Genomic DNA, 72,089 nt, shown 5'->3' on the forward strand with positions numbered 1-72,089 from the left:
GGATGGTGACAAACTTTTGAGGGCAGCCGAATTTGAGGAGGACACTCCATAATCCCTCATGGTTGACAGTGTCGAAGGCCTTTGTGAGATCAAAGAAGGCCATGTACAGCGGTTGGTGCTGTTCCCTGCATTTCTCTTGTAATTGACGTGCGGTGAAGGTCATGTCCGTTGTGTCCCTTAGAGGGCGGAATCCGCATTGCGACGCTGGGAGGAGCTCTTTCGCCACTGGAGAAGGCGATTGGGGAGGATTCTTGCGATGATGTTCCCTGTGGCAGACAGCAGGGAAACTCCTCTGTAATTATCGCAATCGGACTTGTCACCTTTCTTGAAGATGGTCACAATTACGGCATCTCTGAGATCCTCTGGCATGCTCTCCTCCTTCCAGAAAGAGTTGGCTACAGAGATAGTGAATGCATTTCCAAACTTCCATAGATTCTAGAATGGTTCCCGCAGATTGGAAGGTAGCAAATGGAACCCCACTGTTTAAGAAAGGAGAGAGAGAGAAAATGGGGAACTACAGACCAGTTAGCCTGACATCAGTAGTAGGGAAAATGCTAGAATCTATTATTAAGGACGTGGTAGCAGGGCACTTAGAAAATAATAATAGAATTGGGCAGAATCAACACGGATTTATGAAAGGGAAATCGTGTGTGACAAATCAGTTTGCGTTTTTTGAGGTTGTAATTAGCAGAATAGATAAGGGGGAACCAGTGGATGTGGTGTATTTGGATTTTCAGAAGGCATTTGATAAGGTGCCACACAGGAGGTTTTTAAACAAAATTAGGGCTCATGGGATTGGGAGTAATATACTAGCATGGATTGAGGATTGGTTAACGGACAGAAAACATAGAGTAGGAATAAACGGGTCATTTTCGGGTTGGCAGGTTGTAACTAGTGGGGTACTACAAGGATCAGTGCTTGGGCCTCAGCTATTCACAATCTACATCAATGATTTGGATGAGGGGACCAAATGTAATATATCCAAATTTGCTGATAATACAAAGCTGGGTGGGAATGTAAGTTGTGAGGAGGCTTCAAGGGGAGTGAGTGGGCAAGAACATGGCAAATGGAATATAATGTGGTGAAATGTGAATTTATCCATTTTAGTAGGAAACATAGAAACATAGAAGATAGGAGCAGGAGTAGGCCATTCGGCCCCTCGAGCCTGCTCTGCCATTTAAAGAGATCCTGGCTGATCATCCAAATTCAATACCCTGTCCCTGCTTTCTCCCTATATCCCTTGATCCCTTTAGCCTTAAGAAATATATCTAAATCCTTCTTGAATATATTTAATGAATTGGCCTCAACTGCCTTCTGTGGTAGAGAATTCCACAGGTTCACCACTCACTGGCTGAAGAAATTCCTCCTCATCTCTGTCCTAAATGGCCTACCCCTTATCTTCAGACTGTGACCCCTGGTTCTGGACTCCCCCGCCATCGGGAACATCCTTCCTGCATCTAGTCTGTCCAGTCCTGTAAGAATTTTTAAAGTTTCAATGAGATCCCCTCATTTTTCTAAACTCCAGCGAATATAAGCCTAATCGACCCAATCTCTCCTCATACGTCATTCCTGCCATCGCAGGTATCAGTCTGGTGAATCTTCGCTGCACTCCCTCCATGGCAAGAACATCCTTCCTCAGATAAGGTGACCAAAACTGCACACAATACTCAAGGTGTGGTCTCACCAAGGCCCTGTACAACTGCAGCAAGACATCCTTGCTCCTGTACTCGAATCCTCTCACTATGAAGGCCAACATACCATTTGCCTTCTTAACCGCCTGCTGCACCTGCATGATTACCTTCAATGACTGGTGCACAAGGACACCCAGGTCTCGTTGCACTTCCCCATTTCCTAATCTATTGCCGTTCAGATAATAATCTGCCTTCCTGTTTTTGCCACCAAAGTGGATAACCTTGCATTTATCCCTATTATTATACTGCATCTGCCATGCATCTGCCCAATCACCCAACCTGTTTCTCGGCATCCTCCTCACAGCACACATGTAAGATTCAGGACCACAGGCTCACACAGATTACCCAACAGGGTTTTAGAAGTTGCAAGGCTTTTATTAATGAGCTACAGTTGTAAAGCATAATCAGATATTACATATGGTTGAAGCCGAGTATAATAGACATACAACCCGTGACAGTAGAAAGCGATCTACAACTTCCCGAAGCAGAATGACACGACCGGACGGACAGGGAGGCAGTAGGGTGGTTTCGGATTGGGTGGATTCCTGCAGTCTGCTGCAGTGGTCACTTCCGTTGGGTCATCTCTCAAGCTGCTGGGGGTGTTAGGCCATCAGCCACCTCAGAGGCTAAACTTGACCAAGGTGTTAGGCCGTAGCCACCTCGGGGAAGCCTTCGCCCCTGACTGCCCGATTTCCTCTCTCGGTCGTCTATATTGATAGTTATTTCGGTGGGCTGGTAATCACCTGGTGTCAATCATTTGATCCCCATCCTATTGTCCAATTGTGAAGCGGGAAGGCAACCCTCGCCGTCCCTTTCTGCATGACTGATGAAGCCTCCCTCTTATCTTTCTGAGGAATATTTTGTCAAGTTTCTTCAAGGGCATTTTATGACTTTTCGGCTTCATTTTGTCTAGCATTTTACGATCCCCTTATCACTTTCAGGCCCTTCAGTGTTTGTTATTCGACCTTGCTGACATTTATGCTATCTTTTTCCGCTTGCCTGTTGTCAGTCTCTGTTCTAAGAATTAAAACCCATCTTTGAATCTAACAGCTATTTCTTACACACACGCCCACCCAGCTTTGTGTCATCTGCAAACTTGGAGATATTGCATCTAGTCCCCTCGTCTAGATCATTAATATATATTGTGAATAGCTGGGGTCCTAGCACTGATCCCTGCGGTACCCCACTAGTCACTGCCTGCCACTCGGAAAAAGACCCCTTTATTCCAACTCTTTGCTTCCTGTCTGCCAACCAGTTCACTATCAAGTCAGTAACTTACCCCCAATCCCATGTGCTTTAACTTTACACGCTAATCTCTTATGCGGGACCTTATCGAAAGCCTTCTGAAAGTCCAAATACACCACATCCACTGCTTCTCCCTTATCTAATTTACCAGTTACATCCTCAAAAAATTCCAGTAGATTAGTCAAGCATGATTTACTTTTTGTAAATCCATGTTGACTTTGTCTGATCCTGTCACTGTTTTCCAAGTGCTCTGCTATTACATCTTTTATAATGGACTCCAGCATTTTCCCCACTACCAATGTCAGGCTTACCAGTCTATCATTCCCTGTTTTCTCTCTACCACCTTTTTTGAATAGTGGGGTTACATTAGCTACCCTCTAATCCATGGGAACTGTTCCAGAGTCTATAGAATTTTGGAAGATGACCAGCAATGCATTTACTATTTCTAGGGCCACTTCCTTACGTACCCTAGGATGTAGATTATCAGGCCCTGGGGATTTATCGGCCTTCAATCCCGTCAATTTCCCTAACACCATTTCCTTACAAATACTGATTTCATTCAGTTCCTCCCTCTCATTAGACCCTATGTTCCCTGGAAAAATAGAAAAGCAGAGTATTTTTTAAATGGTGAGAGATTGGGAAATGTTTGTGTTCAGAGGGACCTGGGTGCCTGGGTGTCCTTGTACATGAATCACTGAAAGTTAACATGTAGGTACAGCAAGCAATTAGGAAAGCAAATGGTATGTTGGCCTTTATTACAAGAGGATTTGAGTATAGGAGTAAAGACGTCTTACTGCCATTATATAGGGCCTTGATGAGACCACACCTGGAGTATTGTGTACAGTTTTGGTCTCCTTACCTAAGGAAGGATATACTTGCCATAGAGGGAGTGCAACAGAGGTTCACCAGACTGGTTCCTGGGATGGGGGGATGGTCCTGTGAGGACAGATTGAGTAGACTAGGTCTACATTCTCTGGAGTTTAGAAGAATGAGAGGTGATCTCATTGAAACATACAAAATTCTTACAGGACTTGACAGGGTAGAGGCAAGGAGCATGTTTCCCCTAGCTGGGGAGTCTAGAACCAGGGGTCACAGTCTCAGAATAAGGGGTCGACCATTTAGGACTGAGATGAGAAGAAATTTATTCACTCACAGGGTGTTGAATCTTTGGAATTCTCTACCCCAGAGGGCTGTGGTAGCTCAATCGTTGAGTATATTCAAGACAGAGATTGATAGATTTTTGAATATTGAGGAAATCAAGGGATATGGGGATAGTGCAGGAAAGTGGAGATGAAGTAGAAAATCAGCCATGATCTTATTGAATGGCGGAGCAGGCTCGAAGGGCCAAATGGCCTACTCCTGCTCCTGTTTCTTATGTTATCTTATGTTATGTTTGATTTAGCGCTCCACTTCCCGCTTGGGGCGCTAAAACTCAATTTCATGTTCGCTGGTGCTAATTAGCATTGGGTGCTAAATTTAGTGCCCAGGTGGTGTTAGTGCCCCAAAATTGTCGATACCGAATTTTCCCCCCATTGTGTCCAATTCTGGGCACTGAACTTTAAGAAGGATTTGAAGGCCTTAGAGAGGGTGCAGAAAAGATTTACAAGAATGGTTCCAGGGGATGAGGGACTTCAGTTACGTGGATAGACTGGAGAAACTTGGGTTGTTCTCCTTAGAGCAGAGAAAGTTGAGAGGCGATTTGATCGAGGTGTTGAAAATCATGAGGGATCTCGACAGAGTAGATAGGGAGAAACTGTTCCCATTGGCAGAAGGAGCAAGAACCAGAGGACACAGATTTAAGGTGATTGGCAGAAGAACCAAAGGTGACATGAGGAAAAAAAAATTTACGCAGCAAGTGGTTAGGCTCTGGAATGCACTGCCTGAACTGATAGAGGCAGATTCAATTGTGGCTTTCAAAAGGGAATTGAATAAGCAATTGAAGGAAAAAAAAAGGGCAGGGCTACAGGAAAAGGGCGGGAAAGTGGGACTAGCTGAAGTGCTCTTGCAGAGAGCCGGCATGGGCTCGATGGGCCGAATGGCCTCCTTCTGTGCTGTAATGATTCTATGATTCTATGATTCTATGGTTCTATGATTTTACATCTTGGGTCAAGTTGCCACCTGACCAGCTGATTATTTCCAGCATTTTATGCAGTCATTTCACATTTACAGCGTCCACTTGCAGAGGGAAGAGGAAGACACAGATGAGAAAGTCGCAGAAGAGGAGGAAGCAGAAGAGCAGGAATCAGACAGAAGGATGCACCTCAGACATACCCTTTGTGGCCAGGATATCTGGAATGCTATCATCTGCCTGCATTCCCAGTGACCACAACCCCAATTCCCCTTTCAACATTAGTCCCACACCTTACCTTCCATCTGTTACTGACCATCACAGCATCCTCTTGGACACGGTACTGAAATAAAAGCCACCAGGAAGCCATCTTTCCAATCCAACTTTATACGTCTACCCATCCAATGTGACATCAAGAAATCAACTCATCACCCATATGCATTCTCTTAGTGACTGTCTTGTGTGTGCTTTTGCCTATCCTACTGATGTCATGCAGTGCTACCCCAGTGGCTGCAGCATGGCTGGTGGAAGGCTGTTGACTTCTAGTGGGGGTCACCACAAATGTCTTTGCTGGTTGACCTTGAGGAGCTGGTGGCTGGTAGTGTCAAATCAATCTTCTTCTTCTTCTTCTTCACTCTCCTCTCCCTCTTCTTGGTCACCCACTGGGTGGGCAGGCTGCATTTCTTGGGTGTGTAAAATGAGGAAGGCACCAGGGTGGAGTTGTGGTGATGGAAGGGCTGCAAAGCATGAGGTGCATGCCAGAAGGAGGATAACGTATGAGGGTACCAGCACCTTGTATCCTTTCAGCCCCACCGCTGGCCAAGAGCCATGCTTCTGCCAAGAGAAGCCTACACCGTCTTCTCCAAGGAGGTGAGGTGAGGCTAGGAATGGGAGATGTGACTCGCGATTGGTGCAGATTGTTGATAGGTGAGTGATTGGGGGGGGAGGAGTTGTGCATTGAGCAGTGTGTGAGGCTAGTTGTGTAGTTTGTAGGAGATGGCTTTTGAAGATGCATTCACTGACCTTGATCAGTGGTCTGAGGTCATGAAGCTTCTTTGAGCAGTGGAGCCAGGTGGTGGGGACGACACTGCTGGCAGTGATGACCTCGGTGATGTGGTCCCACATCGTTCTTTCTGGAGGGTCTCCTGGACCCTGTGGGTAGAGGACCTGGCTTACAGTGTTAACCCTCATCATAAAGCTGGAGTGCTGCATACGAGACCCTGGGTGCCCCTCCCTGGCTTGCTGAGCCATTTGTGTTAGTGCTGATGCAGTTTTACAATTTTTTGAAGTTAAGAAGGGAATTCAGCTTTAAGAGCTGAATATTCACATTTGGGACTCCTTTTTAATGTTAAATATTATTTAAAAGGCAGAAAGACCTGAAAACTGCAATGGTTCCCTTCCTTTTAATTTGTATTGCTTCAGTGTACATGGCCCCTTTAATTCTCAGGCTTCTTCATTGCCCACAATTCCTTACAAGCTCCACAGCCTCGCTTCCAGAGGATGTGCAAGGCTCGAGCACTGCACCTGCACACCAACGTCCATTGGATGCCTCCAGCAGCACAACCGTGACGGCGTTGCATGACGGATAAGCGCTGCACCAACAATCTCCATTCCCCGCAGATGAATTTTGCTCCATTAGCATTGTGGCCATTTTCAGTGGTTGTTAACTCCAGTTGCCAGTGACACCGGCAACTTTCTGACTAACTAGAATTTCTTCCCACCTTGTCCCTAATAGTAGGTGCATTTTAGCCCAAACTATAAGTTCAAGCTACAAGTTTAAAGTTATTGCTGTAGTGTATGTACCTGTAAGAGGAACTATGTTTTTGAAGTCCCTGTATATTGTAGTACCAGTAGTGACCACTCGGGTATATAAGCCTGTGTAGCGTCTTGTGTAGTTAGTTCACCTCCAGACTTTGTTCAGTAAACACTTGTTAAATCAACTCCTGCATTCCGTGTCTCCATTAACACACGGACCTAACAGTGGTGACGAGTTAGAAACGAACTTACCTGCAATTCAGCAACACCTCAAGGGGATCGATTCCTCAGACGAAGGTCGAAGCCAGAAGCAAGAAAAAAAACTGTGGTTTCACCAGCTAAACGGACTGGTGGCAGGTAGTGCACTGATCCTTCTTGGGCTGCGGCGGGCTAGAGCTCGATCGGGTGGCTCTGCAACGGGGCCGGGCAGCGAGTCGGGAAGCAGAAACAAAGAGAGAGAGAGGGTGGAGCACTCAGGGCGCGGCCGCTGCTGCAAAGCAGGTCGGCGTTCGGACCGAGCAGAGGGAGAGGAAAGTCCCAGAGGGTCCGCTCCACGATGGGAACAGTTCTCCAAGTAACGGAGAAACTATTGAAGCGATATATAAAAAAAAAATAGAAATACCGCGAAAAACTGCAGGTCGCAACGGGAACCACGGAGAACAGCATTGGCAGCGGCGGGAAAGCGCGGGAGGCACCATCTCAACTCGGCGGGGAAGAAAGAAAAGCGCGGGAGGCGCCATTTTGATCCATCGGGGACGGAGGAAAAGCGCGGGAAACGCCATTTTAGATTTTCAAGATGCCGAAGACTGGCAATATTACTGCTTTCAATAGTGATATAGAAGATTGGACCACATATGTGGAAAGAGTGGAGGTATATTGCAAGGCGAATTAAGTAGCGGATGATAAAAAGGCATCGGTACTTCTAAATCTGATGGGCGCAAGGACATACGGGCTGTTACGAAACTTGATCACTCCAGCCAAACCGATGGACAAGAATTTTAAGGAGATTGTTGATACCTTACAGGGGCACTTAAACCCAACACCACTGCTGATAGTGGAAGGATTCAAATTCTTCAGGAGGAATCAGCACAAGAATGAAAGTAACGCTGATTACCTCACCGAATTACGAAAGCTGTAAAAGCACTGCCAATTCGGGGCAGGACTGGCAGATTCTCTATGAGACAAATTCGTCTGCGGTCTCCTAAGCGAAGGAACACAGAAAAGACTACTTTCTGAAAAAGATTTGACACTGGACAAGGCTTTCAGTGTGGCTGTATCATACAAAGCAGCAGCAAGAGGAGCTGCAGAGATACAGCAAAAGCCACAGGACTTCGGCACCCATGAAATGACACGGGGTTTCGAGAGATGTTATCGCTGCGGCAGATCTACCCATGACCAGAAGGACTGCTGGTTCAAGGACAAAGCATGCAGGCAATGCGGAAAGATGGGACACATTGCACGTGTATGCAGATCTGGAAAGAAATCTGCTGACAGTAAAAAGGTCAACAAGGAAAAGTACAGAAAGGTACAAATGATGACAGACAGTAGCTCTGAAGACCAGAAGAGCGATAGAGACGCCGGAAACAAGAGACTAAGCTGTCTCAAATTACATAATGTAATTGCCAAAGAAGATTACCAGACCATTTGGGTTACCCTCACGATAGCGGGGTCCCCAGTCAAAATGGAGCTAGATACAGGATCAGCTCTGACCGTCATGAGTCAATGGGATTACGAGCGGCTATTTCCGCATATACCTTTGAAAGACACATCCATTATCTTGAAGACATATACGGGGCAGAAAATATACCCCAGAGGGCAAATAAGGGTGCCTGTTGTATACAACGGCAAGGAAATACAGAAGTTGTATTTATACGTTCTGCAAGATGGTGGTCCACCGTTGTTGGGATGTGAATGGATCAGAAAGATACGTTTAGACTGGCACTCCATTCAGGCACTGACGGTGACCAGTAAGAAAAAAAATGATGATGACGTCATACCTGGACGATTAAAAGAAATCTTGGCTAACGCCAAAGTAGTGTTTCAACAGGAACTAGGAACCCTGAAAGGCGCCACAGCCTCAATAAAAGTGGAAGATGCGGCAATTCCCAAGTTTTTTAAGGCAAGGCCGGTGCCATACGCAATTCATCCAGCCGTCGAGGCAGAGCTGGAGAATTTGAAAAAAGCAGGCGTGTTATCCAAGGTAGATTGGAGCGAGTGGGCAACACCCATCATCCTGGTCATGAAGAAAACGTTGAATAATGATAAATCTGAAGAACAGAGAAAAGTTCGCATCTGTGGGGACTTCAAGGTGACTGTAAACCTGGTTCTTCACATGGTACAGTATCCTCTTCCAAGGATAGAAGATATTTTCGCCTCACTATCCGGAGGGAAACATTTCACCAAAATTGACTTAGCACAGGCATATCTACAAATGGAGGTTGAGGAGGCCTCTAAAAAGTATCTCACGATAAACACACACAAAGGCCTGTACCAGTACAATCGACTGGTTTTCGGAGTGGCATCAGCTCCGGCTATCTGGCAAAGAGCTATGGAGCAAGTCCTGCAAGGGATTCCGGGGACTCAATGCTACCTAGACGACATCCTTGTAACAGGAGAAAACAACAACGAGCACCTTGCCAACTTGGAGCAGGTGCTCACGAGGCTGAGAGAATGGGGCCTATGAGCAAATCGCCCCAATGCGAATTTTTCCAGAAACAAATATCATGGCCATGTCATTAACGAAGAAGGGTTGCATAAGTCACCTGAAAAAATTGAAGCGGTCGTAAAGACCCCAGCGCCTGAAAATGTCTCACAATTAAAGTCGTTCCTGGGATTAGTAAATTACTATCATAAATTTTTACCAAACTTGTCGACGGTTCTGTACCCGCTTAACGCACTGCTACAAACGGGAGTAGTTTGGAAATGGAGCGAAGACTGTAAACGTGCCTTCCATAAATGCAAAGGCTTGATCACGTCCAGGGAAGTGTTGGCTCATTACAACCCATCACTGCCAATCAGACTGGCGTGCGATGCATCCCCTTACGGCGTGGGAGCGGTATTATCACATAGATTCCCTGATGGCTCGGAGCGGCCGATAGCTTTTGCGTCACGCTCATTGAACTCAGCTGAGCGTAACTATGCCCAGATCGACAGGGAGGCACTCAGCCTGGTGTGGGGGGTGAAGAAATTCAACCATTACCTACACGGACAAAAATTTACCTTGTTGACTGACCATCAACCCCTCATCTCCATATTCAACCCTAAAAAGGGCGTTCCCATTATGACAGCGCAAAGGCTACAGAGGTGGTCCCTTTTCCTAGGGGCACACCAATATGACATAGAATACAAAGGAACAAAACAGCATGGGAATGCTGACGGGTTATCGCGCCTACCGTTGCCAATGGTGGAAGAGGCGCCTACAGTGGACCCAGTGGAGATGTTCCACTCGACCATAGTGGAATGTCTACCGGTGACAAATTCTACCATTGAAAAGGAAACGCGAAGTGACCCAACTCTCTCACGAGTCTACGATTTAACAGTGAAGGGATGGCCAGCACATGGCGAACCACTGTTGCCAGCATTCTTGCAAAGAAGAGAACAGCTGTCAGTGTGCCGAGGAACCTTGATGTGTGGATCCAGAGTGGTGATTCCACCCAAACTCAAGGATAGATTGCTAAAGGAGCTTCACGAGGGGCATCTGGGTGGAGTGAAAATGAAGAACTTAGCCAGAGCCTTTGTGTGGTGGCCAGGTATCGATGGAGACATCGAAGAAATGACCAAGAGCTGTCTAGGATGCCAGAAGGTCCAAAACGCCCCACCACAAGCCCCTCTACATCCATGGGAGTGGCCCTCATCTCCATGGCAAAGGGTACATATCGACTTTGCTGGTCCATTTATGGACTCAATGTTCATAATCGCGGTGGATGCACACTCCAAGTGGCTGGAGGTAATAAAGATGTCCTCCACCACCACGGAAAAAACCATCACAGTATTAAGGACCATATTCGCCAGGAATGGGCTGCCTGAACAGATCTGTTCTGATAATGGACCGCAATTTGTATCCAAAGAATTCAGGAAGTTCTTAAAAAACAATGGGATTAAGCACTACACGTCCGCCCCATACCATCCCGCCACCAATGGATTGGCTGAAAGGTTTGTCCAGACCTTCAAGAAGGCCATAAAGGCCATGGGTAATGAAGGCATAAATCTACAACATAAGGTAGATAACTTCTTGTTTGCGTACAGGAATGCAACACATGTGGTTACAAACCAAACCCCCGCCATGATGTTTTTCAATAGAAGACTAAGATGCCGGCTGGATTTGGTCAAGCCAAACGTCAGAAGGGACGTAGAGAACCGGCAATTTCAAAGAATGAATGAAAGGCCAACTAGAACCTTCCAGATAGGTCAACCAGTTTTGGCACGGGACTACCGTACCGAGAAATGGCAGCCTGGAACTATTTGCACACGACTAGGACCGCTGATGTATACCGTGGACATTGGATAAAGCATAATAAGGCGCCATGCTGACCAGATCTTAGAGTCATCCGAAAAAGGACAACCTACACCACAACTCTATATGCCTAGTGATGAAGCAGAGATACCCATAGTATCTACCTCCGATGTGGTGATACTGGAACCAGATGAACCCGACACTGGCATTGAAGCCGAATTGACATTGCCAAAAGAACCTACTACACCACCGAAACCTACTACACCACCGAGGCGTTATCCGGACCGAGTCAGGAAGCCTCCAGAGAGACTGAATTTGCAATTGATTAACTTCAGCAAATGTGTATATTATTGTTCTTGTAAAAATGTTATTTAATGATTACTTAAAATGTTATGTACTATTTATCTAAAAGGGGAGGAATTGTAGTGTATGTACCTGTAAGAGGAACTATGTTTTTGAAGCCCCTGTATACTGTAGTACCAGTAGTGACCACTCGGGTATATAAGCCTGTGTAGCGTCTTGTGTAGTTAGTTCACCTCCAGACTTTGTTCAGTAAACACTTGTTAAATCAACTCCTGCATTCCATGTCTCCATTAACACATGGATCTAAAAATTGCCCAACGCCCCGACCCTGCTTATTCTGTGCTTTTATTGAGCTCTTTTCAATTGCTTTAACTCAGTTCAAATTTGACTTTGCGGCTCCTGGATTCCTATGTCATAAGGACTGTGCTGGTCTGTTGGGTTACACCATAAGACTTAGCTACCTTGACTCTGCTACTGAGTCGCTTCAAGTTTTAAAGTAACATGTTTTAGCCGATGGTGCCCAACCCCCCACCTGTTGCCATTACTTGCTGAGCTTCAGAACTGTGCTTCAATGCACTGCTGGCTTCTCAGCTTTACATTGCTGCTGTTTTGGGTCCGAGACAGAAATTCACTCTCTTCTGGGCTAATGTCCATTCCTTAACTAGCTGGTCAATGTGGGTCAGCGAGAACAGGGATAATGTGTGAGTGGGACTTTGTGTGGGTTAGGATACAGGCAGCAGAGTTCCATAAGAAATAAGAAATAAGAAATAAGAGCAGGAATAGGCCACTTGCCCCGGAGCCTGCTCTGCCATTCAATAAGATCATGACTGATCTTGGGCTCAAAGCCACTTCCCTGCCCATTCCCCATAACCCTTCACTCCCTTATCTTGCAAAAATCTGTCTATCTCCACCTTAAATGTATTTAATGAACCAGCCTCCACGGCTTTCTGGGGCAGAGAATTTCACAGATTTACGACCCTTAGAGAGAAGAAATTCCTCCTTATCTCAGTTCCAAAAGGGCAACCCTTTATTCTGAAAATATGCCCCCGAGTTCTAGATTTCCCCACGAGGGTATCATCCTCTCAGCATCTACCGTGTCGAGCCCCCTCAGTATCTTATGTGTTTCAATAAGATCACCTCTCATTCTTCTAAATTTAAATGAGTATAGGCCCAATCTGCTCAACCTTTCTTCATAAGTCAACCCCCTCATCTCAGGAATCAACCGAGTGAGCCCAGGGCACAGGTAGGCCCCACAGCAGTAGCATTAGCGGCAGCAGTGCGGACCTGGGAGGAGCAGCGAGGCGGCAGCGGCAGTATAAAGTGAGCCGGAGGTGCAGGTAGGACCCACAGCAACAGCAGCAGCAGCGGCAGTGCAGACCTGGGAGGAGCGGCGAGGCAGCGGCGGTATAAAGTGAGCCCGAGGCCCAGGTAGGACCCACAGCAGTAGCAGTAGCGGCAGCAGTGCGGACCTGGGAGGAGCGGCGAGGCGGCAGCGGCAGTATAAAGTGAGCCCGAGGCCCAGGTAGGACCCACAGCAGCGGCAGCGGCAGTGCGGACCTGGGAGGAGCGGCGAGGCGGCAGTGGTACCAACTCAGCACCGGCAGAATTTTCAAATAGTGACGTCAGAAGTCAAAAGTGACGTCTGTAGGGGGTGGCGGGTGTGGCGCGTGCGCCCAGTCAGTTATGCCTCTATTTCTGAGTGGTTCGAATCGCTCCCATGCCCCTGGGTTCTAGACACCGGACTTAGGTACAGGCGGCGATACAGAAAAGACTCGAGTAGACAGGTGGTTTGGATGGAAGCAAAACCAAGATTTTATTGAAATAGAAATTGACCGATGAAAAGTTACTAGTATAAAATTACAGGCAAATACAAAATAACTATACTTATACAGGGAATGGGGAACACACGGCACAAACAACTATCTTAACAATCCCCTTATCCTTATCTCACCCCCTATACCTAACTAGATTAAGCTATGAGGGGCCAGAATTCATGCTCACCAATCAAAATCTGCTGAATTCAAACAACGTTGGGGCTTGGGGTTCGCTCTTTTTGCTCTCTGGAGCCTGCCGTCATCACATGGCCTCGGGGCGCTGCAAGACCGTCGTCCAGGTACAAGTACCCCAAGATTAAAGTCTCTGCTTGGGTACTTTACCTCACAGGGATGATGGTGTAAGGGGTTTTCTCTCCGAGATCGCAGAGGTTTCTCTCGCCAGAGGCCTATCTCTCTCTCTTTTTAGCACAATAAAACCTTGAGTGGTTCGACCCACTCACCCCTTAGGTTCTAGACACTGGACTTAGGTGCAGGAACTACAATGCAGAGAATACTCTTATAGACCAAGTTTAATGAAACAAAATGAAATTTTATTGCATAAGGAAAACAAATCAAATGCAAGCAGATAAGAGGGTACATGGGAGAGAAAAACAAATCATAACAATACAGTACTAGCTAAAATAGATACAGGCATATTATACTTTACACAAGTCATCATGAAATGGGGAAACACACGGAACATCGAGGGACAACAACTCATGTTAATTATACTCAAAATGACCACCCCCTTTAACCTATCTAGATCCGATTATGAAGGGCCAGAAACATGCTCACCAATCCAGTTGGAAAAGTATAGAGTTTTGAAACAGGTCTGCATTTTGATCCTTTCAGGTGTCCTGTCTCCACGTGGTCGTTGGGCTCTGGGGGCAGCGGGCTGCTCAGGCTGATGGCTCCTTTACTTCAGCAAGACGAGCGGACCCTCATCTTGTTCACAGCTCATTTTTTTTCTGTGCTCCAGCCCACGATGTGGTGGGGCGTTTCATCCTCTCTTCTTCTCCTCGACTTTCTCCTCGTTTTGCAGCGGCCCCGGGGTTTTTGGTCGATGATCTCCCGACGAATACCCCGGAGGCCGTACGCAAACTTGAACCACCTTCTCGACTCGGGAATGGCCGAGGCGTTCCCGCTACCGACTTCTCTCTCTGGCTACGAGGTTTTAGCGTGCTCGTCTTCCAGAAGCATCTACAAGCTTCCTCCTAGATTTTCGATGGATCCCCAATTTCATCGGCTATCTGGGCGCTCAATTCTTCAACCAGCCGTCCTGTCTTTCCCCGGGATCCCCAATTATACTTATCAATCCAGGCCTTATCTCCCGCCTAATCAACGTTGGTCTTTGTTTAACTTTTGGCAGGCTTATAGCACCGTGGGGTAGTTATTATATTTAAACTGCTTTCGGGATGGCCGGTGATGGCCATCTGTGGTCTGGAATGACCTGGGGTAATGTTTTAATGTCTTCTTGATGTCTTAAACGGGTCCTTGATGCTTTCCTCATGAATATGAAACTGTTCCCCTTTGTCTGGGTAAACATTTAGATGGCCTTTATCTACAGGCCGATCTTGACTGGATCTGCATCCAATCTATATGTATGTGTATGTGTCTGGTTTCGTTCTCTCAGAAACGGCTTCCAGAACTTACTGTGGGTTGAATCCACAAAGGCTGTCTGGGGGCTGCAGGAACCATTTTAAAGTGTTCCAATAAGTCGGTCACGGGGCCTGGCAGCCATTTTATGTGTCCCTTTTCTGGGCTTCTTTTAAAACAGTTTTTTTTTTCATCACAGCCTCTTCTGCCATATGACCCTTATAATACAATATTAATTTTGTGAATCCTGCAGTCCTCCCTGATGATACTATAACTTGCTTGAAATATCATAATTCTGGGTGAGCAAAATTTTCTGACTTTCCATAATTAAACCATCCCCTGTAATTACCTATCTATGACCCCACGCCACATGTATTTCCCATTTCAGAAAACCTACAGTGTACATTGCGCATCGATAGATGGCAATACATTGGATTTAAAATCTGAAACGCTCATTTCCAGGTGTGGAGGGGGGCCTAATATCCCTACACCACCTGGTCAATACACATTATCATTTATTAACAACAACTCGCTTAACGAGTTTCAATAATAAAAATAACGTACACACAAAAAATTACACATGGCCAAACATTAAACAAAAAGGAGGGAGAGAAACTTTAACTTTATACACAGCAGCAAAAAAATCTAAACGGGTGTCTCTTCTTCTACCCGCACATAATGCTCTCTCCATTCTCCTCTGTTCTCGTACTTCTGCAAAAGTCTGACCTTTTTACAGTGTACAAACAGTAAATAAACCACAATAAAAACCTGACACACTACAAGGATGTGAGAGGCTATCCTAATCCAAGAAATGACTTCTATATTAGTGAACAGGTCCCACCACGGTGGGGTTACTATATCCAGTATGCTTGCCCCTATCTCTAAAGTCTTCTGTTCCAGTGTGTAAAAATGTTTCTGTGAAACGACAATGGCTTTTAATATCTTGGTGAGGTGTTCAGGGAGAGAGGAAATGATATATCCAAAATGTGCAATGAATCGTTGCAGATCGGTGAAATTCTCTTTAACAGTGATGTGAACAGTGGAAGGTTCAGGAATGGGGACAATTCACTCTTGGGCCACTTGAACTTCTGCCTTGGGCTTGAAGCAGAAACTGCTGTCACTCACCAGACACCAGCCGTGCTGTCCATGTTGGTAGTGGGGCGCTGCAGTGGTGACACAGTATGTCCCACCTCCTATATATGCCACCTGCGGGGGCACATGGCCTTGTGCCATTGCCTCCATGGTGCAATTTATAGGCTTCACGCCAGCAGTTCTGAACCCACACTGTGGTTTCGAATAGGCATTCAAGTGCTGGGAACACAGGATGATGTGTGCTCCCCAGCTCCGGCACCCCGAGAGGTCGGTACCCGTCATTGCAAGCTCCCATTGAATGACGTACGGTGGGACCGCTGTATAGCGAATGTGTGCACCCCCCTGAATGACTCCAATGTTCTCCACCCTATATACCGGGGCGGGTTTAGCTGTCTTTCCCATCACCGGCATTCTTACCACTATACCCATAATGGTGTGATTAGACCGTCCACAGTCCACTGGGACTGGGTAGGCTTCTGACGCTAGTCTGAGCTGGCACGGACTTAATGCATTCTCAAAAGGGTGGAGGGCTGCGAGGTGCTTGTTGCTGATCCAGGAGGGGACTAAACCTTGTTTTACATCCTCCAGATTACTGCGGCCCTCGCCCAGTAACCACGCCCCGTACAGCACGCAAGCTTCGTTCTGCGCAGCCTGATCGGACGCATTCTGATCCTCCCTGATGAGAGCATTTACCATTTTGGCGTGTTTCTCCAGCTCAGCAATAATTTCTTTAAGTGTAGTGTCATGGCCTGGTCCTCATGTAACTCAGAACCCACTACCTTGTTCTCGTCAGTTAGTATCTTTCGTAACTGTGTTTTCAAACCATTAATCTGGGCCTGCAGCTCCACGTTATCCAGAGTGTTGATGACGGAAGTCCCTGTGTTAAAAGCTGTAAAAATATCATTTTCTGTACCCCTTCTTTGTCTCCCTACCCTGTCCAAATTCTCCCGTGGTGTGGTGTACAATTTGGCTCTGTCTGCAGCAGCAAAGTCGAATTCATATAACTGCCTGAACATGTTTGTTAACAGGACCTGGTACGATTGCTTCGTTTCCTTGGGGCATCACTCTGGCAATCGTACCTCGGTGAGGTTTAAAATCACTGAGGCCACCGCGTAGTGCACCAGTTGGTACAGCACCTGACTTGTGGGCACTAATAACAATCTGTTCCTTGGTAGTGGTGGGGCACCCTTCCTTGCGAGCGTTGGCTACCGGAATCGTGGGCAGGGGCTTGCGGGGGCGGGTGATGAGCTCAGTGGCGTTTACTGGGATCTGAGAGTATGGGACTCCGCACGCCCGTGTGCTGATGTCCCACCTCATTCCTTTCCCAGCATCCTGCCACTGCCTTTGGAAAAAGATGGAGACGCCTGTGGGGCAAGCGCGTTCTGAACCCCACATACAGATGTAGATCCCCTCATCTGGTTCCCACCATTTGTCCCAACAGACACTCAACCCCCGCTGAGTCCACGTAATAGTCCAATGGGTATTGTTACCCAGTCTCTGCCACTCGACCATGGAGTTCTTCATGGTTTTGCTCAACTTGCGCAGCCACCACCATCGGTCCAAAGGAACATGTCCGTTACAAACCAAGCAAATCTTCTTCCCGTCGGTGACGCTGACTCTGGGTGCAATGACCCTCACTCGGGGGCACACCAAAGAAGTCTCTCGGTACGCAAACCCGGACTGGCAGGAGTATTCTGTAGAGTTTGACCTCAGCCATCCTGGCCACCTCCTTTCGTGGAAATAAGTGGCTGCCTCCTCAACGCCCCGCGCGCCCGTAGATCGTGGCGTCCTTGGTGCGGCCCCGATAGGCCCAGCTACACCCAATCACCGTGAACGCGACGAGAATTCCTCTCGTCATCTTTTTGGTTCCTGTAACAAAATTAAACGATATAGCCAGGCTCCCGAGAGATTCTGGCTTAGGTGAAGGCATGATCGGGTCTTTCGAACTTGATCCCAAACAACACACATACTGGGCAGATTCCCAAAACTACTTATAACACTAATCACTTCAATATTCACACACCTTAAACTTAATTAAATTTAACTAACTTATGTACAGCGCCGCCCGTCCCCAGGCGGCTTACCTAATCCCTGATTGTACTGCAGCTCGCCGCTCCTTGTGGCGGGGCTGCACTGACCTGTGGCTTGGTTTCCCCGCAGCCTTTTGCTGTCAATTGGGGACTGCATTTTGCCAGGGATTTCCCAAGTCGGCGTTTACTGAAATCGGGGGAATCGGGCCAAGGTTTTACCGGCTGAGGCATTCGAGCCGACCTGCGAAGAGGTACTTTGGGCGTGGCTCCCTTAGCGAGCAGACCTTCGGTTGGGACTTTAGCCCTCACAGCCCGTGGCACCTCCACGGCTGCCGGCTTCGGCTCCCTTCCCTCTGGCCCCGCCCCTTTGGGATTTGGGTCTGTGGCAGATGACTCTTCCTCACCTGTCCCTACAGGTGGAGGATCTCCGCCCCCAATTTCGACCTCCCCAGAGCTTGAGTTGAGGGCGGGATCTCCGTCCTCCGACTCCACCTCCTCCAAAATCGTGTCGAGGACGGGGCCTTGCAGTTCGGGCTCCCCCTCGTCCGAGTCCCAGGCCAGTGGGGAAACCTCCCAGGTGGGCGGGACAGCTTCTCCCTCCAGGCAGGCTGCGGTTGCAACCTGTGTGGTCTGTGACTTATTGCACGTCTCAGGCTGAGGATTTTCACCTTCAGACCTGGCCTCAGTTGTTGGCTCTTTTGCACCCAGTTTAAACAGTTTGCACTGCTTGATGTGAAACCATTTATTGCATCAGGGTACCTTCGCTACGCGACTGGCGGGGACCGGTGGATCTTGCACCGATTCCTGTCTATCCTGGTCCGTGTCTCTCTCGCCAGCGCGGAGGGCCAGACCCAAGAATTTTACATCGCGCCGGCCGACCCGTGCTTTCGTTGGGTTGACCTTGGCATCCTCTATCCCTTTCACACTCGTACCCACTCCCCAGAGACAGTGATTTCTCAGGTCCACGAGGATCCCGTGGGCTACCAAGAAATCAGACCCAAGGACTCCCGTTCCACCCCCCACCTCCCACTTCATTAGTGTGCACTTCCACCTGGTGCGGAGTGGTCCTAAATGAATGGAGAGGAGAATGGAATGTGCGCCAGCCTGTTCTTCACCTGTGAAGCCCGACAGAATATATGGAACCCCGGTGGACAGAGGTGAGGTGGCAGGGTCATCTGTGTGGATCACGGTGCATGATGCCCCCGTATCTAGCAAATAGATCCCTTTTACCTCCTCCACCTCCATCTCCACGAGGGGTCACCTCCATACATCATATCGCAGCGCACACAGGTAGAGAGGCGGCACCAGCTCTAGTCATTTGGGCACAGGAGTCGGGGTTTCAGGAACGACAGACCAGTGGTGACGGCTATCTTCCCCTGCGCGATCATGAGAGACTGCATTGTCTCTAAAATTGATTCTATCGCAGCGGGATCCATAGCCGCACCGGCTCCCTTTGCTGGGACAGGAGCTACGGCTTGTGTTTGGGCTTGTGCTGGGGCGGCAGTCTGGGCTTGGGTTTGGGCTGCGGGAGATTTCCCTTTATTATCCTTCCACGGATTTTTACAGTCCTTGCGCCAATGTCCATCCTTCCCGCACCCATAGCAATTGAGCTTGGCTTGGGCAGGGTGGTTACCCTCCTGACGCCACTCCTTCTTGCTTGGGGCTGCGGGTTTTGCCTCATGCGCTTTTTCCTTAGAGGGAGGTGTCTCCTGACCTCCACAATTCTTGTATGCCACGGTGAGCTGGCGGAGCACCGTTTCCTCCGTGACACCGGGACCTTGGTGGTCAAACCAAAGTTTGGCCAGGGCCTGTATCTGTGGCAAGCTGTTGGCAACCAAGCAACGGAGCCAATGAACCCGCTGATTGGCGTTCATTGCAACCCGTTCAGGCATGCCCGGAAAATTGCGTCGATACACTGGCCACAGCTTTTCTGCGAAAACCCGTGGGGGTTCTCCAGTTAGCTGCACAGTCCCTTCCACCTGTTGGAACGGAATACCGTCATCTACTCCCATAACTTCCAAGACCTCATCCCTGAGATCCGCATACCCTTTTCTTCCCCTCTTACTCTCGTCTGAGAGGCACTGAAGGATTGTGCTATCCAGGGAGAAGAGCAGCATCTTTGCCTGTTCAAGGTCATCACAATCATTGATGGCGGCTGTCTCCTCTACCTCCCTGAAATGGACTGACGGATCTCCCTTTACTGTGAGTCTTGGGAGCTGGCTCACCATGGATCTCAGTTGTGGGGCAGCGTAGGGCACCATGATCTGGTTCACGTGGGGTCCGTTCGTGCCGTCTGCGGCGTTGGGACCGAACCTCTGGTGCCGAGTCAGACACATTGATGCCGGCTCCGGCTGCGCTACCAGGGGCTGTTCTTCCTCCTGTACCATCTCGGCTACCCTTTCTTCCACCACCTCCTTTTCGGGCCAAGCCTCACAATAGCTCGGCGGGGCTGAGGGTTCAGTGGCTGGTGCTGCAACTACTCTGCAAGGAATCGGATGTTTGGATTCCTGCAAAAAGTCAATTTGACTTGCTTTTGGGCTTACGAGGCATAGCATGCCTTTTGCCTTAACCAGGGCTGTTCTTAGGTCCTCTATGGTCTTTTGGCAGGGGCCATGGTCTGCGCTCTCGAACCCGTGTTCAAGGGATAGCTTGTAAGCTGCCTTGACTTCCACTGCTCTCTCCTCCTGCGCTCTTAGCTGTTGTGCGAGGCGGGCGTTTTTCTCCCGTATTCTCGCTTCACTGATCTTTGCCTCAGTAACCTGGCATTCCAGGTACTCTATTCTAGCCTGATGTTGGCTGGCTACAACTTGGCGTTCCTGATTCAGCGCGTGAAGCACTGTGATGAGTTTTTCCCCACCCATGGCCTTTTCCTCTATCTCTGCTGCCTGGGTTGTGATCTTTGCTGCCTGCGCTGCAATGACTCTGTCCAAAATCTGGACCTGTTTCTTGTAGCACTTCAGCCACAGTGCCTTTTCCACTGACTTCTTATGCTCTTTGCTCTCTTTCCACCTGATGGCTGTGTCTACCGGACGCCCATCCAGTAAGAGATCGGAAATCCACTGCTTAGTGAGATTTACCTTACCAAAGACATAATCTGCTATCCTCTCATCCATTGCATTTCGACCATTCAAATCTGGGTCTAATACATTGCAATCCTGCTGCCAGTGTCCTGCCGCGGTCGCCATTTTCAGTAAGGGGTTTTCTCTCCGAGATCGCAGAGGTTTCTCTCGCCAGAGGCCTCTCTCTCTCTCTCTTTTGCACAGTAAAACCTTGAGTGGTTCGACCCACTCGCCCCTTAGGTTCTAGACAATGGACTTAGGTGCAGGAACTACAATGCAGAGAATACTCTTATAGACCAAGTTTAATGAAATGAAATGAAATTTTATTGCATAAGGAAAACAAATCAAATGCAAGCAGATAAGAGGGTACATGGGCGGGAAAAACAAATCATAACAATACAGTACTAGCTAAAATAGATACAGGCATATTATACTTTACACAAGCCATCATGAAATGGGGAAACACACGCAACATCGAGGGACAACAACTCATGTTAATTATACCCAAAATGACCACCCCCTTTAACCTATCTAGATCCGATTATGAAGGGCCAGAAACATGCTCTCCAATCCAGTTGGAAAAGTATAGAGTTTTGAAACAGGTCTGCGTTTTGATCCTTTCAGGCGTCCTGTCTCCACGTGGTCGTTGGGCTGTGGGAGCAGCGGGCTGCTCAGGCTGATGGCTCCTTTACTTCAGCAAGACGAGCGGACCCTCATCTTGTTCACAGCTCATTTTTCTTCTGTGCTCCAGCCCACGATGTGGTGGGGCGTTTCGTCCTCTCTTCTTCTCCTCGACTTTCTCCTCGTTTTGCAGCAGCCACGGGGTTTTTGGTCGATGATCTCCTGACGAATACCCCAGAGGCCGAACGCAAACTTGAACCAGCTTCTCGACTCGGGAATGGCCGAGGCGTTCCCGCTACCAACTTCTCTCTCTGGCTACGAGGTTTTAGCGTGCTCGTCTTCCAAAAGCATCCACAAGCTTCCTCCTAGATTTTCGATGGATCCCCAATGTCATCGGCTATCTGGGCACTCAATTCTTCAACCAGCCGTCCTGTCTTTCCCCAGGATCCCCAGTTATACTTCTCCATCCAGGCCTTATTTCCCGCCTAATCAAGGTTGGTCTTTGTTTAACTTTTGGCGGGCTTATAGCACAGCGGGGTAGTTATTATATTTAAACTGCTTTCAGGATGGCCGGTGATGGCTATCTCTAGTCTGGAATGACCTGGTAATGTTTCAATGTCTTCTTGATGTCTTAAACGGGCCTTGATGCTTTCCTCATGAATATGAAACTGTTCCCCTTTGTCTGGGTAAACATTTAGATGGCCGTTATCTACAGGCCGATCTTGACTGGATCTGCATCCAAACTATATGTATGTGTATGTGTCTGGTTTCGTTCTCTCAGAAACGGCTTCCAGAACTTACTGTGGGTTGAATGCACAAAGGCTGTCTGGGGGATGCAGGAACCATTTTAAAGTGTTCCAATAAGTCGGTCATGGGGTCTGGTGGCCATTTTATGTGTCCCTTTTCTGGGCTTCTTGTAAAACAGTTTTTAAAAAATCACGGCCTCTTCTGCCGGAGGACCCTTATAATACAATATTAATTTTGCGAATTCTACATGGTTGCTCTTCCTCGGGCGGCAGTTGGTGTTTGCATGAAGATAGTCGAAGGTCAGCTGGATTGAAGGCCCGATTATTCAAAGCTTTTCTTCAATCTTCTTCTCAATTCGTCTTCCTCACCACCTCGCCTCGTCTCATCCCGCCTGGCCTGGCTTGCTTTGTGCGTGTCCGCCTGGTGCAATGCCGGGCATTCCTGATGAGATGTGAAAGGCACGGGCAGTGGCCAGGCGGTAAGCATGGGGCGGGGGAAGAGCAGCGGCCACGAGGGCGAGGAGCCAGAGCAGGAGCCAAGAGCAAGGGCAGAGAGCAGAGAGAGATTGCTACCCGGGGCCTTCAGTTATACTCCTTTGGATGGCCCTTATCTGCGCGCCAAATCAGGTTAGTTCTTTGTTCCAATCTTGGTGGGCTAGTTTAAAAAATGGTAGCAATCTAAACTAACTGTTTTTTAGATGGCCGGTAATCGCATCTACTGGCCTGATTATCAAGTTGTTTTGTTATTAATACATCTTAAATCAGCCTGACCGGCCTCGATGGCTTCCTTAAGCTGCTTCCAATTATTTATGCAAACAGCTTGATGGCCTCAAATATAGGGCTAACTGGGTTTGGTCTGTCTGTGATTTGGCTTAATGCATAAATCAAAGTCCTGTGATCTGCTTTTCAAAAGGGTTGACAAAGGGATTAATTGGAGGGTAGCTAATGTTACCCCACTATTCAAAAAAGGTGGCAGAGAAAAAGCGGGGAATTATAGACCGGTAAGCCTGACATCGGTAATGGGGAAAATGCTGGAGTCCATTGTAAAAGATGTAATAGCAGAGCACTTGGAAAGCAGTGACAGGATCGGACAAAGTCAACATGGATTTACAAAAGGTAAATCATGCTTGGCTAATCGACTGGAATTTTTTGAGGATGTAACTGGTAAAATAGATAAGGGAGAACCAGTGAATGTGGTTTATTTGGACTTTCAGAAGGCTTTCGATAAGGTCCCGCATAAGAGATTAGCGTGCAAAATTAAGGCACATGGGATTCGGGGCAAGGTATTGACTTTGATGGAGAACTGGTTGGCGGACAGAAAGCAAAGAGTTGGAATAAATGGGTCGTTTTCCGAGTGGCAGGCAGTGACTAGTGGGGTACCGCAAGGATCGGTCCTAGGACCCCAGCTGTTCACAATATATATTAATGATCTGGACGAGGGAATTGGATGTAATATCTCCAAATTTGCAGACGACACAAAGCTGGGTGGGAGGGTATGCTGCGAGGAGGATGTCATGAAACTCCAGTACGATTTGGACAGGTTAGGTGATTGGGCAGAAACATGGCAAATGCACTATAATGTGGATAAATGTGAGGTTATCCACTTTGGTGGCAAAAACAGGAAGGCACATTATTATTTGAATGGCAATAGATTGGGAGAAGGGGAAGTGCAAAGAGACCTGGGTGTTCTTGTGCACCAGTCGCTGAATGTAAGCATGCAGGTGCAGCAGGCGGTTAAGAAGGCAAATGGTATGTTGGCCTTTGTAGCAAGAGGGTTCAAGTACAGGAACAACGATGTCTTGCTACAGTTGTACAGGGCCTTGGTGAGACCGCACCTTGAGTATTGTGTGCAGTTTTGGTCGCCTTATCTGAGGACGGACGTTCTTGCCATGGAAGGAGTGCAGCGAAGATTCACCAGGCTGATACCTGGGATGGCAGGAATGACGTTTGAGGAGAGATTGTGTTGATTGGGCTTATACTCACTGGAGTTTAGAAGATTGAGAGGGGATCTCATCGAAACCTATAAAATTCTGTCAGGCCTGGACAGACTAGATGCTGGAAGGATGTCCCCAATGGTCGGGGAGTCCAGAACCAGGGGTCATAGTCTAAGGATAAGGGGTAGGACATTTAGGACTGAAATGAGGAGGAATTTCTTCACCCAGAGAGTGGTGAACCTGTGGAACTCTCTGCCACAGAGGGCAGTGGAGGCCAGTTCATTAAATATATTCAAGAAAGAGTTGGATATATTTCTTGAGACTAAAGGGATCAAGGGATATGGGGAGAAGGCAGGGACAGGGTACTGAATTTGAATGATCAGCCATGATCTCATTGAATGGCGGAGCAGGCTCGAAGGGCCGAATGGCCTACTCCTGCTCCTATCTTCTATGTTTCTATGTTTCTATACAAAAGTCGCTCTCTTCACAGAAAACTGCAGCTTTGGTTTCGATTTCCCCAAAAGCTGCTTGTGCCACAGAGTCCAAGCTTTAAAAATCTTACAGGCTTTCGGCCACGAGGCACAGTTGCCATCTTGGGTACCCCTTTTTAAATGTCCACACAGGTTCCCTTTTATTAATAATAACCTTTGGGGAAATGTAGAAATTTTGCAAATCTTACACTCCCCCCTGTGATACTAAAACCTGCTTGAAGTATCATTCTTACAAGGTGAGCAAAATTTTTCTGACCCTCCATAGTCAACCTTCCCCTGTAATTACCTATCTAATACACCCATGACATATGCACTTCCCATTCCACAAAAATGTAGTGTACATAAGCATACATAGGATAAATTACAGACTTTACACACATCCAAGCATGGAGGGGATCCAACACCCCTGCACCACTTGGTACACACACATCTTTATTAAACGCGTCACAAAAAACCCCAGAAAAACCTTTGTTAAAAACAACAAACACAAGAAAACAACACAACAATCTTTAATTAAAATACAAGGAAAGAAAAGACTTAAACAGGCGTATCTCCCTCCACCTTTACATAAAGTTCCTTCCAGATCTTCTGGTTACGGAACTCTAACAACTGGCCTTTTCCCTTACATTAAATGCAAACTAGATACAACACTATCCCTAACTGGCAAACCACGAGAATGTGGGAAGCCAGTCTGATCCACGAAGGGACCTCTATGTTATTGAAAATGTCCCACCAGGGTGGAATCACAATATCCAAAATCTTAGTCCCTATCTCTAATGTTTTCTGCTCTAGAGTGTAAAAATGTTTCTGCAAAACTATAATGGCTTTGAGTATTTTGGTAAGGTGTTCAGGGAGAGGGGGAATTTCGTAGCCAAAGTGCGCTACGTACTTCTGCAAATCGTAAAATTCTCCTTCACAGTGAGGTGAACAGTGGACTTTTCAGGAATGGGGACAATTCGCTTCTGGGCCACTTGAAATTCTGCCTCGGGTTTAAAACAGAAATTGCTGTCACTAACCAGACACCAGCTATGCTGTCCATGCTGGTAGTGGGACGCGCCCGTGGTGACACAATATGTCCCACCTCCTATATATGATACCTACGGGGTAACATGGCCTTGTGCCATTGCCTCCATGGTACAATTTATAGGTTTCGCGCCAGCAGCTCTGAACCCACACTGCGGTTTTGAATAGGCATTCAAGTGCTGGGGGCACAGGATTATGTGTGCTCCCCGGCTCCGGCACCCTGAGAGGTCAGTACCTGTCATAGCGTGCTCCCACTTTATGACGTAAGGTGGGACCACTGTGAAACGAATGTGTGCACCCCCTTGAATGACTCCAATGTTGTCTACCCTGTATACCGGTGCGGGTCTGGCTGCCCTACCCATGACCGGCATCCTAACTACTACTCCCATGATTGTGTGTTTGGACCGCCCACAATCCACGGGGACTGGGTAGGCTTCGGAGGCTAGCCGGAGTTGGCACGGGATTATTGCATTCTCAAATGGGTGGAGGGCTGCGAGGTGCCTGTTGCTAATCCAGGAGGTGACTAAACCCTGTTTTAAATCCTTCAGATTACTGCGGCCCTCGCCCAGTAACCACGCCCCGTATAGCACGCACACCTCCTTCTGCGCAGCCTGGTCAGAAGCATTTCTGTCCTCCCATATGAGGGCATTTACCGTCTTTGCGTGCTTCTCCAACTCGGCTATGATTTCCTTTAAATGGACTGTCATGGCCTGGTCCTCATGCAACTCCGAGCCCACTAACTTATTCTCATCCATTATATTTTCTTTTACTGTGTTTTTAAACCGTTTATCTGGGTCTGCAGCTCTATGTCATCTAAACTGTTGATGACAGTGGACCCAGTATTAAACGCAGTAAAAACATCACTCCATACTCCCCTTCTTTGCCTCCCTGCATTACCCAAAAATTCTCGGTGTGTGGTGTAAAATTCGGTTTTGTCGACATGGGCAAAATCAAACTCATAAAACTTCCTGAACATGTCCTTTAATAGGGCCTGGTATAGCTGCTCTGTTTCTTTGGGGTACCACTCCGGTAAATGTACCTCGGTGAAATTTAAAATCACAGAAGCCACCGCGTAGTGTACCCCCGGTACAGTATCTGATCGGTGCGGACTAGTACCAACCCATTCCCTGGTCCCTTGGTGGTGGTGGGGCAACCTTCCCTGTGTAACCTCGTCGCCTGCGCCATGGGTGGGGCACAAGCTCAGTGGCATTGACTGGGATCGGGGTGTATGGGACCACACACACCTTCAGGCTGGTATCCCACTTCATCCCCTCCCCGGTGTCTTGCCACTGCCAGTGGAAAACGATGGATATACCTGCGGGGCAGACCTCCTCTGACCCCCACATACAGGTATAAATCCCTTGGTCCGGTTCCCACCACTTGTCCCAACACACACTTAATCCCCCATGAGCCCCTGCAATCGACCGGTGGGTGTTGTTGCCCAACCGTTCCCACTTGACTGCGGGGTTTCTCATATCTTTGCTCAGCTTCCTGAGCCACCACCACCTATCCAGTGGAATGTGTCCTTTACACGTTAAACATATTCGCTTTCCAACGGTGACGCTGACCCTCGTGGTAACGACCCGTACCCTGGGGCACAGGAGGGAGGCTTCCCCGTACGTGGATCCGGTTCGGCTGGAGTACTGAGATGAATTGGACCCCAGCCATCCTGGCCACCTTCCCTCATGGACGTAGACGGCGGTCTCCTCCGCATCCCGTTCACCGCTTCCATCGGTCGCTATAGGCGCCCTGTCTCCCGAGCACCCATAGATGTGGGAATCCTGGGCGTCGCCTCGTCTTCCGATGCCCGGCCCAATCAGGGCGAATAGGATCATGATCCCCTCCATCCTGAATGTCTTTCTGCAAAAATATGTAAAAACATGCAGCCAGGTCCCCAAGAGATTCTCCGGCTTGGTGAAGCATGGTCGGGTCCTGCGACCTCGACCCCAATATATACACACACTTGGCAGATTACTTACTTAAAACTACCCATCACCTTATTTAACTGAAACTAGAACACCCAAACTTAAGCTAAATACTTAAACTTACTTAAACTAAAACTATATACATCCGCTGCCCATCTCCGGGCGGCTAGGCTAATCTCTGGTTGGACTGCGGCTCACCGCTACCCCCGGCGTGACCGCACCATCCTGCACTGTTGGTCCCTCGCAGTCTGTGGCTGCTGGCTGAGGACCTCTGTCCTTGGACCTCCCCCTGACTCGAGGGGCGGCCCTAGGTAACTGGATGGCTGGTAGCCATGGCTTTCTCGGCTGGGGCGACCGCGTGGACCTTCTGGGGGCCTTGGCGGGTGGGGCTTTCTTGGCCGATGGGGCTTTTATCCGAACCGCTGCTCCCTCAGGCTTGACCTCTCCAGAACCCGGGCTAGGTGCAGGTAACTCTTGGCAGCCTGCTGCTGTGAGCTGAGATTCTCCGCCCCCGGGTCCCATAGATGGGTCCGGGGTGGGGTTTTCGACCTCAGGTCCCACCCTCTCTACACCTGGGTTGGGGCGGGGTTTCCACCCTCAGGTCCCTCCCCCTCATCTGGATCCCAGAAGAGTGAGGGAATGTCCCAATCGATGGGCGGGATGGCCCCTCCCTTCAAGCTTGCCACAGCGCCTGCTTGTGCAGTCTGTGAACTCGCTCCTGCTGCAGGCTGAGGAACTTCATCCTCAGACCTTACCCCAACTGGCTGCTTTCTCCTCTCAGGCTGAAACAGCTTACATTGGTTGATATGAAACCATTTTGTACGCCGGGGCATCTTCACGGCGCATACCATGGGGCTGCCTTTATCTACAATACTGTAGGGCCCCATGTACAATGGTTCCAAACTTCCTACTCGGGCATAGTTTCTCACCATAACCGGATCTCCTACCTCCCACTCGTGGCGCTTTCTGGGTTCGAGCGGTTACTCTGATGCTGCCTTCCCATGTTCTCAGCCGCCTGCTCGTGGACCAGCTTCATGTGCTCAAAGAGGTTTCGGGCAAACCTGTCCCGGTTTACCTCTCTGAGCTGACCCTCCGTGAGCACCGGGGCTAGTGCATGGGTGGGGGTCCGCATAACCCTGCCAGTCATCAGCTCGTATAGGGAATACTCCGTGCTTTTAGACTGGCTGGCTTGGATCCCCATCAAAACCAACGGTAGGACCTCGGCCCATTTACGGGGCGAGTCCACCGTCTCCTTTCTTAACCTTTCTTTTAGGGTCCGATTCATACGTTCCACAATCCCAGATGACTGCGGCTTGTGGGCCACGTGCCATTTCCCTTCGATGCCTAACAGCATAAGGGTGTTCTGCATCACCTGCCTGGTGAAATGACACCCTTGGTTGGACTACACATACTGTAGTAGTCCCCACCGTGAGAACACTTCCCGGACCAGGATCCTGGCAGTACCCAGAGCTGTGGCTGTTCTGCAGGGAAAGGCCTCTACCCATTTGGTGAACATGTCCACCAGGACTAGGCAATACTTACAGCCTCCCTGGGCGGCGGGCAGGGGCCCGATGTAGTCGACCTGTATCGACTGCCATGGTCCCTCTACCCTCCTGACATGTCCCATAGGTATCTTCCTTTTGTGGGGGTCATGGTTATTTGCAGCGCACACAAGACAGCCTGCATAGAACTCACGGACATCGTCCCTGAGTCCCGGCTACCATCCCGCCTGCTGCACCCATTGCCAGGTGGTCTCAGGCCCAGGGTGTCCCGCTCCTGGACCATCAGTTGAAGGAATTACCTCCGGTGTTGCTGCGGCACAACCCATAGTTCCCCCTGGAACAGCATGCCCTCTTTAACGGAGAGGGTCGCTGTGCCGTACGGACCTTCTACTCCCTTTCCCTCAGCGACTGCACTGAGGACTGCTTTTAGGACGGGGTCTTGGGCTTGGACCGTCTTTAGGTCCGGGGCTAACGTGACCCCTACACTCCCTTGGGTCCCGTCCCTACCTCTGACCGCCGCCATGGGTCTGGACCCAAATGTGTTGTGTCCGTGTGTTGATAGAGACACTGAAGACAGGAGTTGGTTTCATAGGTGTTTACTAAACACAGTCTGGAGGGGAACTAACGGATACAACACAATATACAGGCTTATATAGCCCGAGTGGCCATTACCAGCATTACAGTACACATGGGGCTCTTAAAGGCACATACACTACAATTCCTCCCCTTTTAGCTAACCAGTACATAATATTTTAAGTAATTATTAATTACATGTTACAAGAAAAATAATATACACATTGCTGCAGTTAATTAATTATAAGTCAGTCCCTCTGGAGGCTTCCTGACTCGGTCCGGATAACGCCTCGGTGGTGTAGTAGTTTCTGGTGGTGTAGTAGGTTCTTTTGGCAAGGCTGATTCGGTTTGAATGCCAGTGTCGGGTTCATCTGGTTCCAGTATCACCGGATCGGAGGTAGATATGGGTATCTCTACTTCATCGTTAGGCGTATAGAGTTGTGGTGTCGGTTGTCCCTTTTTGGATGACTCTATGATTTGGTCAGCATGGCTCCTTATTATGCTTTCTCCGATGTCCACGGTATACATCAGCGCGGTCCTAATCGTGTGCAGATAGTTCCAGGCTGCCATTTCACGGTACGGTAGTCCCGGGCCAAAACTTGTTGACCTATCTGGAAGGTTCTAGTTGGCCTTTCATTCATGCCTTGAAATTGCCGGTTCTCCACGTCCCCTCTGATGTTGGGCTTGATCAAATTCAGCCGGCATCTTAGGCTTCGATTGAAGAACATCATGGCGGGAGTTTGGTTTGTAACCATATGTGTTGCATTCCTGTATGCGAACAAGAAGTTATCCACCTTGTGCTGAAGTTTTATGTCTTCATTACCCATGGCCTTTATGGCCTTCTTGAAGGTCTGGACAAACCTTTCAGCCAATCCATTGGTGGCGGGATGGTATGGGGCGGACGTGTAGTGCTTAATCCCATTGTTTTTTAAGAACTTCCTGAATTCTTCGGACACAAATTGCGGTCCATTATCAGAACAGATCTGTTCCGGCAGCCCATTCCTGGCAAATATGGTCCTTAATACTGTGATGGTTTTTTCCGTGGTAGTGGAGGACATCTTTATTACCTTTGGCCACTTGGAGTGTGCATCAACCGCGATTAAGAACATTGAGTCCATAAATGGACCAGCAAAGTCGATGTGTACCCTTTGCCAGGGAGATGAGGGCCACTCCCATGGATGTAGAGGGGCTTGGGGTGGAGCGTTTTGGACCTTCTGGCATCCTAGGCAGCTCTTGGTCATTTCTTCGATGTCTCCATCGATACCTGGCCACCATACAAATGCTCTGGCTAGGTTCTTCATTTTCACTCCACCCAGATGCCCCTCGTGAAGCTCCTTTAGCACTTTATCCTGGAGTTTGGGTGGAATCACCACTCTGGATCCACACATCAAGGTTCCTCGGCATACTGACAGCTGTTCTCTTCTTTGCGAGAATGCTGGCAACAGTGGTTCGCCATGTGCTGGCCATCCCTTCACCGTTAAGTCGTAGACTCGTGAGAGAGTCGGGTCATTTCTCGTTTCTTTTTCAATGGCAGAATTTGTTACTGGTAGACATTCCACTATGGTTGAGTGGAACATCTCCACTGGGTCTACTGTAGGTGCCTCTTCTACCGTTGGCAACGGTAGGCGCGATAAACCGTCAGCATTCCCATGCTGTTTTGATCCTTTGTATTCTATGTTGTATTGGTGTGCCCCTAGAAAAAGGGACCACCTCTGTAGCCTTTGCGCTGTCATGATGGGAACACCCTTTTTAGGGTTGAATATGGAGATGAGGGGTTGATGGTCAGTCAACAAGGTAAATTTTTGTCCGTGTAGGTAATGGTTGAATTTCTTCACTCCCCATACCAGGCTGAGTGATTCCCTGTCGATTTGGGCATAGTTACGCTCAGCTGAGTTCAATGAGCGTGACGCAAAAGCTATCGGCCGTTCCGAGCCATCAGGGAATTTATGCGATAATACTGCTCCTATGCCGTAAGGGGATGCATCGCACGCCAGTCTGATTGGCAGTGATGGGTTGTAATGAGCCAAAACTTCTTTGGACGTGATTAAGTCTTTGCATTTATAGAAGGCACGTTTACAGTCTTCGCTCCATTTCCAAATTACTCCTGTTTGTAGCAGTTCATTAAGAGGGTGTAGAAGAGTTGATAAGTTCAGTAAAAATTTATGGTAGTAATTTATTAATCCCAGGAACGACCTTAATTGTGAAACATTTTCAGGTGCTGGGGCTTTTATGACCGCTTCAATTTTTTCAGGTGACTTATGCAACCCTTCCTTATTAATTATGTGGCCACAATATGATATTTGATTTTGGAAAAATTCGCACTTGGGGCGATTTGCTCGTAGGCCCCGTTCTCTCAGCCTAGTGAGCACCTGCTCCAAATTGGCAAGGTGCTCGTTGTTGTTTTCTCCTGTGACAAGGATGTCGTCTAGGTAGCATTGAGTCCCCGGAATCCCTTGGAGGACTTGCTCCATAGCTCTTTGCCAGATAGCTGGAGCGGATGCTACTCTGAAAACCAGTCGATTGTACTGGTACAGACCTTTGTGTGTATTTATCGTGAGATATTTTTTAGAGGCCTCTTCAACCTCCATCTGTAGATATGCCTGTGCCAAGTCAATTTTGGTGAAACGTTTCCCTCCGGATAGTGAGGCGAAAATATCTTCTATCCTCGGAAGAGGATACTGTACCATGTGAAGGACCGGGTTTACCGTCACCTTGAAGTCTCCACAGATGCGAATTTTTCTCTGTTCTTCAGATTTATCATTATTCAAAGTTTTCTTCATGACCGGGACGATGGATGTTGCCCACTCGCTCCAATCTATTTTGGATAATACGCCTGCCTTTTCCAAATTCTCCAGCTCTGCCCCGACTGCTGGACGAATTGCGTATGGCACCGGTCTTGCCTTAAAAAACTTGGGAATTGCCGCATCTTCCACTTTTATTGAGGCGGTGATGCCTTTCAAGGTTCCTAGTTTCTCTTGAAACACTTCCTTGGTGTTGGCCAAGATGTCTTTTAATCGTTCAGGTGTGACGTCATCATCATTTTTTTCCTTACTGGTCACCGTCAGTGCCTGAATGGAGTGCCAGTCTAAACGTATTTTCCTGAACCATTCACGTCCCAACAGCGGTGGGCCACCATCTTGTAGAACGTATAAATACAACTTCTGTATTTCTTTGCCGTTGTATACAACAGGAACCCTTATTTTTCCTTTGGGGTATACTTTCTGCCCCGTATATGTTTTCAAGATAATGGATGTGTCTTTTAAAGGTATATGCGGAAATAGCCGCTCGTAATCCCATCGATTTATGACGGTCAGGGCTGATCCTGTATCTAGCTCCATTTTAACTGGGGACCCTGCTATTGTGAGGGTAACCCAAATGGTCTGGTAATCTTCTTTGGCAATTACATTATGTAATTTGAGAGAGCTTAGTCCCTTATTTCCGGAGTCGCTATCGCTCTTCTGGTCTTCGGAACTAATGTCCATCATCATTTGTACCTTTCTGTGCTTTTCCTTATTGATTTTTTTTCTGTTAGTGGATTTTTTGTTTCCAGATCGGCATACACGTGTAATGTGTCCCATCTTTCCGCATTGCCTGCATGCTTTGTCCTTGAACCAGCAGTCCCTCTGGTCATGGGTGGATCTGCCGCAGCGATAACATCTCTTGAAACCCCGTGTCATTTCGTGGGTGCCGAAGTCCTGTGGCTTTTGCTGTATCTCTGCAGCTCCTCTTGCACTGAAAGCCTTGTCCAGTGTCAAATCTTTCTCAGAAAGTAGCCTTTTTTGTGTTCCTTCACTTCGGAGACCGCAGACGAATTTGTCTCGTAGAGAATCTGCCAGTCCTGCCTCGAATTGGCAGTGTAGGGTGTCAACAATCTCCTTAAAATTCTTGTCCATCGGTTCGGCTGGAGTGATTACGTTTCGTAACAGCTTGTATGTCTTTGCGCCCATTAGATTTAGAAGTACTGAAGCTTTTTTTTCATCTTCTACTCCATTTGCGGTGCAATATATCTCCACTCTTTCCACATATGTGGTCCAATCCTCTATGTTGTTATCAAAAGCATCAATATTGCCAGACTTAAGCATCCTAGAAAAAAAATGGCGCTTCCCGCGCTTTTCTTTCTTTTCTGCAGAAAAGATATGGTGCTTCCCGCATTTCCCCGCCACTGCTGCCGATGACAACGCTGTTTCCCGTGGTTTCCGTTCTTTTTATTTATTTATTTACAGTTGGAGACTCGTTCCCGCCGGACTCTCTCTCTAGGTCTGAACGCTGACCTGCTTGCAGCGCCGGCCGTCTCCCGAGTGCTCCCTCCCCGTCTGTTACTGCTTGCCTCCGCTTTCGCTGCTTGGCCTAGCTGCAGAGCCAGCCACTGGAGCCCCAGCCTGACGCCCAGGAAGGATTATTGCAGTACCTGCCACCAGCTTGGCTAGCTGGTGAAACCACAGCTTTCTCTTTTTCTTGATTTCTCTTCAACCTTGGATGCCAGAGGAATCGATGTCCTTGAGGTGCTGCCGAATTGCAGGTAAGTCCGTTTCCAATTCGCCGCCACTGTTGTGTCCGTGTGTTGATAGAGACACTGAAGACAGGAGTTGGTTTCATAGGTGTTTACTAAACACAGTCTGGAGGGGAACTAACGGATACAACACAATATACAGGCTTATATAGCCCGAGTGGCCATTACCGGCATTACAGCACACATGGGGCTCTTAAAGGCACATACACTTCAAAATGGGTCCCAGAAAGTGCCTGTGTGGGCACCCTCCTTGGCTAGCAAGTCAGCCTGCTGGTTGCCTTGGCCGCGGGGTTCTGTTGAGGAATGGGCTTTCACCTTGTGGGGTTAGCTGAGTAGATCACGGTGCATAATGCCCCCGTGTCTAAAAGACAGGTCCCCTTCACCCTTTCTACCTCCAACTCCAAGAGGGGTCTTTTCCACTCATCATACCGGAGAGAACACAGGTAAACAGATTGCGCTGGCTCTAGTCATGGTTGTGGGTTGGTTGGGGCTGACGGGGTGACAACACTGGTGGTGGCTGCTACTCTCCCCTGGCCAGTCAATAAGGACCTCATGGTGTCCAAAAGTGACTCGACCTCTGCGGAAGGGATCCCTGCACCCGCCTTTTGGGCTGGGGCTGTGGAATGCTTTCCCTTGTTATCCTTCCAAGAGTTTTTGCACTCCTTCTGCCAGTGACCATCCTTCCCACACCCGTAACAATTGGTCTTTGTGTTGGGGGCATTACTCCCTTCCTGGTGCCACTCTTTCCTACCCGGTGCGGGTTTTACCTCATGCACATTTCCCTTGGGTGGGTGTGCATCAGCTCCCCTACCGTTTTTATAGGCCAGAGTGAGCTGCCTAATTAACGTAAGTTCGGTGGGTGGGGATTTTTGGGGTCGAACCAGGTTCCTGCCTTGGCCCGGACCCGTGGCAAGCTGTTCGCCTACAGGCAACGGAGCCAATGGGCCAGGGAATCCCCGTTCAGGAATGCTCGGTCCGGCGTCCCCAGGCAGGCCCTCCGGTACACCTGCCACAGCCGGTCCGCAAAAGCCTGCGGGGTTTTCCCTGGGAGCTGGATCGTCTTCTCCACATGGGAGAAAGGACTTCCCTCATCCATCCCCATGGCTTCCAGAACCGCATCTCTGAGCTCCTCGTACCTGCTCTGCCCCCTTTTATACTCATCAGAGAGGGATTGGAGGAGACTACTCTCCAGGGAGATTAGCAGCATCTTGGCCTTCTCAGCGTCATCGCATTTGTTGATGCTGGCTGTCTGCTCTCCTTCCCTGAAGTGGATCGAGGGGTCTCCCTTTTCGGAGAGCCTCGGGATATGGTTGACCATAACCCTAAACTGTTGGGTGTTAAAGGGTAATACGAACTGGTTTTGGTGGGGTCCCTCATTGTCGCCATTGGCGGGTGGGCCGATCCTCCGATGCGGTGCTGGGCACATCGGTCCCAGCTCTCACTTCTTGGGTGGGGGTTGCTCTACCTCCGCCTCCACCTCTGGCTACACTCCTGGTTCCAGCCCCCCTTGCTGCCAAACCTCGCTGAAACATGGCGCTATGGGTGGTGGTCGTGAGGTCTCCTCTTTCTCGACCGGGTCGTCCCTAGGCACTACCGGTGACGTTGGAACTGTCCTCCCCTCGTTCCCCATAAAATCCGCCTGACCTGCATTTGGGCTTATGAGGCATACCATGCCTTTTGCCTTCCGGAGGGCCTGGCTCAGATTTTCTATCCTCTCTTTACAGGGGCCATGGTCTGCCTCCTCAAACCCCTTTTGCTCGCTAGCCTGTAAGCGGCCCTTACCTCCTGTACTTTCTCTTCCTGTTCCCTAATCTGCCTTGCCAAGTGGGCGTTCTTCGCCCACAACCTTAGCTCATTTCCCTTGGCCTCCGTGACTTGGCACCGTAGGTATTCCAACTGGGCCTTGTGTTCTCCTATTAAATGCCCTCTCTCCTGATTTAGGGCCTACAAAGCCACTAATAACTTCTCCCCTGCTAGAGCCTTATCCTGGATCTCCAGGGCTGACTTCCTTAACTCAGCTGCCTGTGCTGCAACGAGCCTGTCCAAAAGCTGGACCTGCTTTTTAAAGTACATCAGCCAGACTGCCTTCTCTAAGGACTTCTTGTGTTCCTTTCCCTCTGTCCACTTAGCTGCTGCACCTACTGGACACCCAGCCTTTAACAGAGCGGTGATCCACTTCTTTGTGATATTCACCTTGCTAAACACATAATCAGAAATCCTTTCCTCCATCATGGTTTGCTCATCCGAACCATTGTCTACTGTATCGCAACCCTGTAGCCGGTGTCCTGCCGCGGTCACCATTTCTGTAGGGGGTGGCGAGTGTGGCGCGTGCACCCAGTCAGTTATGCCTCTGACTGTTTGTGAGCGGATCGAATCGCTCCCACGCCCCTGGGTTCTAGACACCGGACTTAGGTACAGGCGGCGATACAGAAAAGACTCGAGTAGACAGGTGGTTTGGATGTAAGCAAAACCAAGATTTTATTGAAATAGAAATTGACACGATCTTATGAAAAGTTACTAGTATAAAATTACAGGCAAATACAAAATAACTATACTTATACAGGGAATGGGGAACACACGGCACATTGAGGGAAAACAACTATCTTAACAATCCCCTTATCCTTATCCTTATCCCACCCTCTATACCTAACTAGATTAAGCTATGAGGGGCCAGAATTCATGCTCACCAATCAAAACCTGCTGAATTCAAACAACATTGGGGCATGGGGTTCGCTCTTTGTGCTCTCTGGAGCCTGCCGTCATCACATGGTCTCGGGACGCTGCAAGGGTGTTGTCCAGGTACAAGTACCCCAAGATTAAAGTCTCTGCTTGGGTACTTTACCTCGCAGGGATGATAGTTCCTCTTCCTCAGGTGGCAGTTGGTGTTTGCATGAAGATAGTCGAAGGTCAGCTGGATTGAAGGCCCGATTATTCAAAGCTTTTCTTCAATCGTCTTCCGAATTCGTCTTCCTCACCACCTTGCCTCATCTCGTCCCGCCTCGCCTGGCCTGGTTTGTTCGTGTCTGCCTGGTGCAATGCCAGGCGTTCCTGATGAGATGTGAAAGGCACGGGCAGTGGCCAGGCAGTAAGCGTGGGACGGGGGAAGAGCAGCGGCCACGAGAGCGAGGGGCCGGAGCAGGAGCCAAGAGCAAGGGCAGAGAGGAGAGAGAGATTGCTACCCGGGGCCTTCAGTTATACCCCTTCGGATGGCCCTTATCTGCATGCCAAATCAGGTTAGTTCTTTGTTCCAATCTTGGTGGGCTAGTTTAAATAGTGGTAGCAATCTAAACTAATTTTTTTTTAGATGGCCGGTAATCGCATCTACTGGCCTGATTATCGAGTTGTTTTGTTATTAATACATCTTAAATCGGCCTGACTGGCCTCGATGGCTTCCTTAAGCTGTTTCTGATTATTTATGCAAAAAGCTTGATGGCCTCAAATATAGGCCTAACTGGGTTTGGTCTGTCTGTGATTTGGCTTAATGCATAATTCAAAGTCCTGCTGTCTGCTTTTCAAAATACAAAAGTTTCTCTCTTCACAGAAAACTGCAGCTTTGGTTTTGATTTCCCCAAAAGCTGCTTGTGCCACTGAATCCAAGCTTTAAAAATCTTACAGGCCTTCGGCCATGAGGCGCAGACGCCAACTTGGGTACCCTTGTTTTTAAAATGTCCACGCAGGGTCCCTTTTATTGATAATAACCTTTGGGGAAATGTAGAAATTTTGTGAATCTTACAGGTCGGCAGAAGGGGAGGGAGCTGATTGGTGAGTATCTAGTAAGTGTTTATATTTGGCTTTCTTAAAGTTTTAAGTTTATCCCAGCTGGGTTACTAAATAGTCTGTTAATTAGAGGTATGGCAGGGCAGCTTACACCCATGGAATGCACATCCTGTGCCATGTGGGAAGTCCTGGACACCTCCCGTGGTCTGGACGACCACATGTGCGGGAAGTGTTGCCAGCTACGGATTCTCGAGCACCGGGTTACGGAGCTTGAGCGGCAGCTGCAGTCACTGCTGTGTATCCCCGAAGCTTAGAGCTATGTGGATAGCATGTTTCGGGAGGTAGTCACCCCGCAGCTTAAGAGAGTGCAAGCAGAGAGGGAATGGGTGACCGCCAGACAGAAGAGGAGGACCAGGCAGGTAGTGCAGGGGTCCCCTGAGCCCATCTTGTTCACCAACCAGTGTGCGGTGCTGAGTACTGGTGAGGCTGATGTTTCCTTTGGGAAGTGCAGCCAGAGCCAAGTCCACAGCACCATGGAAGGCTCAGCTGCACAGGGGGGAGGGGAAGAGGAGAGGGAGAGCAATAGTGATAGGGGATTCAATAGTTAGGGGAGCAGACAAGCATTTCTGCGGCTGCAGACGTGACTCCAGGATGATATGTTGCCTCCCTGGTGCTAGCGTCAAGGATGTCACTGAATGGCTGCAGGGCATTCTGAGGGGGGAGGGTGAACAGTCCATATCGGTACCAACGACATAGGTAGAAAGAGGGATGAGGTCCTGCAGGCAGAGTTTAGGGAGCTAGGAAAGAGGTTAAAAAGCAGGACCTCAAAGGTAGTAATCTCCGGATTATTACCAGTGCCACGTGCTAGTAAGTACAGAAATAGAAAGATAGAGCAGATGAATGCATGGCTGGAGAGATGGTGTTGGAGGGCTTTAGATTCCTGAGGAATTGGAACTGTTTCTGTGGGAGGTGGGACCTCTACAAGCCAGACGGGTTGCACCTGTAAGGGGTTTTCTCTCTGAGATCGCCGAGGTTTCTCTCGCCAGAGGCCTCTCTCTCTCTTTTGCACAGTAAAAACTTGAGTGGTTTGACCCACTCGCCCCTTAGGTTCTAGACACTGGACTTAGGTGCAGGAACTACAATGCAGAGAAGACTCTTATAGACCAGGTTTAATGAATCAAAATGGAATTTTATTGCATATGGAAAAACAAATCAAATGCAAGCAAATAAGAGGGTACATGGGAGGGAAAAACAAATCATAACAATACAGTACTAGCTAAAATAGATACAGGCATATTATACCTTACAACAGTCATTATGGAATGGGGAAACACACAGAACATCGAGGGACAACAACTCATGTCAATTATACCCAAAATGACCACCCCCTTTACCCTATCTAGATCTGATTATGAAGGGCCAGAAACATGCTCACCAATCCAGTTGGAAAAGTATAGAGTTTTGATCCCCTCAGGTGTCCTGTTTCCTCGTGGTCAGTGGAGCCACAGCGGGCTGCGCCACACCTCTCTCTCTCTCTCTCTCTCTCTCTCTCTCTCTCTCTCTCGAGGCGAAGGTCACGGACAGGCTGGACACTGACGGGCCTGGATGTCGGCGGAGATCATCTGCTTGACCACGGTTGGAAGCCCCTAGCCGACTTTCATATAGGTTTCTTCGGTAGTTTTTCTACCCTCCCGTTGCGTCAACGGTCCAGGGTTGGTCGATGATCTCCCGATGTTTCACCCCAGGGCGGGACGTCGACTCGAACCGTCTTCTTCTCCGAACTCCAGCTGCTATCAAAGGTAATGGCTATTACCAAAGGTCCTACGAAGATGATGAAGAAAAAGGAACCTCTCTCTTCCCAATATCTAAGATGGAGCTTTTTTTTCTCGCTACCCCGGGTGTCTCCAATTATACTTTTCAGATGAGGCCTTTATCTCCCACCAAATCAAGGTTAGTCTTTGTTTAACTTTTGGCGGGCTTATGGCACAGCGGGGTAGTTATTATATTTAAACTGCTTTCGGGATGGCCGGTGATGGCCGTCTCTGGTCTGGAATGACCTGGTAATGTTTTAATGTCTTCTTGATGTCTTTAACAGGTCCTTGATGTGTTCTTTATGAATATGGAACTGTTCCCCTTTCTCTGGGTAAACATTTAGATGGCCTTTATCTACAGGCCGATCTGACTGGATCTGCATCCAATCTTTATGTATGTGTTAAAGTCTGGTTTCGTTTTCTCAGAAACGGCTTCCAGAACTTACTATGGGTTGAATCCACAAAGGCTGTCTGGGGACTGCAGGAACCATTTTAAAGTGTCCCAATAAGCTAGTCACGGGGTCTGGCAGCCATTTTGTGTGTCCCTTTTCTGGGCTTCTTTTAAAACAGTCTTTTAAAAATCACGGCCTCTTCTGCCAGAGGACCCTTATAATACAATATTAATTTTGCGAATTCTACACACCTCAATGGGAACGGGACCAATATCCTCTCAGGGGGGTTTGCTAGTGCTATTGGGGAGGGTTTAAGCTAGTTTGGCAGGGGGGTCGGAACCTAAGGGTAGAGTCAGTAGGGAGTGAAGAAAAACTGGAATTGGAAAACAAAAATGTAGAAAGTAAATTGGAAGGACAGCGGAATCAAGGGCTAGATAGTAGTCAACAAGGAGGTTTGCCTGTACTAAATGGTATATACTTCAATGCAAGGACTATAGTGAACAAGGCAGATTAGCTGAGGGCACAGGTAGATACCTGGGACTATGATATTATAGCTATTACAGAGATTTGGCTGAAAGAGGGGCAGGTATGTCAGCTCAACATTCCTGGTTACAGGATTTTCAGATGGGATAGAGAGGGAGGTAAAAAGGAAGGGATGGTCGCGGTATTGATTAAAGAAACTTTTACAGCTGTGAGGAGGGATGATATGATCATCAAACAAGGCCATATGGGTCAAATTGAAAAAAAAAAGGGGTGATCACACTGCTGGGAGTGTACTATAGTGAGAGGAAGATAGAAGAGCAAATATGTGGACAAATTTCTGAGAAGTGCAAAAACTATTGGGCAGTAATAGTAGGAGATTTCAACTACCCCAATATTAACTGGGATAACATTAATGTGAAGGGTATAGAGGGTGTGGAATTCCTAAAATGCATCCAGGAGAACTTTTTTAGCCCGTATGTAGCAAGCCCAACAGTTCTGGGGTGGTTCTGGACTTAGTTTTAGGGAATGAAGCTGGGCAGGTAGAAGGCATATCAGTGGGGGAGCTTTTGGTGCTAGTGACCATAATTCTGTTAGATTTAAGGTAGTTATGGCAAAGGACAAGGATAGGCCAGGAATAAAAATTCTAAATTGGGGAAAAGCAAATTTTGCTAAACTCAGAGGGGATTTAGTCATAGTGGACTGGAAACAGCTATTTGAAGGTAAATCAGTGTCAGAGCAGTGGGAGGCATTCAAGAAGGAGAACCGAAGGGTTCAAACTAAATATGTGCCCTTAAAGAAAAAAGGTGGGACTAACAAATCTAGAGCCCCTGGATGTCTAGGGACATACAGGGTAGGATAAAGAAAAAAAGGGAGGCATATGACAGATACCGAGGGCTAAATACTGCAGAATCTTTAGAGGAGTACCGAAAGTGCAGGGGTGCAATTAAAAAGGATATTAGGAAAGCAAAGAGAGAGCATGAAAAATTCTTGGCAAGTAAAATCAAGGAAAACCCTAAGATGTTTTATAAATATATTTAAGAATAAGAGGATAACTAAAGAAAGGGTAGGGCCCATTAGAGATCATGAGGGTAATCTGTGTGTGGAGGCGGGAGACGTCGGTAGGGTTCTTAATGAATACTTTGCGCCTGTTTTCACAAAGGAGAGGGGCGAAGCAGACATTGCTATCAGGGAGGAGGAGTGTGAAATATTAGATGAAATAAACATAGTGAGAGAGGAAGTATTAAGGGGTTTAACAGATTTAAAAGTGGATAAATCCCCAGGCCTGGATGAAACGTATCCCAGGTTGTTAAGCGAAGCAAAAGAGGAAATAGCAGAGACCCTGACCATCATTTTCCAATCCTCTCTGGCTTCAGGTGTGGTGCCAGAGAACTGGAGGACTGCTAATGTGGTACCCTTGTTTAAAAAGGGAGAAAAGAATAGACCGAGTAATTACAGGCCAGCCAGCCTAACCTCGGTGATGGGAAAATTATTGGAAAGAATTCTGAAGGACAGGATAAATCTTCATTTAAAAAGACACGGATTAATCACGGATAGTCAGCACGGATTTATTAAGGGAAGGTCATGTCTGACTAACTAGATTAAATTTTTTGAGGAGGTAACAAGGAGGGTAGATGAGGGTAGTGCATTTGATGTAGTGTATATGGACTTTAGCAAGGCTTTTGATAAGGTCCCACTTTGCAGACTGGTCACGAAGTTAAAAGCCCATGGGATCCAGGGCAAAGTGTCAAGTTGGATTCAAAACTGGCTCGGAGGCAGGAAGCAGAGGGTAATGGTTGATGGGTGTTTTTGTGACTGGAAGGCTGTTTCCAGTGGGGTTCCGCAGGGTTCAGTACTAGGTCCCTTGCTTTTTGTGGTATATATCAATGATCTAGACTTGAATATAGTGGGTATGATTAAGAAGTTTGCAAACGATACTAAAATCGGCTGTGTGGTTGATACTGAAGAAGCAAGCTGTAGACTGCAGGAAGATACCAATAAATTGGTTAAGTGGGCAGAACAGTGAAAATGGAATTCAATCCGGAGAAGTGTGAGGTAATGCATTTGGGGAGGGCTAACAAGGAAAGGGAATACACATTAAATGGTAGGACACTGAGTAGTGTAGAGGAACAAAGGGACCTTGGTGTGCATGTCCACAGATCCCTGAAGGTAGCAGACCAGCTAGGTAAGGTGGTTAAGAAGGCATACGGAATGCTTGCCTTTATTAGCCGTGGCATAGAATACAAGAGCAGGGGGGTAATGCTTCACCTGTATAAAATACTAGTTAGGCCTCAGCTAGAGTGCAGTTCTGGTCACCACATTACAGGAAAGATGTGATTGCACTAGAGAGGTGACAGAGGAGATTTACAAGGATGTTGCCAGGAGTAGAGAATCTTAGCTATGAGGAAAGATTGGATAGGCTGGGCTTGTTTTCCTTGGAACAGAGGAGGCTGAGGAGAGACCTTATTGAGGTATATAAAATTATGAGGGGCCTAGATAAAGTGGATAGAAAGGACCTATTTCCCTTAGCAGAGGGGTCAAAAATCAGGGGCACAGATTTAAAGTAATTGGTGGAAGGTTTAGAGGGGATTTGAGGGGAAATTTATTCACCCAGAGGTTTGTGGGGGTCTGAAACTCACTGCCTGAAAGGGTGGGAGAGGCAGAAACCCTAACCACATTTAAAAAGTACTTGGATGTGCACTTGGGATGCTGTAACTTGTAGCGCTACGGGCCAGGAGCTGGGAAGTGGGATTAGGCTGGATAGCTTTTTGTTGGCCGGCGTGGACATGATGGGCTGAAATGGCCTCCTTCCGTGCTGTAACTTTCTATGATTCTATGAATCGTTTCTGAACTGCCTTCATTGCAAGTATATCCTTCCTTAAATAAGGAGACCAAAACTGTACGCAGTACTCTGTGAAGGAATAAGCCATAGAACCTATTCAGAAAAATACACCATTCTATGAAAGAAATCTGGCCTTATTAAAACATGACAAACTGGGTCTGTAAATCTAGAAACCTAACTGTGAAAAAGGGGTGATAGCATTCTGGCTGTTGAGATAAGATAGTTGTTGACACTGAATCAATTACCTTATTGAAACGATAGCAAGATACTGCAGATGTTGGAAATCCGAAATAACAACAGAAAATGCTGGAAAAACTCAGCAGGTCAGGCAACATCCGTGGAGAGAAATTTGAGTTGACGTTTCGGGTTGGACCCTTCTTCAAAACTGGAAAGAAAAGAAACTAGATCGGAGGCAGGGCTGCGATCGGACAAAAGAATAAAAGAAACAAAAGAAGTAAAAGAGATTAGAAGCTAGACGAGATGGTAATAGGCTGGGATTAGGTGTAAAGTGTACTGGCAGGGCAAAAGATAGCTGCCAGGTGTGAGAGAGAAACAAAAGGAAAGGGGGGGGGGGAAAAGGAGTGGAACAATTACAAGAGAAAATGAAATGGGGGCCGAGCTTATGATCTGAAATTGTTGAACTCGATATTGAGTCCGGAAGGCTGCAGACTGCCTAATCGGAAAATGAGGTGCTGTTCCTCGAGTTTACGTTGAGCTTCCGTGGAACAATACAAGAGGCCAAGGACGGTGAGGTCCGAGTGGGAATGGAGCGGTGAATTAAAATGACAGGCGACCGGAAGCTCGGGGTCACCCTTACGGACTGAATGGAGGTGTTCCGCAAAGCGGTCACCCAATCTGCGTTTGGTCTCCCCAATGTAGAGGAGACCGCATCGTGAGCAGCGAATACAGTATACTAGATTGCGAGAAGTACAAGTAAATCGCTGTTTCACCTGGAAGGGGTGTTTGGGGCCCTGGACAGTGGGAAGGGGGGAGGTATAGGGGCAGGTGTTACATCTCCTCCGCTTGCACGGGAAGGTGCCAGGCGAAGGGGAAGGGCTGTTTGGGGTGATAGAGGAGTGGACTAGGGTGTCTCGGAGGGAGCGGTCCCTGCGGAATGCTGAAAGGGGAGGGGAGGGGAAGATACGTTTGGTGGTGGGATCACTTTGGAGGTAGCGGAAATGCCGGAGGATGATCCGTTGAATGTGGAGGCTGGTGGGGTGAAAGGTGAGGACAAGGGGAACCCTATTGTGGTTCCGGGAGGGAGGGGCAGGGGTGAGGGCAGAAGTGCGGGAGATAGAACTGACACGGTCGAGGGCAGTGTCAACCACAGTAGAGGGGAATCCTCGGTTGCGGAAAAAGGAAGACATGTCTGAAGCACTGGTGTGGAAGGTGGCGTCGTCGGAGCAGATACGGCGGAGGCGGAGAAACTGGGAGAATGGAATAGAGTCCCCATCCACCACGACCCTCCTCCGCCTGGCTGAACTTGTTCTCACATTGAACAACTTCTCCTTTAACTCCACTCATTTCCTCCAAATCAAAGGTGTTGCCATGGGTACCCGCATGGGTCCTAGCTATGCCTGCCTTTTCGTGGGCTATGTGGAACAATCTTTGTTCCAGTCCTACTCGGGTCCCCTCCCTCACCTCTTTTTCTGATACATTGATGACTGTATCGGTGCCGTTTCCTGCTCTCGCCCCGAACTTGACAATTTCATTCACTTTGCCTCCAATTTCCACCCTTCCCTCACCTTCACATGGTCCATCTCGGACTCTTCCCTTCCCTTCCTCGACTTCTCCGTCTCCATCTCTGGAGATAGGTTATCGACCAATATTTACTACAAGCCCACTGACTCCCACAGCTACCTGGACTACACTTCCTCCCACCCCGCTTCCTGTAAGGACTCTATTCCATTCTCCCAGTTTCTCCACCTCCGCCATATCTGCTCCGACGACGCCACCTTCCACACCAGTGCTTCAGACATGTCTTCCTTTTTCCGCAACCGAGGATTCCCCTCTACCGTGGTTGACACTGCCCTCGACCGTGTCAGTTCTATCTCCCGCACTTCTGCCCTCACCCCTGCCCCTCCCTCCCGGAACCATGATAGGGTTCCCCTTGTCCTCACCTTTCACCCCACCAGCCTCCACATTCAACGGATCATCCTCCGGCATTTCCGCTACCTCCAAAGTGATCCCACCACCAAACGTATCTTCCCCTCCCCTCCCCTTTCAGCATTCCGCAGGGACCGCTCCCTCCGAGACACCCTAGTCCACTCCTCTATCACCCCAAACAGCCCTTCCCCTTCGCCTGGCACCTTCCCGTGCAAGCGGAGGAGATGTAACACCTGCCCCTATACCTCCCCCCTTCCCACTGTCCAGGGCCCCAAACACCCCTTCCAGGTGAAACAGCGATTTACTTGTACTTCTCGCAATCTAGTATACTGTATTCGCTGCTCACGATGTGGTCTCCTCTACATTGGGGAGACCAAACGCAGATTGGGTGACTGCTTTGCGGAACACCTCCGTTCAGTCCGTAAGGGTGACCCCGAGCTTCCGGTCGCCTGTCATTTTAATTCACCGCTCCATTCCCACTCGGACCTCACCGTCCTTGGCCTCTTGTATTGTTCCACGGAAGCTCAACGTAAACTCGAGGAACAGCACCTCATCTTCCGATTAGGCAGTCTGCAGCCTTCCGGACTCAATATCGAGTTCAACAATTTCAGATCATAAGCTCGGCCCCCATTTCATTTTCTCTTGTAATTGTTCCACTCCTTTCCCCCCCCCCTTTCCTTTTGTTTCTCTCTCACACCTGGCAGTTATCTTTTGCCCTGCCAGTACACTTTACACCTAATCCCAGCCTATTACCATCTCGCCTAGCTTCTAATCTCTTTTACTTCTTTTGTTTCTTTTATTCTTTTGTCCGATCGCAGCCCTGTCTCCGATCTAGTTTCTTTTCTTTCCAGTTTTGAAGAAGGGTCCAACCCGAAACGTCAACTCAAATTTCACTCCACGGATGTTGCCTGACCTGTTGAGTTTTTCCAGCATTTTCTGACCTTATTGAAACAGAAGGTTAAATGCTCCGGTAGGCTGACCTTTCGGAACAAAGCAATGGTTCACCCTGGTTAAGGTTTTCTAATTTACACTTCGTAAAGAAGCACATAAAAGTAACAAACATCTGCCTTCGTAAAAATGACATCAAGTAAAACGCACCTGCCGTTACACCGTTTTTATAGTAAACTTAGAACTCCTAGAGAAGAGACATAATTCTGTAATGCTACCAGCTGAGGTGACTGTAAGAATTGCAGGGGTCAGCAGAAAAATGACTAGAGATAATTAGCTTGCAACAGCAGAAAACCTTAAAGGAAATACCACTGGAAAACAGTATAAATATTGAACTCTCAAATGGAATAGTAGACTCACTTTAAAGGGGCAAGGTGATTCTCGGCTTCAGAGGCGGCTCTGTAAGTCTCCAATTCTTTGTACCTCGCGTATCAAAGGTATTTGATTTTGGTGGCTATCCTGTAGAAAACTTAGAACTGTAAAACTGTAGCGAAGTTAAGATTTGAGAATAAGGTTATCTGATAATAGAATTGTAAGCTTTCTCTTTTTGGAACTGTTAATGTTGCGATTGACTCACCAACTGTAAATTACATGTCGGTTCTTTAATAAATCTATATATTTTTAGAATTGTCTCACAAAAGACTTCTGTATCAAACTCGCAAACTCAATCTCTGTACACACTTTGGTGAGGAGTTGCAGAATTCTGGGGAGTTTTCCAGACCCTCATAATATCCAGAATGTTACAGTCTAGCTAAACTTATCAAAAGTGCTATCTGGAGGATGGTAACATTTTCAGGTTGTTTCTTTCCTTTAGGGAGAGATAGTCCGGACCTTTAGACCCAATTAAGCGTCTTTAGGATTCTGTTACCTCAAACTTTAGTTGAAAGTGAACGTCTGAGGAATATGCTTGATCCAGGGTAGCCCTAAAGGGGCTAGGACTAGTAATTATCCCTTCACTCAAGGTGTGGTCTCACCAATACCCTGTACAGTTGTAGCAGGACTTCCCTGCTTTTATGCTCCTACCCCCTTGCAATAAAGGCCAACATTCCATTTGCCTTTTTGATTACTTGCTGTACCTGCATGCTAAATGTTTGTGTTTCATGCACAAGGACCCCAGGTCCCTCTGAACTGTAGCATTTTGTATTCTCTCTCCATTTAAATAATAATTTGCTTTTTTATCTTTCCTGCCAAAGTGGATAACCTCGCAATTTCCCACATTATATTCCATCTGCCAAATGTTTGCCCATTCAGTTAGCCTGTCCATAGCCCTTTGCAGATTCTTTGAGTCCTCTGCACAACTTGCTTTCCCACCCATCTTTGTATCATCCGCAAACCTGGCTACATTACACTTGGTCCCTTCATCCAAGTCATTAATGTAGATTGTAAATAGTTGCGGCCTCAGCACCGATCACTGTGGCACCCCACTAGTTACCGTTTGCCAACCGGAAAATGACCCGTTTATCCCTACTCTCTGCTTTCTGTCAGTTAGCCAATTCTCTATCCATGCTAATATATTGGGCCAGATATTCTGATCCCTATGGGTGGCTCCGCGCTGTATATCGGAAATGCCGGTTTAAGGCATGCACAGTGCATGCGCTGAAAACCAGCATTTCCGATCTGTCAAGAATGGTCTTGACAGATCCTCCACCTGCCCTAGAGAAGGGCCTCTGCGGGCGGATAGTTCTGCTTTTTGGAGACCCTCCGCCTGCAGAAAAACCTTACAATTCTTACGCCTGTTAAAAGCAGGCATAAGGCCTGCTTTTACCAGGATAAGAATTGAAAAAAGTTTTTTAAAAATTCACTGATTTATCATTTAAAAATACTTTAAGAACAGGTAAGTTTATTTTTAGCCCCGTAAAAAACTTTAATTTTTTTTTCAAAAGATTAAATTTTTGTTTAAAATACTTAATTTATTGTAATTTCAAGTCATTTTAAAAATGTGATTTTTTCAAAAATGTATTTAAAGTTTTACTATGTTTTTGGGGGTGATCTCCATTCATATATTTGACAGCTGTTCCTGTCAAGTGTATGAAGGGAGATTACCTTCTTTGATTGGCTCCCCATGGCCCACGTGATCCCAGGGATGCTGCAAACTGCCTGCGCCTCTGAGATACGTGGGCTCTGCACATTTGGAGTTTGGAGAGGCCCAGGAGCAGAAGCGTGTGCGTCTTGGGAGCACTCAGGTAAGGGCGTAGATTTTTCCAGATTGCAGGCCTCCGCCCACGGGAGGCCTGCGATCAGAAAATACAGGCCATTACCCCCAAATCCGTGAGCTCTTATCTTATGCAGTAACCTTTTATGTGGCACCTTATTGAATGCCTTCTGGAAATCCAAATACATCAAATCCATTGGCTCACCCTTATCCACCCTGCTCATTACATCCTCAAAGAACTCCAGCAAATTTGTTAAACATGATTTCCCTTTCATAAAACTACGCTGACTCTGCTTGACTGCATTATGATTTTCCAAATGCCCTGCTACTGCTTCCTTAATGAAGGACTCCAGCATTTTCCCAATGACATATTAGGCTAATTGGTCTATAGTTTCCTGCTTTCTGTCTCCCTCCTTTCTTAAATGGGGTATTAAATTTGCGGTTTTCCAATCCGCTGGAACCTTTCCAGAGTCCAGGGAATTGTGGTATATTGCAACCAATGCATGCACTATCTCTGCAGCCACTTCTTTAAAGACCCTGGGATGCAGGCCATCTGGTCCAGGGAACTTGTCATCTTTCAGTCCCATTATTTTACCAAGTACTTTTTCCTTAGTGATAGTGATTGTCTTTAGTTCCCCCCTCCCTGTGGCCCCTTGATTATCCATTATTGGGATGTTGTTAGTGTCTTCTACTGTGAAGACAGATAAAAAATATTTGTTCAGAGCCTCTGCCATTTCCTTGTTTCCCATTATTAATTCCTCATGCTCATCTTCTAAGGGATCAACATTTACTTTAGCTACTCCCTTCCTTTTTATATACCTGTAGGAGCTCTTACTTTCTGTTTTAATATTTCTTGCCAGTTTACTCTCATAATTCATCTTCTCTCTCTTTATTTTTTTATGGTGATCCTTTGCTGGTTTTTAAAAATTTCCCAATCCTCTGGCCTCCCACCAATCTTGGCAACATTGTATGCCTTCTTTTTCAATTTGATACCATCCTTTACTTCCTTAGTTAGCCACAAATAGTGCTCTCTTCTCTTAAAATCTTTCTTTCTCACTGGAATATATTTTTGTTGATAGTTATGAAATATCTCCTTAAATGTCCGCCATTGTATTTCAGCTGCCTACCTTTTAATTTATTTGTTCAGTCCACTTTAGCCAGTTCTGCCCTCATGCCATTGTAGTTGCCTTTGTTTAAGATCAGGACATTGGTTTGAGATACAACTTTCTCACCCTCCAACTGAATTTGAAATTCAACCATGTTATGATCACTCTTTCCTAGAGGATCATTTATTAATTCTGACTCATTACACAGTACCAGATCGAAGATAGCCTGCTCCCTGGTTGGTTCCATTACATGCTGTTCTAGGAAACCACATCCATGATACACTCTATGAACTCCTCCTCAAGGCTACCATGGCCAATTTGATTTGTCCAATCAATATGGAGATTAAAATCACCCATGATTATTACCGTACCTTTTTTACAGGCCTCAATTATTTGTTGATTTATACTCTGTCCAACAGTATTGCTACTGTTTGGAGGCCTACCCATTTGTATCTATTTGTGCCGTCAACTTATCTATCTTGTTACGAACGCTGCGTGCATTCAGATATAGAGCTTTTAAATTTGTCTTTTTACCATTTCTCCTTGTTTAGGCCCCATTTTCTGTTGCACTCTTATATTTAAACATTCTGTCCCTTCCTGTCACGCTCTGGTTATTATTTCCACCATCTCTATCCTGCTCTATTGTTTTCTCATTTCTCATTTGATGTGCCTCAATAAATCCGAGACTCGATGTTAGCGAAACAAAACAAGGCTTTTATTGGCTTAGAAGGTAACACACAGAGGAGAGGTATCTTCCATCCAGAGGTCTGCCGTACTGGATGTGATGCAGGCTGGGCCAGCTTACATAGGGGCCAGGTATGGGCGGAGCCCTACACACAGTACAATACAATGGTGAGGAAACAGAACTGAGGTAAGGGAAATGAAACTGAAACCAACCGCAGTCACAGGCAGAGAATACCAATGAGTGATGAATGGAATATCTCATCACATTCACCCCTTCTATAGATTTAGTCTGTTCGGGGGTTTGATAGTCCTCTGTGACCGACGTGGCTGTTGTGGTGCCGCGGGTGTCGGCTGGGTGTCCCTGGTGGCCTCCTGGGTCTCTGCCGGGGGTGCCGCCAGGGTTGTTGAAGGGGTAGTTGGTGGGGGTGCCGTTGGTCGATGTTCTTCCGGGGGTGATGAAAGAGTAGTGGGTGGGTAAGAGTTGCTGTGATCGTTGTTGCTGCTGTTGTCGTGGTTGTTGTCGTTATTGGCTGGGGCAACGTCTTTTATGGACACGGTGTCACAGAATCACAGAAACCCCACAGTGCAGATAGAGGCCATTTCTGCCCATCGAGCCTGCACCAACACATATCCCACCCTATCCCTGTAACCCCATGTATTTATTCCCCCTAACACTAAGGGTCAATTTATCATAGCCAATCAACCTAACCCGCACATCTTTGGACTGTGGGAGGAATCCGGAGCACCCGGAGAAAACCCACGCAAACACGGGGAGAATGTGCAAACTCCACACAGACAGTCGCCCGAGGCCGGATTCGAGCGACTGTCTGTGTGGAGTTTGCACATTCCCTCCCTTCCGTCGGCGTGCCGGACATATGCATATTGGGGGTTGGCATGGAGTAGGTGCACTGACTCCACGAGAGGGTCCGTCTTGTGGCCCCTCACATGCCTTCGCACGAATACTGGACCCGGGGTGGAGAGCCATGACGGCATGGATACGCCTGAGGTGGATTTCCGGGGAAAGACAAACATTCGCTCATGAGGCGTGGCATTAGTGGCAGTACACAATAGCGACTGTATCGAATGGAGCACATCTGGGAGGGCTTCCTGCCAGCGGGAGATAGGGAGGCCCTTGGTCCTTAGAGCTAGAGTGACTGCTTTCCATACTGTCCCGTTCTCTCGCTCCACTTGACCGTTACCCCGGGGGTTGTAGCTGGTGGTACGGCTTGTGGCGATCCCCCTGGACAGCATGTACTGGCGTAGCTCTTCACTCATGAAGGACGCCCCCCTATCCGTATGGATGTAGCTCGGCATACCGAACAGGCAGAACAGGCTGTTGAGGCATTTAATGACCGTGGCACTGGTCATGTCTGGGCAGGGGAGGGCGAATGGGAAATGAGAGTATTCGTCCACAATGTTCAGGAAGTAAACATTGCGGTCGACGGACGGGAGGGGGCCCTTGAAATCTAAGCTGAGCCGCTCAAAGGGCCATGTAGCTTTGATTAAGTGGGCTCTATCTGGGCGGTAGAACCGAGGCTTGCACTCAGCACAAGTGCGGCAGTTCCTGGTCAGAGACCGAACTTCCTCAATCGAGTAGGGTAAGTTGCGGGACTTTATGAAGTGGAACAGCCGCGTGACCCCTGGGTGGCAGAGGTCGTTGTGGAGGGTCTGTAGCCGATCCCCGGTGGTGCTGGCACACATCCCTCGTGAGAGGGCATCGGGGGATTCGTTAAGGGCCCCTGGCCGGTAAATGATGTCATAATCGTAGGTGGAGAGCTCGATCCGCCACCTAAGAATCTTATCATTTTTAATCTTCCCCCTCTGTTTATTATTGAACATAAACGCTACCGACCTCTGGTCGGTAAGTAGGGTGAAGCGTTTGCCGGCTAGGTAGTGGCGCCAGTGGCGCACTGCCTCCACGATGGCTTGGGCCTCCTTTTCCACGGAGGAGTGTCTGATCTCGGGCCCTTGGAGGGACCTCGAGAAGAAAGCTACGGGCCGCCCCGCCTGGTTGAGGGTGGCCGCCAAGGCAAAGTCAGACGCATCACTTTCCACTTGAAAGAGAGTGTTCTCGTCCACTGCCTGTAGCGTGGCCCGCTCAATATCCCGCTTAATGCTTTTGAAGGCGGCATGGGCCTCAGCAGGGAGCGGAAAAGAGGATGCTTTCAAGAGGAGGCGGGCTTTGTCGGAGTAGTTGGGGACCCATTGGGAATAATAAGAAAATAACCCCAGGCACCTTTTCAGGGCTTTGGGAGTGTTGGGCAGGGGCAGCTCCCATAGGGGGCGCAATCGGTCGGGGTCTGGTCCGATTTCCCCATTCTCCACCACGCTGCCTAGTATGCAGAGGCGCGTGGTATTGTAAATGCACTTGTCCTCGTTGTAGGTGAGGTTGAGTTTTTGTGCGGTTTTCAGGAACCTCTCGAGGTTCGAGTCGTGATCCTGCTGGTTGTGACCGCAGATGGTGACGTTGTCGAGGTAGGGGAAGGTTGCCTGCAAGTGGTGGTCATCGACCATGCGGTCCATCTCCCTCTGGAAGACCGAGACCCCATTCGTCACCCCAAAGGGGACTCTGAGGAATTGGTAGAGGCGTCCGTTCGCCTCGAAGGCGGTGTACGGGCGGTCCTCTGGTCTGATAGGGAGCTGGTGGTACGCTGACTTGAGGTCGATGGTGGAGAACACCCGGTATTGGGCGATTTGGTTCACCATTTCTGATATGCGGGGTAGCGGGTAGGCGTCTAGTTGGGTGTACCTGTTGATCGTTTGGCTATAGTCGATCACCATCCGTTTCTTCTCGCTACCCCTTACCACTACCACTTGGGCGCGCCACGGGCTGTTGCTGCGTTCAATAATGCGCTCTTTCAGGAGCCTGTCTACCTCGGTCGCGATAAACCGCCTGTCCTCCCAGCTGTACCTCCTGCTTTTAGTCGCTATTGGCCAGCAGTTAGGGGTAAGGTTCGCGAATAGCGAAGGCGGCTTTACCTTCAGGGTAGCCAGACCGCACACTGTGAGGGGCGGCTGGGACCCACCGTAATTGAGCGTGATGCTTTGGTGGTAGCACTGGAAATCCAGGCCCAAGATCACGCTCGCACATAGATTCTTCATGATTAGTACTTTAAAATTATCGTATACAGTTCCGTTAACAGACAATTGTACCGTGCAGTAACCCATAATGGTCGATGTCTGGGTTTTATCAGCCATAGAGATGGTACCCCGAGTATGGACCACCTTTAGGGAGAGTTGTTGTGCCAGTTCAGGGTGGATAAAACTCTCCATGCTTCCACTGTCAATTAAACATTTAACCCCGCACCCGTTTACCTCGATGTCCTCCATTGATTTGGATAGCGGGTGCGGCCTGGTCTGGTCCACTGTGACCGATGCCACTGTAGGGCCCTGATCAAGACAAGATGGCGTCCACGCTTTCTGCTCACAAGATGGCGGACCCCACGAGGTCGGGCAAGATGGCGTCCAAGATGGCCGCTCCCACGGCGCACACGCGGCGGTGGCGGGTTTTCCGGCGGGGTTCCCTCTGCACACCTTGCCGAAGTGCCCCTTCTTACCGCACTTAAAGCAGGTGGTGCCTTTCGCCGGGCACAGGTTTCTGGTGTGCTTCGGCTGCCCGCAGAAGTATCAGTTGGGTCCCCGACGCGTCGTGGCTGTCGTAGGGCTTCTGGGGGGAGGGCGGGGCCCCGACGGTGTCGGGCTGCCGGGCGGGGAAGATGCCTTCCAAGATGGCGGTGCCCTTGGTGCACACGTGGTGGCGTGGACGGCGCGGGCTGAAGAGTAGGCGTCCGAGTTTCTCTGGGCCACATCCAGGGATCGCGCTGTGTCCGCAGCCTGTTTCAGGTCCAATCCCGTTTTTTCCAGCAGTCTCTGCCGGATGTAAGTGGAGCTGAGGCCTGTGATAAAGGCATCGCGAACAAGCTCATCAGTGTACACTGTGGCTTTTACATCTTGGCACTTGCAGTCTTTGCCAAGCGTTTTCAGGGTGCCTAGGAACTCCTCCACCGATTCCCCAGGTCGCTGTGCACGAGTAGCGAGCAGATGCCTAGCATACACCTCATTCGTAGGCTGCTGGTAATGCGCCTTTAAGATGTCGCAGGCGGCCGGGTACGTGTCGGTGTCTTGGATGAGGGGGTAAACCCGGTGGCTTACCCAATTCCGCAGAATTCCGAGTTTCATACTCGCAGCGTCCGTATTGCCTTTGATGGCTGCGGAATTGTCCAGGAAGAATTCCATACACATAAACCAGTGTCCGAAGCATGCCGATGTGTCCGAAGCATGCTGGTCCAAATCCAAACGTTCGGGTTTCAAGAGTTGATCCATTGTGTTGAAAATTAAGTCAATAAAATTGATGTGCCTCAATAAATCCGAGACTCGATGTTAGCGAAACAAAACAAGGATTTTATTGACTTAGAAGGTAACACGCAGAGGAGAGGTATCTTCCATCCAGAGGTCTGCCGTACTGGATGTGGTGCAGGCTGGGCCAGCTTACATAGGGGCCAGGTATGGGCGGAGCCCTACACACAGTACAATACAATGGTGAGGAAACGGAACTGAGGTAAGGGAAATGAAACTGAAACCAACCACAGTCACAGGCAGAGAATACCAATGAGTGATGAATGGAATATTTCATCACATCATTGACATTTTAAATCCCCTCTCACCTGGACCCACCCCCCCCACTATTTAGTTTAAAGCCCTCTCTACAGCCCTAGTTATTCGATTTGCCAGGACTCTAGCCCCAGCATGGTTCAAGTGAAGCCCATCCAAACGGAACAGCTCCCTCTTATCCCAGTACTGGTGCCAGTGCCCCACAAATTGAAACCCATTTCTCCCACGCCAGTCTTTGAGCCACTCGTTCATTTCTCTGACCTTATTTACCCTATGCAAATTCGCTCGTGGCTCAGGTAGTAATACAGAGATTATTACCTTTGTGGTTCTGCTGTTTAATTTAGCCCCTAGCTGCTCATACTCCCTCAGCAGAACCTCTTTCTTTGTCCTACCTATGTCATTGGTACTTACGTGGACCATGACAACTGGATCTTCCCCCTCCTACTCCAAGTTTCTCTCCAGCCCAGAGAAGATGTCCTTAACCCTGGCAACGGGCAGGCAACACAGCCTTCGGGACTCACGCTCTCGTCTGCAGAGAACAGTATCTATCCCCCTCACTATACTGTCCCCAATCACTACAACATTTATTTTTACTCCCCCAACTTGAATGGCTCCCTGTACCACGGTGCTGTGGTCAGATTGCTCATCCTCCCTGCAGTCCCTGCCCTCGTCCACACAGGGAGCAATAATCTCATACCTGTTGGACAAGGCCAAGGGCTGAGGCTCCTCCACCACTACCTCCTGGATCCCAATACCTGCCTCGCTTGTAGTCACACCCTCCTGTCCCTGACCATGGGCCAAATTGGAAGTAATTAGTCTAGTGGGTGTGACTGCCTCCTGGAACATAGTGTCCAGGTAATGCTCCCCCTCCCTAATGTGTCGCAGTGTCTGAAACTCGGACTCCAGCTCATCAACTCTGAGCCAAAGCTCCTCGAGCAGCCAACATTTGCTGCAGATGTGGTCGCCTTGGACCTCAATGGTGTCCACCAGCTCCCACATGCAACAACAACAACACATTGCATGGTCTCCCGTCTCAATTAACTAATTAATTAGTTTTTAAAATTTGGAACACGTATATCTTTTAATCTACACCAAGGCACTTAAATTTAGATGCCCGAGTTTGGAAACAAGTGAGAAATAGAGAAATACTCACCAACCAATCAATTACCTGCTTTCTGGTGACATCACACTTCAATTACTTTTTACTTCTTTACACCCACCGGTCTGTTGTGGCCGCTCCCGTGGGCCCCCGCTAACCTTTAAATCAGCCACCGAGGTCTCGCGCTATCCGGCCGCTCCCGTGGGCCCCCGCTAACCTTTAAATCAGCCACCGAGGTCTCGCGCTCTCCGGCCGCTCCCGTGGGCCCCCGCTCACCTTTAAATCAGCCACCGAGGTCTCGCGCTCTCCGGCCGCTCCCGTGGGCCCCCGCTAACCTTTAAATCAGCCACCGAGGTCTCGCGCTATCCGGCCGCTCCCGTGGGCCCCCGCTAACCTTTAAATCAGCCGCCGAGGTCTCGTGCTCTCCGGCCGCTCCCGTGGGCCCCCGCTCACCTTTAAATCAGCCGCTGAGGTCTCGCGCTCTCCGGCCGCTCCCGTGGGCCCCCGCTAACCTTTAAATCAGCCACTGAGATCTCGTGCTCTCCGGCCGCTCCCGTGGGCCCCCGCTCACCTTTAAATCAGCTGCCGAGGTCTCACGCTCTCCGGCCGCTCCCATGGGCCTCCGCTCACCTTTAAATCAGCCACCGAGGTCTCGAGCTCTCCGGCCACTGCCATGGGCCCCCGCTCACCTTTAAATCAGCCACCGAGGTCTCGAGCTCTCCAGCCGCTCCCATGGGCCCCCGCTAACCTTTAAATCAGCCGCTGAGATCTCGCGCTCTCCGGCCGCTCCCGTGGGCCCACGCTCACCTTTAACTCAGCCGCCGAGGTCTCGCGCTCTCTCGCCACTCCCATGGGCCCCCGCTCGCCTTCAAATCAGCCGCCGAGGTCTCGCGCTCTCCAGCCGCTCCCGTGGGCCCCCGCTCACCTTTAAATCAGCCGCCGAGGTCTCGCGCTCTCCAGCTCCAGTTTGGAAAGAGCTGAAGTTTATGGAGTTTGGAGGATGGGAGGCTGGCCAGGAGAACAATGGGTGTCCTTGTACATGAGTCACTGAAAGTGAATGTGCAGGTGCAGCAAGCCATTACGAAGGCAAATGGTAAGCTGGCCTTCATTACAAGCGGATTTGAGTACAGGAGTAAAAAAGTCTTACTTCAATTATATAGGGCCTTGCTGAGACCACAGCTGGAGTACTGTGTACAATTTTGGTCTCCTTACCTAAGGAAGGATATACTTGCCATAGAGGGAGTGCAACGAAGGTTCACGAGATTGATTCCTAGGATGGCGGGACTGTCACATGAGAAGAGATTGAGTAAACTAGGCCTGTATTCTTTTGAATTCAGAAGAATGAGAGGGGATCTCATTGAAGCATACAAAATTATTACAGGGCATGATAGGGTGGATGCTGGGAGAATGTTTCCCTTGGCTGGGGAGTCTACAACCAGGGGTCACAGCCTTAGGATAAAGGGTAGGCCATTCAGGGCTGAGATGAGAAGAAATTTCTTCACACAGAGGGTGGTGAATCTTTGGAATTCTCTACCCCAGAGGGCTGTGGTATATTCAAAACAGAAGTCGCTAGATTTCTGACTTGTAAGGGCATCAAGGGATATGGCGATAGGGCCGGTGAATGGAGTTGAGGCAGAAGATCAGCCATGATCTCATTGAATGGCGGAGCAGGCTCGAAGGGCCGAATGGCCTACTGCTGCTCTTATTTATTATATTCTTATGTTCTTATGAATCATCACTCTGGAGGTGACAAAGACATGGAGAAGGTTTTTGTCAGCAGATGTGTTGAGGCAGGCGGACAATGGTAATGTTATGAAGCTGAAAATAGGCAGTATTTGTGCTGCGTGTGGACATCAATTATTGTATTCTATGTCCTTGATGTGTGATAACATTCGGACATGGAAATTCATAATTGCAATGTTATAACCACTGGTTTCATGGGAAATTATAATTTATACTGCAGTGTCTCTTGAAGAGAATGAAATCAACCCCTGGAGATCATAGCACACTAATTAGTAGGGTTTATACTGTAGCAATTGTGGTAAAATACAGTCCATGCCAGCTTCACCCAGCTATAAACCTGCCAGCATAAGTGGGCTAATACTGTTTATAACTGCATTTTTTGAAGGAATCTTGTTTGGAATGAGTCAGAGCCACCAATTAAAAGGAAATCATCATTATTCTTTCTTGTTCTCTGACTAATTAAATTGGAATCACTAAACCAAAGGGTACACAAGGCATTATGATTAATTTGATGTTTTGTCACATTCTTTTTCAGCGTTCGTGCCTAGGAGAAGTTTGAGTGAAAAAGTCAATATCTGTTTAGGTTAAGATGAAGTGATTTACTTTTCACTTCAAACAGCAATGTAATTGGGGAAATGTTTCCTTATTAGCCCCAGAGAATATCACAACTTCATTGGATGCGAAATAGGGCAGAATTGGAGGAGCGACTATATGCTGCCTCTTGGCGACATCATCTGAAAGCACAGTGTCAGGTTCCACATGTACGCTGACGACACCCAGCTCTACCTTATCACCAGTTCTCTCGACTCCTCCATGGTCTCTAAATTTTCAGTGCTTGTCTGACATCCAGTATTGAATGAGCAGAAATTTCCTCCAACTAAATATTGGGAAGTTCAATTGTCTTCGGTCACCGCCACAAACTCCCTTTCCTAGCCACCAACTCCATCCCTCTCCCTGCTGGCAACTGTCTGAGGCCCAACCAGACTGTTTGCAAACTTGGTGTCATATTTGACCCCTAGATGAGCTTCTGACCACATATCTGCACCATCACTAAGACTGCTTATTTCCACCTCCGTAACATTGTGTGATTTGGCCCCTGCCTCAACTCATCTGCTGCTGAAACCCTCATCCATGCCTTTGTTACCCCTAGACTTCACTATTCCAGCACTCCTGGCTGGCCTCCCATCTTCCCCGTCCATAAACTTAAGCTCATCCGAAAGTCTGCTGCTGCTGCACGTAACCTAACTCGCATCAAGTCCCATTCACCCATCACCCCTGTGCTCAGTGATCTAATTGGCTACCGGTTAAGCAAAGCCTCAAGTCATCCTTGTTTTGAAATCCCTCCATGGCCTCATGCCTCGCTATCTCTATAACCTCCTCCAGCCCAGAACCCGCTGAGATATCTGCACTCCTCCAATTCTAGCATCTTACGCATCCCCGATTTTAATCACTCCACCAATGGCGGCCGTGCCTTCAGCTGCTGAGGCCCTAAGCTTTGGAATTCCCTCCCTGAACCATTCCGCCTCTCTACCTCTCTTTCCTCCTTTAAGATGCTCCTTAAAACCTACCTCTTTCACCAACCTGCCCTAATATCACTTTATGTGCTCTGAGTCAAATTTTGTTTGATAACACTCCTGCTTTGGAATAGTCAAGTCTAGGGGTAACAAAGGCATGGATGAGGGTTTCAGCAGCAGATGAGTTGGGACATTTTATTATGTTAAAGGTGCTATATAAATGTAAGTTATTGTTGTTGTTGGATATTGAAAATTGCGGTTTGGAAAAGTATTATTTTGTTGTACAGGCATGATAAAGTTTCACCTTTATTGACAAAATAGGAAAGGCACATTCTTTTGCCATATTGTTTAGCCAAGTTTTTGACCATGTATAAAGAAATGTCTTCATCCCTTGCCTCCTTGGGCCAGTCTGCTGAAACTGTCCAATATTTTAAATGTTGTATTTGGATTTTCAGTGGCTATTGCTATGTTTTCTGATGGTACAGAATCAGAAATATAGACAAAATATGCTCAAGGATGAGAGAGAGAGAAGTTGCAACAAATTCTGATGGTAGCATAATGGCTGATCGTATCTCTCACCTCAGAAAATTAGGGAAGGTACAGTAGGCAGATGAGTTGCAAACTGCACTTGTTCTGTTTTTCTGGGCGCTGTGAAATACAAACTGATCAGTTTCCTTGGCACCCAGGGCCTGAGATGGTATTATTGAATCACTTCCTAAAGCAGTTCTGTAATACAAACATTCCATAATGAGACAATCAGTACTGAAAATCCCTGGTGATGAATTCTGCTTTCATTAGGATTACTTCAATGGAGATTATATGTAGCTAAAATCAGACCGATAATCTCTGCTATGCAATGAATATTAGTAGGGTTTATACTGTAGCAATTGTGGTAAAATACAGTCCATGCCAGCTTCACCCAGCTATAAACCTGCCAGCTTAAATAGGCTAATACTGTTTATAACTGCATTTTTTGAAGGAATCTTGTTTGGAATGAGCCAGAGCCGCCAATTAAAAGGAAATCATCATTATTCTTTCTTGTTCTCTGACTAATTAAATTGGAATCACTAAACCAAAGGGTACACAAGGCATTATGATCAATTTGATGTTTTGATATTGTTTACCTCCAGAAATTTTCTAATCTAGTAAAAGCTCATTGACAATTAGATTTGCTTTCCTTTAGTGGGTTATATATAAGGCATGTTCTGTATACTCTTTATTGGCATGTTCTATTATGTAGCGATGGAGGCTGTGAATAATGTTTACAGAGACTATGGGCTCGATTTTAATCGCCCTGAGGAGGCGGGTTTGGAGGCAGGTCTGTTGGAAAAATTGGGAACAATGGCTTCAGACACCCAACCCACCTCCATTCCGCCCCCACCCGATTTTCCTGAGTGTCTGTTGAGCTGCTCCCAAACTGACAGGTATTTAAGGCAGTTAACAGCCTGTTAACTGCCTTGCTAATCCTATTTTCATCGTGGTTTCCCATTTTCCTGCTTCTAGCTCCTGTTTCCCGACTAGTCAGAAACAGGCCAGGTTCAAGGAGACGAGTTGCTGGAGACATGATTTGTAGTCATTGGTGGAGCACTGTAAAAGCGCCCCTGAAACATGGCTGACATTTGTATCAATTTGTAGGTGGGCTCAATGACGACACATTCATGAAAGAGAATGGCCTAGAAATTGAGTTTTGGCTTAGCCAGGGCTTTAGCGCCGGAAGTTAGTGCCGGCGCTAAGTCCCCCTGCGCGCGCCAAAAATTCAGCAGGGCCGCGCCCAAACGGCTGCCGGCGCTACTGAAGGGTCTTTGCGGCGGTAAATCGGCGCTAACTGCCGTTTTGCGCCGCAATTCCGGCGCTGCGGCACCCGATGCGGTGCGGCAGGCTCGGGAAGTGCAGGCCTCCTCCTTCCCTTAAGGAGGAGCTGCCTGCACCCGATCGCGACCCGCGAAAATCTTTTAAAAAATGAGCCCGGCACCTCGGACAAGTGCCGGGCTTGCTTCTGTTCCGGGGGGGGTGGGGGGGAAGTCCGGGGAGGGAGCTGCGGCCAGGCGGCCGGCGGGAAAGCGGCCGGCCGCCGCGGGGCCTTTAATGCGCCGGCGCAAAGACTCGTAAGACTCTGTTGCCAGAGTCTTAGTTGCGGCTGTCACGGGCGAGGCGGCCGCAACTGAATTTCGGCGCTGGGGCCCGTCGGCATGGCAACCGGGACGCTGCGCACACCGATGACGTCATCGGTGCCGGCGTAGCGCTACCGGTCTACCGCGGCGTAAGGGCCCCAGGCAATTTCGGCGCCGGCGCCAAATGCAGCGCTAGGCCCTCTAGCGCCGCAAAATCGGCGCTAAGGGCACTCAATTTCTAGGCCAATGTCTTTTAATCTAAAGCTTGTTCAACTCTGTTAACAGCATTACAGGAGACACCATCTTAGAGGTCCATCTAAAACGAAATTAAAACTAAACTGCTTGTCTCTCACATGCCCTCTGCTGGTCAGGCATAAATAATCAATCAGGCAAATATGCTGGTAAGGCATGAATAACCAAACAGGCAAATACCATCACCATTTGCTGGTATCATTACAACATTCAAATGCAACTACTTTGCTGTTGTAGGTATGGGATAAGATTTTGCACATCTACTGACCTTGTGACTGTTCAAGCTGACACCCATCTGCAGTGTGACCTGAATGGAATAATTTCAGGCCACTTCGACTGTGCGCTTGCAAGCTTGTTACCTCAAATGAAATCTATAGCAAGGGGATGGGAAACATTTATGCCCTCTCATCCTGGTCCTCATAATCAGAGGAGCAGCAGCCGCGTGGCTCAGCGCAGATCTTCCTGGGAAGAGGAGGAGGAGGAGGATGACGAGGGGAGCCTTGCATGCCCTGTCATGACCAATGCAGCATCCCTCCAGTTCACTGCTGCCCGTCAACCAGGGTGTGCACACTGCCATGCCACACTACCATAAGCTTACTCTTTGACTATAGGTGGCCATCATATGGCTCTGTAATTGCAGGCGACATTTGTCCAATGTCATACTTCATCTCTGCTAGACCCTCTCATTTCCTATCACTTTTACCATCAGCATTACAAATGTAAGTCGCCCTGAGCCCTCAATGTGCTTTTGCCATTTCCCAGAACACATAGGCCACACAATCAACTGTTTGACATTATTTATCTTTAACACTTGACAAAATATACCAACAACAGTCAGAAAAAAAAGAAACATCACCCAAGTGAGTCCCCTTATGACTATAGGTGCTTAATCTTTCTCTTATGCGTGCTTCTACGTGGTGCTTCCCCTGTGGCTTCAACAGATGTAGAGGCACCTTGCTGACAAGGATGCTGCACCTACTTAGATGCCTTTGGCGGGCGTCCTCTGGGTTTGGGAGCCTAGGAGGGCACTTCAACAGTCTGCTCTTCCTGGGGCTGTGCAGTGACTGAAACGGCCATCTCAGTTGTCTCTGCAAAGTGGGTCTCTGAACGAGGGCTCTGTAGTGGCATGGTCATGCGAGCACTTTGAGAGGAGCCCACACTTCCTTCTGTCCTGCCAACAACATCCCTCTCATGGGTCAGCCGCACCTCAGTGCTGACAAGTGGCTGGAGAGCACCTTGCTGAACACCAGGGGGATGATGAGGACCCATATCTGCACTGGCAGTCCTCCTCAAAAGGACCTTCATGAAGCTCTGGTCTCACTGCTCAATAGCTGCCCATCTCTTCTCCAGAGATGACATTCTATTTTGAACAGTCACCATGTTTTCCTGACTCTGGTGACTTATTTCCTCCATGGCCGTAGTCATCCTTTCCACGGAGGTTGCCATCCTTTCCACAGAGGTTGCCATCCTATCCATGGTGGTGTGTTCATGCGCCATTGCCTCCACAACAGCAGTGCTGATGTTAGAGATGGACTCCTCCATTCTCCACACTCGTACTAACTCTGGAGGCAAACCCTTCCAGAGACTCCAGCACTTGTTCCTGTAATTCACGAACCGCTCTTTTTCTGGATGGCCCCAGAGGCACAGCGTCTGCATGCAGCTCAGCAATTCTAGGAGATTGCTACGACCTCCGCCGCGGACTCTCCACTGCTGTTGCTGTCTCCACCATCTGCTGATGCTCACTTGTGTGCTGTGATAGACCAGGTGGCAACACTAATCTAACTCGCAATGGCCTCACCAAGGTGTGCGTTGCTGCACTGGTGCTGGGTGCGCTGAGTCCTGGTGATGCTGCTCCCTCAGAGACTTCAGGTTCCTCTGAGGAGCGGACCGGGTCTTTTTCCTGGATCGTGGGGATGGGGGTGCTCGATGGTCCTGTGGGAGAGTAAAGGCTTGAATTAAACATCTGATATTGATGTAGCAGACACTTCCTTTTAAGCAGATGATACAAAGCGATTCTCTATGAACATCATATTGCATTGCTTTCTGAGAGGGATGAAAATCTATTATTTCACCAGCTTCCTCCAGTGTGCCCATCTCTCCATCGCCCACTTCCAGGTCCTCGCCACCTCCAACAATCTCGTATGCAGCCTCCTCAGCACTGGTTAATGTTGCTAGGGTAGGTGTTCCTCCTCCAGTCAGTGCTCTCTCCCTCTTATTGTGGGCTATCTTTTCCTGCAAGGAGGGACACAAGCGGTGTTTCAGCCACAGTGATGGAGTGAGTGTGATTAATCCTTACCATCGAAGCTTTGAGGGAGACGAAGATGGGGTCAGGGGACAAGAGGAAGTTAGCTCCCTGTGCGTTGTTAGTTGTTGTCACTGCATGACAGTGAGAGTGAGTCTAAAGGGTGCAATTGGCAGGATGCTGAAGTGATTCAGTGCAGAGACAGGGATGGATAGGAAAGGGTGCAAGAGAAGTAAGGGTAAGGTGGGATGTGAAGGAGGAGGCTTCCAAAGCAGAGTGCAGGTGATAAGAAGAGAAGGGAAGCAGAGTGAAGGCAAGTGAGATGGGATACTCACTCTTGATGTTCTCACAAGATCATTAAACCTTTTACGGCACTGGATCCATGAGCGTGCATAAATGCACCTTGCGCTCACCTCCTGAGCCAGGCTGCCTTGGTCTGCTGAGCAGGCTTCCTCCGGCCATCAGAAGGGAACAGTTTTTCCCTGCGCCCTCTGACAGCATCGACAAGAATTGGAGGGACTCATCATTAAACTGAGGTGCATCCTTGCCTCTGGAAGAAGTCATAGCTTTGAAAATAAGACCAGGAAACCACAGTGGAAAGGCTTAGGCTGGATGGCAGCTTTAAAAGCAGCTGCTATGATGACGTCATCAGAGGCGGCCAGCCGACCCGATCTCACTCATTGGACCGGCCAGCGCGCCGCCATGAAATTAACAAGGTACTTTAATAAAAATTGCAACTCTGCAGCTGTTCCCACCGGAAGTGGCTCCCGAACCCACCCGCCACGCAACCCGACTCCAACCCGCCTCGGGAATTAAAATCAAGCACTATGGCTGCCAAATTCGGAGGTCTACCGCCAACCGTTATGGCCTTAAAAAAGCGGAACGCAGTCGGCGTGATCCTCCCAGATGATCCTATGTGTGCTGGGCCTGGGGATGGCAGTGTTAGCCAGGTGGGGGGTCTGGAGACTTACACCCTTGAGGAAATTTTAATTGTTTATATTTTTGGGATCTTTTTCCAGCATTTTAAAGTGTATTTGAAGCCAAAAATTATTTATTTACTGCTATCCACTCTCTGGTCCTTTCCCATCCATTTTCCCACCCTGCCATGCATTCTACTCCCTGCCCTTCACTTGCCATGGATTTTCCCCACCCCCTGCCCTTGCAAAACAGTCTCTTTCCTCTTCATGGTATCAATTATCCGCTGTCCCAATCCTCCTAAGATTGGTGGCTAAGATGTCAGGAAGGCCTTGCTCCTTCTCCCTGTACACTTTCAATGTTAATGACCCAAATTACCAGCTCTGCATGCTGGAGGCAAGAACTCCCACACTCATGATATTCCGTCTGTGAGTAACAGAGGCTAAAATTGGGACCAGTAGCACTGGAAGCATATGAAGAGGAGCAATGCGATCCATCTGGTGCATTAGCTACCTAATCAGGAGGAGTAGGAAAGAGGGGCAAGAGAGAAGTTTGCACTGTTTGGTCATTTTGGCCAACAAGTGTGGATAACCTGAACAGGGAACCCAAATATTAAAACTGAATATTTGGCATGTATGCTGAATTAGGAGAATCTTCCTAAGGTTAAAATGTATAAAGAGCTTGAGATTTAACAGCTTTTAAGCAGTATGTCCACTGCAGTAATTCTTATCTGGAATAGCAGTATTTAGCTCACATTTCATCTGGACTCAAAAATAATCTAGCTGACTTTTCCTTTAGTTTTTCCCAATTTCATATCCCATTGGTGTTCAACAGAATGGTAAAAAACCTACTCCCAAGCGAACTAATGACTCTCGGTCACAGAACCCAAATTCCACCCACTGCCCCCATTGGGAAAGAGTTGCACTTCTGCTCACAGATTTCCTCCTTGCCAGCACAAAAAACAGGAGAAATGGATAACTGTGGCTTGTAGTGTCAGCTTGACTCAGTTGCTAACAATCCTAAATTCAAATCAGAAAGCTGTAGCTTCAAGCCCCGCATCAGGAACACATAATTTAGGCTGACACTCCAATATACTACAGAGTCAGTGCTGAATTATTGGAGGTGCAGTCTATCATATAAGATATTAAAAAAAGAGCCCCCTTCTTTGTCCTGGTGGTTCAGGTAGGCATTAAATATGTCATGGTACTATTCAGAGAATAACAGGGAGCTCGCCTCTGGGAGGGGGAGAGTTACCTGGACAATTTGATCCAGGAGGCAGTCAACTAAAATACAGAACCTCACAGGTAATAATCTCTGGATTGCTACCTGAGCCACGTGCAAATTGGTATAGGGACAAACAAATTAGATGGTTAAATGTGTGGCTGCAAGAGTGGTGTGGGAGGCAGGGGTTTTGATTCATGGGGCACTGTCACCAGTACTGGGGAAAGAAGGAGCTGTTCCATTGAGGCAGGTTCCACTTAAAATGGGCTGTGATCAGTATCCTGGTGAATCAAATAACTAGGGTGGCGGATAGGACTTTAAACTAATGAGGGGGTGGGTGGGAGGATTCAGGAAAGGGTAAATTCAAAAGCAGTAAGAGAAATGTGAACACAAAAGCAAAATACTGCGGATGCTGGAAATTTAAAAGAAAAATAGAAAATGCTGGGAATACTCAACAGGTCAGGCAGCATCTGTGGAGCGAGAAACAGAGTTAACGTTTCAGGTCGATGACCATTCATCAGAACTGGAAAAAGTTAGAGATGTAACAGATTTTAAGCAAGTGCAGGGGTAGGGAAAGGGGGAGGGGAGGCTGAGAATGACACAGAAGGTCTGTGATAGGGTGGAAGGCAGAAGTGATTAAATGACAAAAGGTATGATGGTACAAAGCAACAGGAGATGGGAATAGCACAAGTAAAGAAACAAAAAATGGGTCCAGAAGAGGTGGAAATGGGAATAGCAGAATCATCAACAGCTGCCATCTGAAAAATAGCGGCAGAGGATATGGTCTGAATTTGATGAACTCAATGTTGAGTCCAGAAGGCTGTAATGTGCCTAGAACAGAATGGTTACAGCACAGAAGGAGGCCATTCGGCCTGTCGAGCCCGTGCCAGCTCTCAGTAAGAGCACTTCAGCTAGTCCCACTCCCCGCCCTTTCCCAGTAGCCCTGCACATTGTTTTCCTTCAGGTACTTATCCAATTCCCTTTTGAAAGCCGTGATTGAATCTGCCTCCACCACCCTCTCAGGCAGTGCATTCCACATCCTAACCACTCGCTGCGGAAAAAAGTTTTTCCTCATGTCACCTTTGGTTCTTTTGCCAATCACCATAAATCTGTGTCCTCTGGTCCTCGACCCTTCCGCCAATGGGAACAGTTCCTCTCTATCATGATTTTAAACACCTCTATCAAATCTCCTCTCAACCTTCTCTGCGGTAAGGGGAACAACCCCAGCTTCTCCAATCTATCCACGTAACTGAAGTCCCTCATCCCTGGAACCATTCTTGTAAATCTTTTCTGCACCCTCTCTAAGGCCTTCATATCCTTCCTAAAGTGTGGTGCCCAGAATTGGAAACATTACTCCAGTTGAGTTTGGACCAGTGTTTTATAAAGGTTCATCATAACTTCCTTGCTTTTGTATGGCTTGATTTTACCAACCCCGAGGAGGCGGGTTTGGAGGCGTGTCAGCTGGTAAAATCGGAAAAAATGGCCACAGAAGTGCCAGGCAATGACTATCTCCAACAAGCGAGAGTCTAACCACCTCCCCTTGACATTCAATGGCATTACCATCGCCGAATCCCCTGCCATCAACATCCTGGAGGTCACCATTGACCAGAAACTTAACTGGACCAACCACATACATATTGGTCGCCAGATTCAGAGGAAAAGCAGCGCGGCTTAGTGCTGCCGGATGAACAAGTAGCTCAGCACACAGCCTCCTTGGAGGAAGATGAAGAGGATGAGGAGGAAGATGAGGAAGAGGACGATGAAGAGGATGAGGAAGAGGATGAGGAGGAGGATGAGGAGTGATGCCTTGCGGGGTTGGATGTGGCCAATCCAGCAGCAGATGACCACATTGCTGGCTGTCAGGCAAGGGATGCACTCATCCATGCCAGATTCACGTAATCTTATGCTTCAACCACAGGTGGCTGGCACATGGAGATGAATATAAGTCCGACATTCTCAAAACCCCAGGCTTCATCTGTCCAATAAACGGTGGTTTGTGCTCAGTGTCACCACCAACATTCTACATGGAAATCACCCTGAGTCCTCAGTCTTGAACTTCCATTTCCCAGAACACAGAGGCCACACTTTAGCTGATCTCAGCAGATCATTAAACCTTTTTCCATACTGAACCCATGTGCGTCTGCACACAGAGCTTGAGTTCACCTCCTCGGCAATTTGCAGCCAAGCTGCCTTGGTTTGCTGAGGAGGCCTCCTCTTTCTGTTTCCAGGGACGAAGAGCACCTGACATCCTCTAACTCCCTCAACAAGAGCATGGAGAGAGCCCTCATTTAACCTGGGTGCAGCCTTAGTTATTGAGGCTGCCGTTCCTGCAGCAGCCAGCACCTTTAAGAGAAAAAAGCATTATTATCACTAAGCCAATGATTGGAACAAATCTGGCATCTTTTTCATTTCATAGTCAGATTATAAATTGATATATACAAAAAATCATAAAAATCTTTCTGGAAAAATATGACAAGCAATTTCATTCCTTAAATTTTGTTCAGAACAGACACTGTCAACTCCCCTTTCTATATCTTACAGCACTAAATCTTCACATTGACATTTTTCCCAAAGGGGACATGGCCCCTTTAAATTTTCTTTCAACCAACGCCTCATCAGATGCGAGAAACTGACAGCCTCCAAGCAATTGCCTGGAGGGACCCGCATGTCGGCCGTAACGAGGCCAATCAAGGCAAAATGGTAAGTTCTGGGAGGCGGCAGTCGGGAGCGGGTCAGAAATCCTCCGAGCAGCGGACCCACACTCAACCCGCCTCCATTAGTAAGCTTGCGGCCAATGCCTCTATTTATGAAGACCAGTATCCCGTATGCTTTATAATCACTTTCTGAACCTGCCCTGCCACCTTCAATGATTTGTGCACATATAACCCCAGGTCTCTCTGTTCATACACAGCCTTTAGAATTGTACCCAATAATTTATATTGCCTCTCCTCATTCTTCCTAACAAAATTCATCATTTCGCACTTTTCTGCATTAAATTTCATCTGCCACGTGTCGATCCATTCCAACAGACTGTCTGTGTCCTCTTGAGGTCTATCACTATCCTCCTCACTGTTCACTGTACTTCCAAGTTTTGTATCATCTGCAGAGTTTGAAATTGTGCCCTGTATTCCCAAGTCCAAGTCTTTAATATATATCAAGAAAAGCTGTGGCCCTAGTACTGAACCCTGGGGAACACCACTGTGTACTTTCCTCCAGTCCGACAAACAACCGTTCACCACTACTCTCTGTTTCCTGTCACTCAGCCAATTGTGTATCCATGCTGCCACTGTCCCTTTTATTCCATGGGCTTGAACTTTGCTGGCAAGTCTATTATACGGCAATTTATCAAATGCCTTTTGGAAGTCCATGTACACCACATCAACCGCATTGCCCTCAGCAACCCTCTCTATTACCTCATCAAAAAACTCAATCAAATTAGTTAAACACATTTTGCCTTTAACAAATCTGTGCTGGCTTTCCTTAATTAATCCACTCTTGTCCAAGTGACTGTCAATTTTGTCCCTGATTATCATTTCTAAAAGCTTCCCCACTACCGAGGTTAAACTGACTGGCCTATAGTTGCTGGGTTTATCCTTTTTTGAGCAAGGGTGTAACATTTGCAATTCTCCAGTCACCTGGCACCACCCCTGTATCTAAAGAGGATTGGAAGATTATGGCCAGCACCTCCACAATTTCCACCTTTACTTCCCTCAGCATCCTAGGATGCATTCCATCTGGTCCTAGTGAGTTATTTACTTTAAGTACAGCCAATCTTTCTAGTACCTCCACATTATCAATTTTTATCCCATCCAGTATCTCAACTGTAGTGATCAATAACATGTCATTCTATAGTGGACACTAGGTGGAGCCGTAGAGCTGCGTAGAGCTGTATATAGCTGTATGTATAAGACTACACTACCCAGCTGTATATATATTAAGACTACATTACCCATGAGGCACTAGGCCACCCACAAGGCAACAGTCAAGATGGCAGCCTGCACACAGGAGCACACATGCTGCATCTCTACAGATACTGTACCTAGAGAACGTGTACTGAATAAATGACTAGCTAGAAGCTAGCTGTGTTCATAATAAGAATGTCTAGTTATTAATGACCATAAGATGGTACCAGGGTGGTGAAGATCTGCTGAAAATTGTGAAAAGCGACATGGAGAATTTGAAGCCACCAGAGCGTTTGAATCTCACAGAAAAAATCGACTACAATTGGCAGACTTTTAAACAACAATTCGAACTCTACATTGCAGCCATCGGATTCGGTACGAAGCCAGACGCAAGGAAGATAGCATTGCTGCTTACGGTTGCAGGCCCACAGGTGATAGAGGTATTTAATACATTTGTATTTAATCCAGAGGAGAACAGAGGAAAATTAGAAGATGTGCTAAAAAAATTTGATGCACATTGCTCTCCCAAAAAGAATGAGACGTATGAAAGATACATCTTCCGTTCTCGGACACAGCAACAAAATGAGACTTTTGATAGCTTTATAACTGATCTGAAACTGAAAGCACAGACATGTAATTTCTCTGAGCTGAAATCATCCATGATTCGTGACCAGATTGTGTTTGGTATTCATGATAAAAAAGTCAGGGAACGTCTGTTGAGGGAAACCGAACTAAATTTGGAAAATGCGGTGAAAATATGCCAAGCCAGCGAGCTAGCTCGAAAGCACGCGAAGACTTTCAGTGAAATCAATAATGATGCGATTGTAATGAGTGATAATGCTGCTGTCGGTGCTGTGTCCTACAAGGGGAAGAAACGTGGGCAGAACAGAAATGAAAAGCAATCGGAGGATGAAATTTTTAATTGTAAACGCTGTGGTTACAAACACCAGTTAAGACAATGCCCAGCGTTTGGAAAAATGTGCACAAAGTGTAATGGAAAGAATCACTTTGCCAAACAATGCTTTTCAAAAGTAAAAACTAAGAAAGGGCAACGAGTTAATGTAATTGAGGACACTGATTTAAGTGAGACATTTTTTGTAGGAATGGTGTCGTGACAATATCAAAAAGGATACAGAAAATGTGCAGCCCTCAGAAATGGACAATGCTGAACATAAAGTTAATGCAGTAAAAGAGGACAAATGGATGATCCCACTGCAGGTAAATGGAGCATTAGTTACCTTGAAACTAGACACTGGGGCAAAAGCAAACTTAATCAGTATGAGTGACATAAAAAATATGAAAGAAAAGCCCAAAATACAGAAAAAGTCAGTACTACTGAAGAGCTATAATGGACAGAAAATAGATAGCTTAGGCGTATGCAGACTTAAAGTGACAGTCAAAGACAAAGTGCATCATCTCATGTTTTCTGTTGTGGCTGAAAGGCTTGATTCGATATTAGGTGACAAAGCTTGTGAAGGCTTAGAACTGGTCAAGAGAGTCTACCGTATAAACTGTGCCATAAGCAGACCAGATGACTCAGGTGATGAAGCAGAGAGCCCATCAAGGATGAAAAGGCCAAAGGGTATCCATGTCTTCAAAAAGCCTAGTTTCTCCAAGAAGAAAGAAAAGACTTTAAGGTCAAAGAGAAGCCAAAGGAAGAAAAGCACAAAGAGGAAAAACACAAGGAGAAAAAGTCCAAAGATATAACCGCAGCAGATGTTTTTAAGCAGTGGAAAGAGAAAAAGAAAAAGAAGAAGCCTGCACCAGAGCAGGAAGCAGTTCCGGTGGATACTCCTTCTTCTCTCAGGCC

At 47.9% G+C, this 72,089-nt stretch overlaps 1 long non-coding RNA gene across 1 annotated transcript; it reads right to left on the bottom strand.

Moving 5' to 3' along the window:
* Window positions 1-39,701: 39,701 nt before the first annotated feature.
* LOC147111510 (uncharacterized) lies at window positions 39,702-57,259 on the bottom strand. The gene is made up of 3 exons (XR_015079702.1): window positions 57,069-57,259; window positions 47,088-47,186; window positions 39,702-39,938 (listed from the first exon to the last, which is right to left on the bottom strand). It is a non-coding gene; the product is annotated as an uncharacterized LOC147111510 (long non-coding RNA).
* Window positions 57,260-72,089: the final 14,830 nt, after the last annotated feature.

This window comes from Somniosus microcephalus, chromosome 10 (genome assembly GCF_052327205.1).
Source record: "Somniosus microcephalus isolate GS21.2 chromosome 10, FLI_Smic_1.0, whole genome shotgun sequence".
Classification (NCBI taxonomy): domain Eukaryota; kingdom Metazoa; phylum Chordata; class Chondrichthyes; order Squaliformes; family Somniosidae; genus Somniosus; species Somniosus microcephalus.